The sequence below is a fragment of the Labeo rohita genome, chromosome 8, assembly GCF_022985175.1.
Source record: "Labeo rohita strain BAU-BD-2019 chromosome 8, IGBB_LRoh.1.0, whole genome shotgun sequence".
Lineage (NCBI taxonomy): Eukaryota > Metazoa > Chordata > Actinopteri > Cypriniformes > Cyprinidae > Labeo > Labeo rohita.
In genome coordinates this window covers 5,920,435-5,981,382 of record NC_066876.1, presented here as the reverse complement: position 1 = coordinate 5,981,382, position 60,948 = coordinate 5,920,435, and the positions used below count along the sequence as shown (strand labels likewise).

The 60,948-nt window shown below is 35.2% G+C and overlaps 2 protein-coding genes across 2 annotated transcripts; one reads left to right on the top strand and one right to left on the bottom strand.

Moving 5' to 3' along the window:
- The first annotated feature begins 9,821 nt into the window (after nucleotides 1-9,821).
- slc25a37 (solute carrier family 25 member 37) lies at nucleotides 9,822-35,944 on the top strand. Its single transcript, XM_051117396.1, has 4 exons — nucleotides 9,822-10,118; nucleotides 21,637-21,865; nucleotides 24,209-24,265; nucleotides 30,580-35,944. The coding sequence occupies exons 1-4, from the start codon at nucleotides 9,927-9,929 to the stop codon at nucleotides 31,125-31,127; spliced, it is 1,026 nt and encodes a 341-aa protein (XP_050973353.1). The 5' UTR covers nucleotides 9,822-9,926; the 3' UTR covers nucleotides 31,128-35,944.
- A 21,822-nt stretch (nucleotides 35,945-57,766) lies between these two features.
- On the bottom strand, nucleotides 57,767-58,780 carry nkx3-1 (NK3 homeobox 1). Its single transcript, XM_051117809.1, has 2 exons — nucleotides 58,586-58,780; nucleotides 57,767-58,306 (listed from the first exon to the last, which is right to left on the bottom strand). Exons 1-2 carry the CDS (start codon nucleotides 58,710-58,712, stop codon nucleotides 57,867-57,869), a joined length of 567 nt encoding a protein of 188 aa, XP_050973766.1. The 5' UTR covers nucleotides 58,713-58,780; the 3' UTR covers nucleotides 57,767-57,866.
- Nucleotides 58,781-60,948: the final 2,168 nt, after the last annotated feature.

Here is a 60,948-nt window from a genome sequence, read left to right as displayed (position 1 = left end):
TCTCAATGACTTGTTTTTCCTCAAACAAAACCTCTGATATGGGTTTGTTGTTCGTGTCTCTCTTTGGAGAGTCAGTCACTGCTGTATACTGTTGGTCTTTGTCAAGCACAGGTACCATATTCACACAAACCCTTAAACAAGTTTGCACGCAAAACATCAGTTCAATATTGCTGTTGTCAAAGATAAAGAAAAATTAAGAATTAACAAGTGTTTTGTGTTTTTTTTCTTCTTTTTTTTCCTCCTAAAGTAAAACTAATAGACATGTACTGAAGGTGAGACTCTTGACCAAGACAAGTGTTGAATTCTTCACGATCAAGAGGACTTTGTGTCAGTGGTTTATTTACGATGTCCTCTGGACGGAGAGGTTAAACCCTTCTCGTTTTCACGTCTCTCAGAGCTGTAAAGAGTGACTGACCCCTGTTTTCTCATTCTTGTGTTACAAAGCAAACCTGAGAGAATGTTAAATGACCAACCATGTGGTCTTCAGCTGTCCGAGGGAACTACACTTATGGAAACATTAGGTTTGTTACTTCCTGTAATTAAAAAAAAAAAAAAAAACACACTTGACACTAAGTCGGTGCAGATTATTGAATGAACTATTCCTCACAGCCGCATTTTCACTTGTGAAAAATCAAATATGGTGTTTACCAACACACTCTCATAGCAAACTGTAACTATTTTATGTTTTGGCAAATTGGTGGTGAATTCATGTCGATCTGCTTATGCATCACAGAGTGTTAGGGGTGAACATTGTAGATATTTTTTTCAAAATCGTACCCCTACTTTTACGTAGAACTTAAAAAGAAAATCCAAAAAAAATGTACTAAATGAAATAAAATAAGTTGAAGTACTAAAAAAAAAAAAAAACACGTCAGGTGGCTGTTTGCCTTCGCGTCATGCATTTAAAATTCTTTAATGCATTGCAAACCATTGATTATCCCTTACACACACACACACACACACACACACACATATATATATATATATATAAATATATGTTATTAAAAATATGACTACATACTACAATACATACTAAAACAAAATACTAAAAAAAAAACTGAATGACTAAAAAATAAATATATGTGCATTGCATGTCCCATATCAACCTTTTAAAGCCACGGTTTCTGACTTTACAGATAAATACAGTGAATTTATAGAAGTATGCAAGATATGTAAACTACCAGTCAAAAGATTTTTAATGTTTTCTTTTTTTTTTTACTCTTTTCTATTTGAATATATTTTAAAATCTAATTTCATTTTATTCCTGTGATTTCAAAGCTGAATTTTTAGCATCATTACTCCAGTTAATGATCCTTTACAAATCATTCTAATATTCTGATTTGCCGCTCAAAAACATTTATTATGTTGAAAACAGCTGAGTAAATTTTTTCAGGTTTCTTTGATAAACAGGAAGTTCAGAGGAACAGCATTTATCTGAAATAGAAATCTTTTGTAAGATTATAAATGCCTTTTTCATCACTTTTCGTCAATTTAAAGGGGCCATCGGATGCTAAGTTCACTTTTTCATGTTGTTTTAACATTAATGTGTGTTGGCAGTGTATGTACAAATCTACACTATAATGATAAAAATCCATGCAGTGGTTTTTAATTAATCTGTAAAAATAATATCCCCTTTTTCAAATCGAGCCATTCTCAGATGCCTGTCGTTGTGGCGTCACACCCACAGAGGCCGCTCCCACGATAGTTGATTGACATGAGCGTCTTACCTCAGATCAGCTGTAACAGTCCGACCTCCGTGTTTTGATACCGGAGCAGGGATGTAAGTTAGACAAGAGTGATTAAGGTGTTGTGCTGCTGGATGTAATAATGAACATAGTGGTCGTCATTTACTCCCGACATCTGAGCTGCTGAAGATGCAGTGGATTACATTTGTTTGTGAAGGGAATGCGCCTCCCCATCTACATATATCGATCTATGTTCGCACAAATCATTCGTGATCCAGCTTCACTTACAGCAGAAGTGAGTACAAGGTTTTTTTGAATCTTAGCGATGCCTTTCCTAATAATGTGCTAGTTAGCAAGTTTAGCAGCTAAACGCAGCTAAATGTGGCTAAAGTAAACAGGCTCGTCACTCCACAGAGAGAAGAGAGGGGCGGGACGAGCAGAGCTCATTTGCATTTAAAGCAGTCTCAACCAGAATGGGATGATTTTTGCAGAGCTGATTTTGACAAGGTAAAAAGGGTGTTGTTTTACACAACCATTGAGAATTTTTAACCAAAGTATATTATAGACTTTTCCTTAAGACCCTAAAGAATCATATCAACTTCAACAACTACTTTGACTGGTAGTGTATGTAAATGTAAAAGTTAATTAAAACTATCAGTGAATACTAAATACTATAGTATAATACAATACATAATACTGAACACATGTTATACAAATACTTGCATCAAAAAAGCAGCATTTACAGTATTTAAAACAGAATCTTTTGTAACATAAATGTTGAATGAATGAAAAGTATCATCAGGTCTCTGTATTTTACAAATGTATCCTTGCTCTCCAGCTATATTCTTTATAATGAAGTGCATAGTGAAGTGCTTTTATGGCCCGAGTCAATGGGAACGCGGGTGCCCTGCTGCGGTCCGACCCCGGCTCCCATTTCATCCTGGGAAGAGGACACTCCTGGTGAAAGAAACAAAACACAAAAGATCTGTGCAGCGTTTTCATGATAACATTGTTCTTTATAAACACATTCATTCTGAGAATGAATGGACTGACATGCATTAAAACATGCAGTAAATATTTCTTTTAAATAATGAATGCTAAAGCCCAGCTGTATTTAGCTACTTTCAAATCATGTGGCATGATCAACAATTAAATAGCTATGATAAATATTTAGTTGTAGTATTGTTCAGGAATCTTTATAATGTGTTACACAACCCATTTGTGTGTAATCCATTTGTCTGGCCTGTGTGTGACTGAAGGTCCCGAATTGGCCTGAGGTGACAGGATTAGTTGTCAAGCAAGTCGTTTATCTAAACGGTCTAAAAGTGTAAATTTGGCAGACGGAGACACACACTGTCAGCCGCATGAATCAGCAGCGCTTTGAGAAACACAATGCGCTCAGTGTTGAGCTTCAGTAAAACATGGCTGCCTCTGTTACTGCTGCTGCCTAGTCATTTTATTATGAAAACAAAGCACTGGTCTGACACATACCACTCTAATGTTAGCTAATGTTAATGTTAGCTAATGTTTTCATAATGTGTTTTCAAAAATCTGTTGACCGTAATATGCTAGGTGTTGTGTTTTATGTACTGTTTACACTATCATTCAAAAGTCTGTGGTCAGTACGTTGTTGTTGTTGTTGTTTTTTAAAGAAATTAGTACTTTTAATCAATAAAAAATAGTGCTGAGCAATGATTAATCATGATTAATTACATACAGAATAAAAGTTTTTGTGTACATATGTATGTGTACTGTGTATATTTATTATTTATATATAAATACACACACATGCATGTGTATATTTAAGAAAACATAATGTTTATATATTAAATATATTTATATATAATGTAAATTATATGAATATAAATATATTCATGTAAATATTTTTTTTTTTAAATATATGCTGTATGTGTGTGTGTATTTATATACACATAATTAAATATACACAGTACACACACATATTATGTACAAAAAAACCCCTTTTATTTTGCATGTGATTATTTGCGATTAATCGTTGCCCAGCAATAGTAAAAATTAACAAAAAGTAATAGTACAGATTTTACATTGATGCAAAAAATAAAAATACTATTTCAAATAAAAGCTGTTCTGTTAAACTTTCTATTATCAAATAATCTTAAAAAAATATCGCAGAAAAAACAGCTGAAAATTAAACTTTTTTTTTTTTAAATCACATGCAGGAATAAATTACAATAATACTTCACTATTATACTGTTTTACTGTATTTAGGGGAAAAATAAAATTTTAAATTTAATTTAAAAAATTTAAAAATCTCACCAACCCCAAACCTGTCACTTGTGTATTGTATGTATTATTAGATTATATTTTAAAACACATATCAGACCTGAACTGAACTGAAATGTACTGGAATATCAGAAATGTGCAGTTTAGTAACTTTTTTCCATCTAGGAAAAAATCCCCAAAAGTTGATCTTTAAAAATCTAAGATATTTTAAGATATGTAGTTTCCAGTTAGTAATACTCAAACCACGATGATCAAGTGCTGCCCATGACATAACAATCAGAAGATTCTTGAAAATATAATTATTTTAAGGTGATTTGTGTTATTATAAGCTCTAAGTCGTGTTGTGGGGTTTAGTTTTTAAGAGCTAAACAATGAAAAGTTTTAAAGTGGATGTTTGAATAACAATAGCTAACTTACATCATTAGTTAACTTGCATAAGTTGATTAACAGGGTGTTTCTTCAAGCTGGAACAACTTTAGCCTTGTGGATTAAATATAAAGTCTCCTAAAACTCTTAGGCTGATGATACACGGGGCAACTTCTTGAGCAATGTTCCAGTCAATGGGCGAGGTGAGACACAGGCCCATGACAGTGCCCAAGCAACGTTGCTCAAAAAAAAAGTTGACCTGCACTCTTAAAAATGCTGGATATATATTACACAACACATGCTGGGTTAAATGTTTTTACCAAAAATGCTGGGTTTTTTATTTAAGTCAACTGTTTAAAATGATTATATTGCTGGCCTAAAATCGACTGGAAACACACACAGAATTACTAGAGGCAACAACAATAATCAAAAGATGAACATTTATTATTAAGCAAGAACACATGGACAAAATACAAGACAAATTGAAATTGGGTGAATTCAGCATAGTTTACAATATTACATACATTTAAACTTGCTTAACAAACATTTTAGACATAAAAAATGTAACATTTAAAAGTAGCGTTTTAATTTTGGTGTATTCAACCGTTCTCTGTAATTGCTTTTTACTGAAATAGCGCTAATTGTCGTGCCGGTGTGTCGCCGAAATCTGAGCCGGTGAAGGGCTGCTGTTCGCCGGGTTAACTGCGAACTTCAGACCGCGGCCTCGCGTTTCACTTGTATGTCGTAACTGACTCCAAAACCTGGCCATAAACAACATTACTATTGGAGAACATATTTTAACATCAAATTAAATTAAACTCAGGACTAAAACGAATAAAATCAATTTATTTTATGCAAGGCAACCTTGCGAAGTGACCGCAGCTGACTGACATCTCGTCCTTATGTTGCGTTACGTAAAATAATGCAATTTACAGACGTTCTAAACAAAATAAAATGTATGCAAACCTTTATTTCGCTGAAGAAGTGCAGAGACAGGCTTAACCCAGCGGTTGGGTAGAAAAAAATAACCCAGACTTAAAAAATGACAAATGACCCAGCAACTTAGTTACAGAAAACCTAGCACCCCATCATCCCGAAAACATTTTCAACAAGCTGAACCCAGCATTTGGGTAGAGTGTGTGTGAGTATAATCAGCCTAACTTAATTTGTCCATTAACAATGTCCAACAGAATTCAGTCAATTTTGTTTTCTGAGAGTCCTGAACATTTTTACCACAGTGTTATTTTCACTACATCTCAAGGTATGTTTAATGTACACCGAACAAAATTATAAACGCAACACTTTTGTTTTTGGCCCTATTTTTTCATGAGCTTAACTCAAAGATCTAAGTCTTTTTCTATGTACACAAAAGGCCTATTTCTCTCAAATATTGTTCACAAATCTGTCTAAATCTGTGTTAGTGAGCACTTTGAAGTGCCAGACACCATCGAATGTGAGCATTTGCCCACTTAAGTCCATTACAACGACGAACTGCAGTCAGGTCGAGACCCCGATGAGGACGACGAGCATGCAGATGAGCTTCCCTGAGATGGTTTCTGACAGTTGGTGCAGAAATTCTTTGGTTATGCAAACCGAGTGTTGCAGCAGCTGTCCGGGTGGCTGGTCTCAGACGATCTTAGAGGTGAAGATGCTGGTGTGGTTACACATGGTCTGCGGTTGTGAGGCCGGTTGGATGTACTGCCAAATTCTCTGAAACGCCTTTGGAGACGGCGTATGGTAGAGAAATGAACATTCATTTCATGGGCAACAGCTCTGGTGGACATTCCTGCAGTCAGCATGCCAACTGCACGCTCCCTCAAAACTTGCGACATCTGTGGCATTGTGCTGTGTGATAAAACTGCACATTTTAGAGTGGCCTTTTATTGTGGCCAGCCTAAGGCACACCTGTGCAATAATCATGCTGTCTAATTAGCATTTTGATATGCCACAGCTGTGAGGTGGATGGATTATCTCGGCAAAGGAGAAGTGCTCACTAACACAGATTTAGACAGATTTGTGAACAATATTTGAGAGAAATAGGCCTTTTGTGTACATAGAAAAAGTCTTAGATCTTTGAGTTCAGCTCATGAAAAATGGGGGCAAAAACAAAAGTATTGCGTTTATAATTTTGGTCAGTGTAGAAACCACTGTGGTGGATGACATGTGTTTTATTTATTAAAAAAAAAACATTTAAATTGAAGGAATGATACAAAAAAATGTCCACTCACACAGAATTGCTCCTTACCATAATTGGTAAAAGGTTACTATGGACTGTGGGATTTAGTAGTCTTTCTCTCTCCGTCTTTCTCTCTCGCACCATCAACATCTTAAGAAAACACTTGGAATGAGATTCACCAAGAATAACTTCTCTTAAAGGGATAGTTCCACCAAAAATGAAAATTCTGTCATTAATTACTCACCCTGTCATTCCAAACCCATAAGACCTTTGTTCTTCTTCGGAACACAAATTAAGATATTTATGATGAAATCTGAGAGCTTTCTGACCCTGTATAGACAGCAACGCAACTGACACGTTCGAGGTCCAGAAAAGTATTAAGGACATTGTTAAAGCAGTCCATGTGACATCAGTAGACACAGTTAATAATGTCATTATTGCCAATGTGTAAAAACAAATATTTAAATACAAAATCTATATAAATGCTATAAAATCACTTGCCACTTTATTTAAACACAACAGACAACAGAAGAATTATGAAAATACATATAAAGACGTATTTAAGTTGGTCAAAAAACACTCAAGTTTAGCTAATTGCATTTAATATATATTTAAACTATAATATGTTATCATTTAATCGCACATTAAATTGTAGATTTGTAATGAGTGGTAGAGTTGTAAAATTAATCCTAAATCATCTATACTCAGGAGCGAAACATTTCTTCAGCTATACCAGGAATTTCCAGCCAAACCAACAGTCAGGATCAAAAATGATTTCTCCTCCAACTGATCTTTGCACTTGGTAATCTGTTAAGCATTTAGTAAGGATGACACTTAAGAAGCAGTTGTGACTAAAGAGAGTGTATCTGAAACTAAAGTTATTATCGTAATCATGTGAATCCATCTCAGTGCAGGCGTTTCTGGTGCCGCCCTCTCGTTCCTCATTATAGAGATGTTTTACAAAGCCATTAAGCTTGGCACCAAAATACATGTTAGCGCCCAAATACTATAAGTGAAATTTCATAATTCTTGGTGGATACAAGATACAAGGGATGCTACAGAGCCCTTATGATCAATTAATCAATGAGTATTCAAAAACAGAAGTGTTGAAGAAACCATATTCATCCAAACATATACAACTTACACATGAGTTTGTTCTGTGTTGGGGAGAGTCTGTGAAACTGGTTTGATACGCTGTGCTTCAGGGTTCAAATGCCCTGCTTGTTTGGTTCATGTTTCTCTCTCAGGCAATGGCTGAATCATATGATCTGCTCACATGAGCTGTGATAGGAGAGAATAAAACTCATGGCATGGTATAAAGTATGTAGCTATAACCGCTCAAAAGTCATAAGTTATTTAACAAATATTGTGAAGTTGTTATAATTTGATACATCACTTTTGATACATCACTTGGGTAAAAAATCATTTGGCCCTGCTACCAATCATTCTGCCTTCTTTTATAAAATGTGCACTTCTGTACTGGAAATATTAAATATATATATATATATATATATATATAGTTTTTTTTATTTTCATTAACTGTACTTACATATAAAAGGTCACTTAAAGAGAGTTCACTTTCATGACTTTTAAAAAGTGTTGTAAATCTTGCTTTAAAGAGGTACGTTTATTTTGATGTGTTGACTAAAGCACTTGTAATGTATGCAACTATATTAATTCAACAGAATTACAAAAATTACATATAAAAATTACTTTTAAGTTCAATTGCATTTAATTTTTTTTTTATTTAAAATAATACATACAATAATACATTTTTATTAAATTGTAAATAACATGCAATTAAGTGTCTGGAAACATTCATATTGCACTTAAATGTATTCTATTAAAGTATGTCACTTCCATAATAAGTACTCTTTTTAAAAGTATGCTAAAGCGTAGTTCTTTCTTTCATTCATTAACTCATTCTCAATGTAAAAGCACAAATGGGACTGCCATTTTGATATGTTTTGCGTGCATTAAAAAGGTGGAGTTAGGAGGACATCTGGTCAAAACTAGACTCTCTGTATCATATGCAGTCACAATGTGAGCAGATGTTGTATGATAAAGTGAACACTGTTGAACTTAAGATCAATTCTGAGAAAAGACACACCTAAACTATCACACTCTCACAGATGGATCTGACCTAATCGACAGATGGCATGTGTGGAATAACAATCACATTATCTGCAATGAACATTAACCATTTGCAGAATAATTGTAGACATAATTATTACAACTTTTCGGTTCAACTTTGTTTAGAAAAGAAAAGAATCAAACTGAGTTCGATTCGCTAGAGAACCGTTCTATTGAATCGGTTCTTTCTAATGATTCGCTTCATGGTGTTTCTAATCTAAACCATTTGTAACGTTTATTTATTTATTTATTTTTTAAACTCAGACTATAAAGTGAGTAATATGTTGGAACCGTAGCCCTGTTCTGTCATGTGACAAAACATTTGACAGAATATTCTTTAAACATGCCTTATAAACACCCTGGAACAAACGAACATTAAAATGTAACACATACTTACAAACTAACATTTATTCGAAAAAACAGGAGTAGTATTAAAGTAGATGAATATATAACTAACGTTTGTTTCACAACAAACGCTACGGGTACTTCTTGAACACTTTTGACTCAAATGAATCAATGAATCATTTTAAACAAGCCGTTCGAACAAACCGAACCGCTAAAGTGAATCGTACCTGCCAAAAAGTACAATTCGGGGCGGGATTTTTATTATATTCAGTATTAAGAAACTGAGTAGAACATGTGACCCTGGACCACAAAACCAGTCTTAAGTAGCACGTGTATATTTATAGCAATAGCTAAAAATACATTGTATGGGTCAAAATGTTAGATTTTTCTTTTATGCCAAAAATCAATAGGATATTAAGTAAAGATCATGTTCCATGAAGATATTTTATATGTGATATAAAATGGATATTTGATATCTAAGAACTTAATTTGACAACTTTAAAGGCGATTTTCTCAATATTTCGATTTTTGCACCCTCACATTTTCAAATAATTGTATCATATTTGTCATACCCTTAGCTTATTTAATCAAAAAAATTACCCTTATGACTGGTTTTGTGGTCCAGGGTCACATATAATTAAAACTCCTAATCTATACAGAATTAAAAACAGTAGTTCAGTAATAAAAAATAGTTAAAAAAAGTATCGTCCTAAAAAACTGGACAGGATTTCCCAGATCAATGTACTTTTCAATGGTCACGTTAGTTTTTAGCCCCACCTTCGCTTCATACTTTACAGTTCTCATCGCCTGGCGCGGGACCGCTGCGTCACGGTGACGTCGCGGCGTCGCTGAGATGACGCTGTCAGTACTGGTGGTAGTAATGTGTGCGCTCGTGTTGCAGTTTCAGATCTCCGCGTATCACCCGTGCGCTTAAACCTTTCCAGCGCCGTCCTTCACGTATGGAGTTGCGCACCGAGGCGGTCCTGGCGAGTCTGGAGATGTCGGAGGTGAAAAGCGACGGCGGATCGTCGGAGGGCGACGAGGATTACGAGAGTTTGCCCGCTCATGCGTCCCTTTGCACGCACATGACAGCGGGCGCCGTGGCTGGAGTGCTGGAGCACACAGTCATGTACCCCGTGGATTCAGTCAAGGTAACCCAACGCAGACAACAGGACACAAAAACACTCAGCAGTGTGTCAAATGTGCCGTTAGCAGTCCTGGACAGCTTATGCAACGTAGCCGTCAAGCTAACTTTTAAAACAAAGTTAGGCTAGATCAGCATGGCAAATGACTGGATGACTCACAGCTTCTTAAACTGGTCAGAAACGACAATTACGTTAAACTAGCAACAGTCAACCATGTTTTGTTGCTGTTTAGGCGCGCTGTGCTGTTTACAAATTTAAAATAGTGCACTTCCTTTCCAGACAACATGCTTCAGTTCGTCTGACTCCTGTCGAGCCGTCACTGACAGCTGCCCACAGCACCTTCACTGCTAAACAAGCTCTCCTAAACTCGTATTTGTCTCTAAACTCAGTCATTTCACGTTTTTTAGGTTCTTAACATATTCAGGTTATAGTGAATAAAATACTATGTACTTACAGTGGAGTAAAGCTTGCTACCATAGTATTTAACACTGCAAGTATTTAAGAAGTCAATGACAATCTCATACCTTAAAAAAAAAAAACCCAACACATTCTCAGTCATTAATTCATGCGTAGGTTATCTTAGTTTTGCATTTGTCAACCAAGTTAGACCTCTTTTGTAAAAAGGAAGTGCTTGATTGTATTGAATGCACACTTGTGGCGTAAACTTAAGTGCAATTAAAGTGAGCCTCATTTATGACTATGTTTCCTAACACACGCAAGTGTACTTTCAAAAATTGCACTTTGTGATAATCTCAAATGAAGTTTTTCCTTAAAGTACATTTTAAATAATGTTTTAATCATCTTTTGTCGTGCTTGAAAGAACTACACCTATTTTGATGTGTTGACAAACTCACTAACGTATAGTATATTTAAAAGTTTATTTTCAATGTACTAAATTGAAAATTTATCTTTACAGAAGTGCAATTAGAAATATTTCTAGATACAAGACATACGAGTTTAAATAGAAATGACATTGAAGTGTATTTTAGTTTACCAGAATAAAAATACTTTGTACTTATAGTGCAGTAGTTTGCTACAGTAGTGTTTAACACTCATTATAATTAATACAAGTCAATAACAAACTCGTACTGTAAATACAAAACATTCTCAGTCGTTAATTCATGCATATGTCATCTTATGTTGTACGTTTGTCAACCAAGTTAGAAACCTTACTTGTGAAAAGGAAGTGCTTTATTGTACTGAATGTGCACTTGTGTTGTAAACTTAAAAACCTAAGTGTGTGAGACACATTTATGACTGTTTCCTAACACACTTAAGTGTACAAAAAGTGCACTTTTGTAATAATCTCAAATTACGTTTTACCTGAAAGTACATCTTAAATCATGTTTTTAATCTTTTGTCATGCTTTGAAGAACTACACTTATTTTGATGTTGACTAACATACTAAAGTCCATGAAAAGTACATTTTCAATGTGCTAAACTTCATCTTTACAAATATGCAATTACAAATATTTTTGAATACATTTAAGTTTCAATAAAAAAGACAAAGTGTATTTTAGTTTACCAGTATAGAGATACTATGTACTTGTAGTGCAGTAGTTTGCTACAGTAGTGTTTAACACTCATTATCATTGCTACAAGTCAATGACAAACTCTTACTGTAAATACAAAACATTCTCAACCATTAATTCATGCGTAGCTTATCTTAGTTGTGCATTTGTCAACCAAGATAGAGACCTCTTTTGTAAAAAGGAAGTTCTTGTATTGAATGCACACTTGTGGTGTAAACGTAAGTACACTTAAATAAAACTTAAGTGCACTTAAAGTGAGACACATTTCTGACTGTTTCCTAACATACTTAAGTGTACAAAAAGTGCACGTATATAGTTTTTCATTAAAGTAAATTTTAAATCATGTTTTTTAAAATCTTTTTTATGCTTTAAGGAAGTTACACTTATTTTGATGTGTTGACTAATATACTAAAGTACATTTAAAGTTAATTTTCAATGTACTAAGCTGCAACTTCATCTTTACACATGTATAATGTATAATGTACAAATATTTCTAAATATAATGCATTTCAGTTTCAATAGAAATGACGTTAAAGTGTATTTTAGTTTACCTTAAATGCTTGTCAGTTCATTCAGTTACACCATTTTTAACCATATTTCAAAGACAATAGAATTTAATATAAATGTAAAGTATGATAAATTGTAATTAAATTGTAAATTACAATTAATTGGTAGCAAACATTACATTGGAAGAAATAAAAAATGCAACCTTTTTATCATAATTCAGACTTTTTTCTGTCTTATGTTTATGTCTTACAAATAAAACTTCACAGTTTTTAGCAATTCAGAGACAAAATTGTGACAAATAAATAAAAAAAATGGGGGTTGTAAACTTTTTTTTGTTTTTTTCAATATTCTGTGGCGCAAATTGGCTTTCATACATGACATTCGGTTCACACTTTCTCTTAAAGTGTATTATCCCCATAGCAAGTACTCTTTTTAAAAGTATACTTAAGTGTACTTCCTTTTCACAAAGGCTTTTGGTAGAGCTTTGTTTTAAGGTGTCCTTATTTCACATTACATGTACTTACTATTATAATAACAATTAGTTATGACTAATTACATGCAAGTAACCCTAAACCAAACCCTAATGTTATTTAGTACTTAAATGTGTAATTACACTGTGACAAGGACACCTTAAAAAAAGTGTTTTTTATAGTCTTTTTGAAGTATAGATACTACAAGGGCAGTCTACCCTTGAGCAATCTTTTAGTGGGTTGAGGTCATAATGGTGGTAGTTTATGGCTTTTCTCTGGGGTGTGAACTTATGACTTTGTAGTTAGCAGGCTAGATCTTTGACCACTAAGCCACAGTGTCCTCGAATTGAGGAAACGGATGACTTAACTCAGCATGACGTTGTCTTGGTCAGATTCATTATTTCATAGGTTTTTATTGAGGAACGAAAGGTAATCTCTGTTTCTCCCCATTGTATATATTTTATCCGGGGTGAAAGTGTCATCTCATGATGTTGAGTGGAAATGCCAGGGTGTTTTTGTGTGCGGGCATAGCGCTAATCTTTGGGCTAGCCTCGGTCCGGCTTTAAAACAACAGTTCATTCAAACATAAGCCTGCCAGCTACTAGTTCGCTGAACACAACAGTCCTTTGCATCCAGTTCCTTATTGTAGGAATTCTAGCTCTGTCTTTTCACAAATCAGCACTCGGTGGGACAAAAGTGTCCTAACTTTGTCTTTTTGGGAGCTTGTGAGTGAAAGTGATCTGTCACCGTGCCAGATTGCGCTCTGCATCTATTCTGTGGGACTTGCATAGGCTATTGTCATTGTTTCCTTAGTGGCTGCCAGATTTCATTCGTTTGCTGGTCGCCATAGTGCTACGCGTCGGAGAGCCGCGTACTACGTGTCTAGAGAGCACATAGCCACAGAGACGTGTCTCATGCCTAACCAACCAGAGGCGGCTGGACTTTACCTGGAAGGAACTGGGGCTGTAATTGGTTTGTGTGTGTGTGTGTGTGTTAGCGATGGCAGACACAAAGAATGAAACTTGGTCAGAGATCACAGAGGGATTCAGCGGTAATAGGACAAAGGGTGAATCTTTCTCACAATGATGCAAGTCATGATTTGTCATTATGTCATGGTATGCAGACATATTTTCTGAACTTGTAGTTTGAGGTTATAGACGACTTGAAATCAAAATGGACCCACTTAACGGCAATAATTGCTTTTGTTGTCATTGCAAAACAAACAAACAAAAAAAAGCCAATAACACCTCTTTTCCTTTTATGTAACCAAAGCCACATGGGCAGAAATATGAACTACTTTAAATAAATAAATAATAAGTAAATAAAAATATGAAATATATTAATATAATAATAATATATTATTTAATAATAATAATAATAAATAAATAAATAAATTAATGCAATCTATATATAAAACATTAAAATATTTATTTAAATAAATGTAACAAACATATATATTAACTGGTTATTTTATTGGTTTTTGTATATATAAAATATTCTATATATAAAAAATAATTTCTAAAAATTCATCTCTTCACTTTATTTTTGATGTTCATAATTGGCTAAGGATGTAAAATTTCATGTGGTGCCGCTCCCCCAAAAATGTAAATGGTATAAATTAATTAATACATTCATGATTTGTTAAAAAAAAAGTAAAATAAAATAAAATAAATTTGCTTTCATATTTAGTAAAATAAAATTAAAATACAATTTTATAATATTAATATAATAATATTAAATTATTTGTTAATGATAATATTAAATATTTAATAAATAAATAAAATAATAAAATAAATTCATGAAAAAAAAAAAACTAAAACTAAAATAAACTAAAATAAATTTGCATTCATATTTGATACAGTAACATTAAAATAAAATCGAAAAAGTTTGCTTTTAGAACTTTTTAGAATATAGACTTTTTTTATTTTATTTTATTTTATTTATTTTATTTTTAATTATTTAAAAATGTAACTTTTACTTTAAGCTTTTAAACTTTTCTGGAGCAAAAATACAAGTAGTACTTTTATAAGAACCTTATAAGAATTGGCACACATTTTTAAAATCTTTCCTTCCTTTTGAAAGGTTCTTTCTGTTCTTTATTGTGGACACCGTAATGTGTCACTCACCCCAATGCTGTCATAAAGTATTTTTTAAACCAATGAAATCCCGCTGTATATCAAGTACAATTTACAACACATAAGTTAAATGTGTTGCAAAGGACATTAAACTGATGTTGAAATAATAAAAGTCAATTATATTATTCTTCTAACACTCTAGCAGAAGATAAGGTGTCAGACTTGCAGTGATTCAGTAGATGGGTTGGTAAATCATTTGTCAAACATCCAGGAACAGATTCATTTTAAATAGTTCCTCTAAGCTTTTTTCTGGTAAAAAAGTGTCTTCAGGAACAAAGGGAACTAAAATTGGTTGGTGATGTTGATTAGTGGCTGCTTAAATTTCACTGGCCATTTTAAAGTAGACGTGTGCTTTAAACATTGTCATTGTATTGTAGTTGTGAATTAAAGGTTCTGTTGAAACATCAACCCAAACATGATGTTGCAAGTCAGTTACTGGAGCACATGTGTTTGCAGTAATGAAACTGGAATTTCCAGTGTGTGAGAAATTGTGGGGACTTGCCAGCTGTACGGGCTTCGTCACTTCCTTGAAGCACCTCTCAGGAGCGTTCCAGGACACTTGGCATGCTATTCCATATATGACCTTTACTCACACGCACACTCCCTGTCTCTATCTACGATCATTCGTGCTCACAGACAATGAGAAAGTCGCACATGGTGATGCTTTTTCACAGTTTAACACAACCCGGCTTTCCATTCATTCATAATCAAATATATCACATTCCACTTTTCAGGATTCATTCAATATCAAGTTACTCCAAACTTTTGTTTCCCACTGAATATTTGGTTTCACTCAAAGATGTCACATTATAGAAGATAAATGCATTGTGAATGCCATCTAATATGGTCTACAGCACCAACTTAAATGTGTTGGTAGTCTAAAAGGGATCTTTAACAAATCACGTGGTTCTCTATGTGGCAGTGTTTGGTAACATTGTGATGCATGTACAGTAAGAGGTGTGATTCAGAGTTGCAGCAATAGCAGAATAACCAGAATCATGAAACAGGATGAATGACAGTGTTTTTTCTTTTCATCCTCTGAGCCAATATAAACACATTACAACAATGCAAATGAGTTGTTTCTTTTCCCATCTAACACGCGCGTCATGCTCTTTGTTTACTGTTCATAAAGTGAAGGCTGAAATGATTAATGTTTACATTGGGGTATGTCATTGGTTCCAGACAGAGTTCTATAGATCTTAAAGGTGACCTATTATGCCCCTTTTTACAAGGTGTAAAATAAGACTCCCAGAGTGTGTGTTAAGTTTTAGCTCAAAATACAGACAGATCATTTTTATAGCTTGTTAAAATTGCAATTTTCAGGGTATGAGCCAAAATGCGTAGTTTTTGTGTTTCAAATGAGCTGGTGCTCCCGGCCCCATTTTCAGGGCGTAGCTTCGGGAGCTGGCAAAAACAAAACGAGACAATCTCACGCACTGAAAATGTCAGAAACTCTGAGTTGTGGTGTCAGGGCTCAATGCTTAGGATTTTTTCTACTGTGGTTCAAATTTTTACTTGCCCGGTCAAAATTTTCACTGGCTCTGCCACAGAAAAATAAAATAGTTGCTGTTTTCATTTTACAAATGGGAGGGATTTGTCCCTATGATGATGTCAGCGTAGAGAGAAATCTGGAATGGTGTGTTCAGAGAGACTGTTCATGATTTATTGGGATTTTAAAAATGGGAGAATTTTGGGTAGGTGGATTTTTACCATTATAGGCTGGTTGTTTTTACACACTGCAGCCCCACAACTGTGTTCAAACACCTTATAAAATTGTTTTTTGCATAATGGGTCCCCTTTATCATTAATGAAATTATTGTGAATGTAGTGCTTTAGTTAGAGGGGTCATCGGATGCCCATTTTCCACAAGTTGATATGATTCTTAGGGTCTTAATGAAACGTCCATAATATACTTTGGTTAAAATTTTACCTTGACAAAATCAGCTCTGCAAAAATCATCTCATTCTGGTTGAGGCTCCTTTAAATGTTAATGAGCTCTGCTCGGCCCGCCCCTCTCTCTTCTCTCTGTGGAGTGACGAGCCTGTTTACTTTAGCCACGTTTAGCCGCTAAACTTGCTATCTAGCACATTATTAGGAAAGGCGATCGCAAAGATTCATAAAAAACCCCTTATACTCACTTCTGCTGTAAGTGAAGCTGGATCATGAATGATTCGCGTGAACATAGACGGATATATATGTAGATCGGGAGGCGCATTCCCTTCACAAACAAACTTAATCTACAGCATCTTCAGCAGCTCAGATGTCGGGAGTAAATGATAACCACTATGTTCATTATTACATCCAGCAACACCTCAATCGCTCAATTCTTGTCTAACTTACATCCCTGCTCCGGCATCAAAACATGGAGGTTAGACGGTTACAACTGATCTGAGGTAAAACGCTCATGTCAATCAACTATCGTAGGAGCGGCCTCTGTTGGTGTGACGCCACAAAGACAGGCATCTGAGAACGGATCGATTTGAAACAGGGGATACTGTTTTTACAGATAATTAAAAACCACTGCATGGATTTTTATCATTATAGTGTAGATGTGTACATACACTGCCAACACACATTAATGTTCAAACAGCATGTAAAAGTGAAACATTTAGCATCCGATGACCCCTTTAATACAATTACTGGTGATATTACTATTTGATCCCAAATTTAATCCCACATTGAACGTAATTTAGTACATAACTTAGACTGTAAAGCTCTTGATTTTACTTTGTACTTGCCCTTTTGAAAATGTTTGTAGTTCTTGCATATTTATCTATAGTCTAACTGGTATGCCAGTCACCTTACTCAAATAACAAAACTAAAAGTTACGGAAGCAAACAGTTAATAAAAAAACATGATTAAAACATCATTAGAATTCCTTGCTGACTTGTTTTAATGGCAGGTGAAAGTTTACAGCTGGTTTAAATGTTGTGCCTGATGGCGGTAACTACAGGGTCTTACTAGTAATCTGTGCCGAACGGACGGGCTGGTGTGTGTCACTCCTCATGGCTGATGGGTGGGCCAGGGCAGAGGTCGTAATCTCACACATCCAGAAGGGTGTGAATGTGCAAGAGTGTCTCTTATATTAGGGATGGGACATAATGAAGTTGATTAACAAGCCGTTATTTTCACGCACACACACACACAAATGTACAACACATACTCACATCTCTGTAGCATAGCTGTCACCTCTGTTACGACGGCTGCTTGATAGTAACCAGTTGAGTTCATTATGTGCTTATATAATGTTACAGTTGCAGTGATCCAAACTGAGATTATGACAAGGCCAGTTTTTCCACCTTGCTACTAAACTGAACGGCCTAACTTACCATGGCTCTTTGATCAACTGATTTTCTGCGTATTTGTGATAGTTTTGTTTCTCATATCAGTCTGTATGTATTTCTTGTTCATGTGTAATAATAAATGGGGAAAAGGTATGTAAGTCGTTATTGCAAGAGAGTAAGGCGATATAATTTCCTTGATAAAACGAGGAACAGTTCGATATAATTTTTATGTGCCAAAAGCAGAATGAAACAGCGTGACTCATTTGAATCGCACCACACGGACCGTTTATCCGCTTGGACCGAAGTTCAAACTGCCGTGCTGCGCGAGCGCACTAGGGAAGATGCATTTACTCCGTCATGTGAGCATTAAACAGTGCTGTGAGATCCAGTGTGAAACACTTGAAATCAGCGATGAGTCATTTGTGTTCAAACTAGTTTAAAGCTGTGTGCAACGAGATGGTCAGAAGGCTTTTCAGTCTACACATCGACATCATGTACTGTAGTAACACTTACTGCACCATGGTATTGTGGCAGCAATGTGGGATATTCACACTGAATTTTATTACAGGAGTAATGGTATATAATTATAGTATGTATGTATCTGTGATTAACCTATGTGTGCATTTTATACTGAATGTTTTTAGACTACCGTTTTTCATACAAATAGGCTACCTATCCATCTTATTTTTCCCATAAGAATGAGTGCAGCCATTTGTACAATTTTTTGTGTCTGGTTTCTGGTCTCATCCACTTCCAGCTATTTTTAGCTGATATTGCAAACTGGTGTGTCTTACCATTTTATTTTAATGTATAATCTTAATTATGAATACACTGGTTTGTAGTGCAAACTGTTTTACCGTTTATTGCACTTCAATATTCTCCTCGTTATGTCTTTATGGCGGATTATGAACTGGACGTCTAACACATTACCAGAAAACAGCTTACTTCTGCACTGAAAAATAAGGTGAATAAACCATGTAGTGATATTTTTACCATGGTATTGAGGTACCATTATGTGTGGTTTTAACTGTGTTTATCATGATTTAAAATGTATGCTTGCTACTATGGGAGACCAATGCTTAGTTAAAAAAAAAATAATAAAAAAACTGGGTTGGAATTTAACCATACAAAACTGAGGTTGCTACAATTTTTACAGATGCTACTGATTGATAATAAACAAAAAATTCACCTCTGCATCCTCGAGCTACTATCAAATGTGCATTTCTAAGAGACAAAAATTTATATTATTATTATTATTATTGTTATATTATTATCATTATCATTATCTTTATTAGACAACCCAAACCTGTTTCTTGATTTGAAGCAATATATCATGCAGAACACGCAGAAATTAATTTTTCTATTTAGATATTTATTTTGTTACGAAAAATTAATGGTCTGGTTTCTACAACTTCTACAACTTTCACTTTGGAGCAAAAATTTGACTTTAAACTTGAAAGAAGCAAAGATTTGACATTTATCGTGATAATTATCGATATCGACTGATATGAAAATTTTTTTGAATTGCAAAAATAATCTGAAAGTCTGTTTTTGTTTCATTTTTTAATTTTGTGAACACAAAAAGTGTCCACACAAAAAACTTTGTGTTTTGTGTTCTTGCATGTTTGTTTTGTGGGCATAAAAAGTGTGTTTAACTCCTAAGAAGTGTCTCATGTCTCCTTTTTTTTTAATGAAGTTTGTTTTGTCTCAGGGGAAGTGTGTAACCCATTCAGGTTTGGAGTTTCAAACATGTTCATAGGCATTACATGTCTTATTTGACTGTATTTGAGGAAACTATGTCGGCTTAGTGTTTTTTGTGGCATATTTAACTGCTCTTCTGCTTTTCGTTTGCAAAAGCGTACTATTCCTAAAATAGTTGCAAACGTGTGCAAAACCATTTCTATAATTATTGTTCTAGTGAAGTATGGGATTTCTTGTACAGAACAGTTTGAAATGGAGAGTTAAATCCTCTTAAAACAACTCTATCCACCCAGATAAATGCTTTCAGGAAGATCTCTTGTTATTCCAGCTAACTGTTGCTGTTTGATGACAGGGGTTTTATGATGATAGTTTTGGGCAAATTCAAACATATCTTAGTGTTTGTCTAGTTAAAGAAGGGCTGATTAAACTCTTGTGATCATCTGTGATTAGTATCTTGTTCAGAGTAAGCTGTAACTGATCACACCAGTGTGTCTTGAGTTTAGGTTTAAGTGGTAGAATTAGAAGGATAATGGGAAAAAGAAAGGAAGAGAAAAAAAGTGTTTTGGTTTGGTCTACAAGTTTAAACATGTTACATGGACTATGTAGACGTACTTTAGTGATACTTCAATATATTGTATGGGCCATTCTATAATTGTGGGTACATCTCATGTCTGTGAAGTATATTTTCATCAATATAAATCCCCGAAGCTTAATTTTCTAATACACAATTATATTTTTCCCAATCACACTACTATATGTTGAAAAAAGCTGTATCTTTTGTTCACAAATGATGTTCATATCACATACAACCCTGGTATTCAGCATCCGAATTTGTAAAGTTGCTCATTCTACTCTGCATTTAAGCATGAAAATGACCTCAAATATAAATTAATTTCATAGTTTTGCCCTCAGTTTAGGTTATCAAGACATTTGGGTGTGCGCTTCTAAAACAATAAGTGTTTATTGTGATATAACTTTTTTTTTTTTATTTGTCCGAAAATCCATCGTCAACTAAGTTACCCACTAGAAAACCCCCCTCAAAAATTCCTACAGATCACCTTTATTTATACAGCACTTTATACAATATAGATTGTTTCAAAACAGCTATGTAAGGTCATGTTTGGGTTTTTGGGAAACATGAAAACTTTTTTCTTCACATTGTCAAATTCTAAATGTACTCTTAATTATAGAATGACCTGTATGAGTTTTTTCAGTGAGTCATTTGAAGTTGTTCCCAAACGTTCTGAATCACCATCAGCCAGTTAGTCTGAATTGAAATGCTTTCTGAAACATTTAATAATTATTCATATGTGGTCAGAAAGTCTGGGAAGCCTGCATAGAAGTATACTCCCTCCAGAAGTATTGGCGGCAAAAAACTGGGTGGTCATTTTACACTTTGTTGCCTAGACGTCTCTTCATGTTTGAGTGGGCGGTTTTTGGCCAGAATAAGCTTCAGTTTGTGGATCAGGCTTTATTCTGATAGTCTGGCTGCTGTGCCCTTCAGTCTGTTATGATGATTCTTGCCAAATCATTCACATTAAACAAAGCGTGTTTTTATAGCTGAGCTGAAACATTGGGTAAGCAGAAAGATTGACTGCTTCTATCTCTGTCTACATATTGATGGTATTTCCTTCCCTTTTTTGTTAACATTTTAACTATCCTTTTTGTTTCAATCAGAAAATATAAATTTTTAGGGTAAATTAAATATATATTTAGTAATTTAATAAAACACTATTTCATCAGAGGTGAAACTGGCTTGTCCCACACAATGTCAGAACACAAGAAACAAGAACTGATCTTTAAGATTTGGTCTAGTTTCTAAGCTATGTTTGTAAATATATAATTTTTCTGTAAATTTGGTTTTGCATATCAAGTCTTGCTCTTTTTGTCCACAGACACGTATGCAGAGTTTACAGCCGGACCCAAAGGCTCAGTACCGCAGTGTGTACGGTGCACTGAAGAGGATTGTGCGGACGGAAGGCCTCCTTCGGCCCTTGAGGGGCCTCAATATCACTGTGCTGGGGGCCGGTCCTGCACACGCACTCTATTTCGCCTGCTACGAGCGGATCAAGCGCAGCCTCAGTGACGTCATACAGAACGGAGGCAACAGTCACATTGCTAACGGTAGGAAAATTGTTCTGTGAGGTCTTAAAGAAATAGTTCATCCAAAAATTAGGGCCCTATGAAATCCATTTTATTTTTTTCCACATTCCATTTTTTCCGTTTAAATTGTTCTCAACTCCTTTTTAATGGTAAATTCAATTTTGTTAATCAAAGAGCATGTCCAATTAATTAAAATCATGAAATACATACAATTTCACATCAATTTAATAAAGGTTTAACAAAAATGAAATGTTTTATTTTTTCTCACCATATGCTTTATTGTTATCAAATTCTGTTTTAGCATGTCTAATTATTTCAATGCATACTTAATTTATTCAAATTTATTCTTAAAATAGCCTTATGAAAAGTTTTTTTTTACCCTCAAATTCTGTGTTGTGTATTTAAAATGTTCTGGTTATCAAATGAAGGCAAAAAACATTAATTTAATTTGTTTTTTAATTATTGAAAATTAAGCAGACTTTTTTTTTTGGCAAACAAAAGGGAATGGATAAAACATGGAAGAAATGTTGTGTGATTATACCTTAAAAAATAATGTTTGTTTCATTTTAGTAGTAGTAGTAGTAGTAATATATTTCTGGCACAGTGTCTTCAAGTTAAACCGGACTTTTATTTTGACGGGTTGCCATGTCTACCTTTACATTTCTGTGTGTATATGATATTATGCTAGTTAACCGTCAGATGCTGAAATCACTGCGAGTGTCACACGCGCTTCAGTGTGTGCAGTAAACCGAATCGCTCGTCTGCTCCATTCATTAAAACAGGGACACGCAGAGCATGCAGGATTCACATTTAAATGATATTTTTGCTGCGTAATATTTACAGATACTAGTCTGTATTACAGTTTGATTTAAATGTAATGACCTACTTTTGATTAATTCATTCAAACTTTGACAAATTTTGTGACATTCCGCTTTATTCAGTAAATTCCGTTTTTATGACTGGATTCCATGATTCCGTCCACGTTTTCCGCATCGCGGAAATCATAGGGCCCTAAAAAATTAACATTTCTATTAATTAACTGACACTCAGGCCATCCAAGATAGGTGACTTTTTCTTGAGTAGAACAGTAAAGAACTTTTTCAGCTGAAACTGTGGTCCTTGGTGATTCATAAAATACAAAAGGCAATAGCTATAGTCACTTGAAAGTCCAAAAATCACAAAATTACTACCCGTGGCTCTTGATGATATATTGAGGTCTTGTGAAGTGAAACGATCAGTCTGTGCAAGAAACTGAATATTATTTACAACATTATTATCGGTGATCCAGAGACTCAGTCACCAGTTTATGTAATCATTTAATGCAACCATGTTAACACATATTATTAAAGCACCCAATAATGATGGGTTTGAAAACACAGATACATGCCTAAAGCAAATAAAGTAAATAAACGAGTCTGAGTGATCTCACCTTTGTGCATAAACAATGAGAAACCATAAAAACATTAATTTCGCCTCTTCATTCAAGTGTTTGGTTCACGTATGTGCATATCAGTGACTCATCAGTCCTCTGTCTGAGTCGAACTGTTTCCTTAGTTCAGTGACTATTGGAGGAACTGGAGCACTGAATGAGTTGGTAAAAACCAGCATAATTGGATCATATACACAGGTATTTTGACTCATTTGAAGTCAGAGTGATTGTCAGGCATCTAAAAGTGAGTTTTGATTGAGTAAACTGTAGATATGGGCTTTTCGTGCAATGTTTCAGACAGTTCAGTCCGATTTAGTGAACCGGTTCAAATAGTCCACTTAAAAGAACTGGTTCAAAAGAGAGGACTGGACATCAGTCCGGGCCATTCACCTGAGGCTGTGGATTACAGTTAATAATGCTGCAGTTAATGTTCAGTTTCTTGCTTTCTTCACTTTGTAAGACCTCAATCAGGCACCACAGCTATTAATTTTGTGTTTTTTAAAACTCCAAGTGAGCAGGCATTGACTTGCATTTTATGAATTAGCAAGGGCCACGGTTTCAACTAAAAATCTTCTGTACTGTTCACCTGAAGTAAAAAGTCACCTACATCTTGAATGGCCTCAGAGTGAGTGAATTAACAGCAATTTTTAATTTGTGGGTCAACTACTTCTTTAATGAATGTCCCTTGTTAGATTTCAGAACTCTGAGCCCGAGAGCAAAAAGATCAATGGTTTATAATTTGTGAGGGTGAGGGTTGTTGCGTGTCCATTTTTCCATCATTTTGAGGAAAAGGAATGGAAAGTAGAGCTCCCCTTTGTCTGTTGTATAGGACATTGTAAATATCATATGAGTATATGGGTTTCTGTTCTGTTTTTTTCACTTGTTGTGACTTGATATGGTGATGTACATAATTTTTCTTCTCTTTTTCACTTCAGGTGTGGCAGGAAGTGTTGCCACTGTCCTCCACGATGCCATCATGAACCCAGCAGAAGGTATATTACTACTTCTGTCAATACCAGTCAATAATGAATCTTATATTTTTATATATACTTATATGGAAGTCCACTTCCATAACAACAATTTACAAATGATGTACTCACCCTATTGTCATCCAAGATGTTCATGTCTTTCTTTCAGTAAAGAAATAATGTTTTTTGAGGAAAACATTTCAGGATTTTTCTCCATATAATGGACTGATATGGTGCCCCGATTTTGAACTTCCAAAATGCAGTTTAAATGCGGCTTCAAACGATCCCAAATGTGGTTGTAAACGATCCCAGTCGAGAACGAAGGGTCTTTTCATAAGGGTTATTTTCAATAAAAAAATACTTTTTACATACTTTTTAATCTCAAACGCTCGTCTTGTCTTGCTCTGCCTGAACTCTGTGTATTCTGCCTCAAGATAGTTGGGGTATGTCGAAAAACTCCCCTCAACTTCAAAAATAATTTCAAAATCATCCTACATCGCTGCAGAAGTACCGACCCAGTGTTTGCAAAGTGAACATGCAAAGAAAATCGAACACCCTTAACAAAAAAGGTAAAACAGTGAAGGAGAACATGAGATGGGAGTTTTTCGACATACCATATATATATGTGTATATATATGTGTACATATATGTACACATATATATACACATATATATATATATGCATGTGTGTGTATATTTTTTTTTGTTTTTAATGAAAATAACCGATTGTTTCTCATTAATAAGACCCTTCTTCTTTCTCAGCTGGGATCATTTCCAACTGGGATCATTTGAAGCCGCATTTAGACTACATTTTGGAAGTTCAAAATTGGGGCACCATAGCAATCCATTATATGGAGAAAAATGCAGAAATATTTTCCTCAAAAAACATTTTTTTTACGACTGAAGAAAGAAAAACATGAACATCTGTAAATTTTTGTTCTGGAAGTGGACTCCTTTAATACTAGTATATAATCCTGTTATATTATAAGTAAACTGTGGAGTGGTTTGTTTTTGGGTCATTCAAGATAACTGTTGCAGACTATGCCCAAGTAATTCCACGTGTCAATATCAATATTAATTTTAGATTTTATCCATGATTTACAATCTATTTGTGAGACGATTTAGTTTATTTACATTAATTGTTTGTTTTTATTTTTTACTTAAATAGTTTTTTATTAATTCACAAACCTCTTGTAGTTCTCTCATTAACCCCTCAAATTATTTATTATAATAAAAATTAGTATGGTATAATATGAAAATAGTAATACAGTTAATATTAATTTTAATTAGCATGGAAAAACTTAACTAATTGTAGTAAAATGGCGATTTATCAACGTAAATTTCATACAGTTTTGCTAAAATGGCTGTGTGGTTTTTGTAAAGACATTAATTTAACAGAAATGTGCTACTTTTGTACTTTAATGGCTGATATCAGTATAATACTAGCAGATATAATGCAATCATTATTGCTGAATTAAAATAAATATTATTTTAACTGATGCAGATGTGTACTCTAAATTTCACTAAATATTTGAAAACACAAAATATGATTTGACAAGGCTGTCAGTAGAGGCCACTTTTGTTAACCAGCCAATCAGATGCTGATATTGGCTAATGCATAAAATATTACAATATAGTGCTGCAGTCATGGCATATTTTTGTAGGCAAGTCAAGTAGTTAGCATCACCCAGCTTCCCTCAACAAAAATCCAATAGGAATGTTCCAGTGATTCTTGGATTATTGCAAGAAAATAAGCTCTGTGACCAACAAAAGTTCTCACATGACTTTCACATGTTTTGTTCATGATAATCTTCACAAATGAACACAGCTTTTATGAATTCTGAAGCCTAAATACAATAGCCAGAAGTAAAAAGCTAAGCATATGGTCTAAATGAACTACACCACAGTCACATGACTTTATCCTCACCATCATTAAACTTCCAACATCTCTTTCAGTCTTTATTTCTATAGCGTTTTCACTGCAAGTTTGAGTCCCCAACAACCTCTGTAGTCCCATTTAGCCACTGGTTTTACTAATGTACTTTATGTCGTAGAATAAAACTTGATAATATCTTGAGCTTGTGTTAAACAGACCTTATTTAAAACAAGATTTCACATTTTGTCATTTGTTAAGAAATTCTAATAATAAATACCTTTTCGTGGCTTATTAATGTAGGGGTGGGCATATACCAGTAGACACCATTAACCGGTAGAAATTTGTCAGCTGGTAGAGATATTGCACTATTGTCTCTATCGCAGTTACACGTTCATGTGACATTGCTGTGCTACGTGGTCACGAAAACTCGTTTGCCTGCATTTATAAGCACTGCAGTTTAGGGCTGTTCACTAACTTAAAATACATATATAATAGCAATGAGGCAATAATAGTTAAGTTTAAATTAATGGGTTACTCCACCTCAAAAGAAAAACAATTGTCATTAATCACTTACCCCCATGTCGTTCCAAACCAGTAAATGCTTCGTTCCTCTTCGGAACACAAATTAAGATATTTTAGATAAAAACCGGAACCTTGTAACTATCCCATTGACTACCAAGTAAACACCACTGTCAAGGCCAAGAATGGGTGATTAATGACAGGATTTTCATTTTGGGGTGGAGTAATCCTTTAAAGGAGATGTCCACTTCCAAAAAAAAGATTCACATATAATGTACTCATCCCCTTGTCATCCAAAATGTTCATGTCTTTCTTTCTTCAGTCGTAAAGAAATTGTTTTTTGAGGAAAACATTTCAGGATTTTTCTCTATAAAATGGACTGATATGGTGCCCCGATTTTGAGCTTCCAAAATGCAGTTTAAATGCAACAGTTGTAAATGATCCCAGCCAAGAAAGAAGGGTCTTATCTAGCGTAACGTTCAGTTATTTTTCTAAAAATAATACAATTTATATACTTTTTAATGCCAAATGCTTGTCTTGTCTTGCTCTGCCTGAACTGTTTTTGTTCCGGTTCATGACAGTTAAGGTATGTTGGAAAACTCTCATCTCATGTTCTCCCTCAACTTCAGAATCGTCCTATATTACTGTTTTACCTTTTATGTTAAGGGTGTTTGATCTTCTTTGCATGTTTACTTTGCAAAGACTGGGTCGGTACTTCTGCAGCGATGTAGGATGATTTTGAAATGATTTTTGAAGTTGAGGGAGAAAATACGATTGGAGTTTTTCAACATACCCTAACTGTCTTGAGTCAGAACACACAGAGTTCAGGGAGGGAAAGGCAAGACGAGCACTTGAGATTAAAAAGTATTTAAATTGTATTTTTTAATGAAAATAACTTTTCGTTTCGCTAGATAAGACCCTTCTTCCTCGGCTGGACTCGTTTACAACTGCATTTGGGATTGTTTGAAGCCGCATTTAAACTGTCTTTTGGAAGTTCAAAATCGGGGCACCATATCAGTCCATTATATGGAGAAAAATGCAGAAATGTTTTCCTCAAAAAATTTATTTACGACTGAAGACAGAAAGACATAAACATCTTGGATGACAAGGGAGTACATTATATGTGAATCTTTGTTTTGGAAGTGGACTTCTCCTTTAAGTTTCAAAAGCAAGTAATCATATGGTTTTATTGAACAAAACTGAAAATACATTGTTTTATAAACACTGGAGCTAATGTGCATTAAGCAATATAACAAATGCCTGCAAAGGGTGCCAACGGCCTGACAATTGTTTTTACACTTCACTGCGCAATCCACTTTTAAATGTCCACTTGTAATATTGGGCCATTTCTTTATTATAGAAATGCTACAGCCACTGTCATTTCTTGAATATGTGGACATTAAAACATGTAAACTCAGAGTGAGGGTTTAAACTTTTATTTTGAAATTGTGAACCGTTAGCATATTGAAAAAGATAATGATGTATTCTCCTGTATTTGCGTAGGTTTATAAACGATTTACCTTACAAATCTGAAGAAATAGCACACGTTGCGTTCCCAGATGAACGCTATGATAAACCCAAACTCACAACAGTATGCAGAGATGGAGTTTGAGATGCTCCACACTAGGGATGCGCGGTATAGCGGTACGAAAAAAATACCGGTATATATTTTATTTCAAACAGTTTGTTACTATAATTTTGATTTTTTTATATATATATATATATATATATATATATATATATATATATATATATATATATATATATATATTTTTTTTTTTTTTTTTTTTTTTTTTTTTTACGCTGCTGTTTCGAAGTTCACCTGTAGTGCTTCCCAAATTGCTACAAAACAGGTAAAGGTGACAACAGAATAATGCGATGCATCATCAAACAGATGAAACTCCATCAACGTGCAGGAGGCAACACATCAAAACTTGCCAAGCATTTGTCACTTGCTCATCCTGATCTTTAACGTGAATTTTGAGATCGACAGATGAGTGCATCATTCGTCATTCATAAATTCAGTTTTAACTAACTTTTATTCACAACTGATCAACACCCATACCTAAGATGTGATGCAGAGTAAACAGGAAAGCTCAAATGTGCGTGACAAGCAAGAACCAGTTTAGCTTTCGTCACATAATATTTGGACTTGCATTTTAAACAATCAAATATTAATTGAAATTGAATGAAGCAAGAGTTTTGCTATATTAATTTTGGTATCAATAATATGAAGGGAATGAAGCAGCCAAGAGAGAGAGAGTTTTATATTTAATGCTTTTTCTTTAGCTATTTGAGTCTGAAATCTGAAGAAAATCAGAGAGAGATAATAATGTGATTTTGAATACTTTATTTGAATAGCACTTAACAGTAAAGCAAACTTTGTTAAAATTCATTAGATAAGCTGACCTAACAGTATTACAACACTTATTAATCTAGGTCAATAATTGGTTATTAACGATAAATAAACTAATACATGTTTAGTATGTTAACATTACTTACTAAATTGTTTTTAATTCACTTATCTTTTGAGGCTGGTTATTTGTTATCTGTGGTATCGATTTAGTATTGATACCGAGGCATCACTTTCTGGTATCGTACTCATAAAATTATGGTATCGAGCCATCCCTACTCCACACATGTAAATGATATCAGTTTGTGTAGCAGCATTTACTGTGAACAGAGCTGCTCTGAGATGCACATACATAACCTACATGCATATGAATAAAGCACATATATTAAACCTGCATCGCATATACTTGTATTTATGATTTGAAGCATATTTGTCATAACTGACACAAATAACCGTGTTTTTTACCCATTCGGTCAAATATTAGGATTCACAGAGCAATAATACTTTTAACTTGTCTATAACTTGGCAAATGACCATTGAATAAGCGGGATAATCAACGCTTGCTGTGCATTGAAGGATTTTAAATGCACTTTGCATTGGGCGTTCTTAGCCTCCACGTCGTACGTTTAAAATCCTTTAATGCACGGCGAACCGTTGATTATCCCTTATTTAATTAAATTGTAGCTTTTGTGAATTCCTAATAAAGCATTATGCTTTATTGTGATTTTTAAATGGGTTTAATACGTGGAATGCACCACTATTTTGCTGATTACTCAACACGGACAAAATGCAATCTGGGATTTTTTTAAAAAATCAAATACTCAGCAGCCCTAGATGTTACAGATCGCTGGAGAGCCTCAGTTCAAGCAGCATGTGAACAGATCATATCATCTTTACTAGTTATAGCACAAAATAAACATGAATGAACATTAGAAGGTATTTTTTTCAAAAGACAACAATATACACCAATTTTTCAAATTCATGTTCACTGATGTTAATCTGCCCTCCCGTCTTGTTTATTTGTCAGACGAAAGGGCAGATTCAGCATTCTGATTGGTCAAATCACCTGTCAATCACACTCCCACTGAAGTGTGATTTAAAAAAAAAATAAAAAAAAAATTGACACATAACACATGCAACAATTTGCATTCATCAGAGTTTGAAAAGTACAATGAATGTTATGTTTATACCAAAGTCCCTTTAAGGCAAGTCATTTCACTTGGCAGCCATCTGTGAAACACCTCTCTTGGGCAGGCAAGTGCAGCTCAACAAACTGCCTCATAAATATCGTTCCTTACGCTCCAATAGTGTTAAAAAAAGCTTATTTTTCAGGCGAGATCAGCCAGTTCACATGCGCAGTACTGAGCAGAACACTGACTGTTCCTATAGCAACCGAGACTTCTAACGGCGCTGTAGTGACACGCTGACTTTACTAATCATCGATTGGCTCTTTCATTAAGAAGGCGGGGCTTCGTGGCCATAATGAGCGTTGCATCTTTCCCCATTCAAAACTATACGAGTGACAAGTCTTGGGTATTCTATAGTCTTTCATACACAGTTTGACATGAAGTCTTTTTCACTTTCTCTCAGTGGTGAAGCAGAGGATGCAGATGTATAACTCTCCATACCGCAGCCTGTATGACTGCGTCCTGACGGTCAGTCGCAAGGAAGGATTGGCCGCCTTCTACCGCAGCTACAGCACTCAACTGACCATGAACATCCCCTTCCAGGCCGTCCACTTCATCACTTACGAATTCATGCAGGAGCATTTTAACCCTCAGCGCCAATACCGGCCTGAGACGCACATCCTGTCCGGAGCGGCGGCCGGAGCCGTGTCCGCTGCCGTAACCACTCCGCTAGACGTGTGCAAGACGCTACTAAACACGCAGGAGAACGTGGCGCTCAGCTCCGCGCATGTTAGCGGACATCTCTCCGGCATGGTCAACGCGCTCAGGACAGTTTACCGGCTGGGTGGCGTGCCGGCGTTCTTTAAAGGTGTCAGAGCGCGCGTGATTTATCAGATGCCGTCTACGGCCATCGCCTGGTCCGTGTACGAGTTCTTCAAATACTTTCTGACCCAACAGGAAACGCACATCCAGGAACTAGGGAGGGACGCTCACAAGGCCAGCAATACATGAAGCCCGTTAGCACTGAATCCGTTCAACCCATCCAAAGAGTGAGCGTGAAGATCAACAGATCATTTCTTATGCAGTAGACACTCCAGCAGCTTCTGTGTTTGTTGCTAACGTTTTAATTTATTGGAAAAGTTTGATGTTGTTACAAGAATGTATGGACGCTGCACACTACAGAAAGTTTTTTGTAAACATGATGGAAACAGACAGGTAAAGATGTGTAGATGTTTTGTTTGTGTTCTCACTTGCATAACATATTTATGATTGAGCATGATGGTGTGCATCATATTTATATATGCGTACACAATGTCTGCTTAATGACAAAAACCCGTGAGGTAGATTAGGTAGAACATTTTTATGTTATTTTATTTGCTCTTCTGAGCTTTTTAATATTTTAGGGGTTCAGACGAGTTTGCTTTTATTACCTTATTTTTTATTTTATTATTACGATGTTTTTTTTTTTTTTAATAATTTAAAACATTCCTGAATTCTGTTGCACAATAATCAGACCAATTTTTATTATTATTGCTGTTATTTTATTATTTTTATTATTGCCTTGTCATCTATGAAAGCTGCCTGAGCTTCAAACTCTTCAAATTTTTTTTAAAAAACTTTTGTTTTTTTTTGTTTTGTTTTTTTTTCTTTTTTTTATCTTAGTCAGGGAAGATGTCGTATTTAATGAAAATAAAATAAAAGTGTGGCTGTGTGGAATGGAAGTACATTAGGTTGTAGGTCACATCTAATATTAACAGCCCACGTTTTCAGGTTTTGGCCTCTGGAATTTGTACAACAAACACAGCTTCATTTTTATTCATGTTCAATTAAATTTCATAAACTCAAGACATAAATTCAAGACTAGATTACTTGCGCCACGAAAACTCTTGTTTATTCAAATGTTTTACACTTTACATTCTTTAGATGGACTAATCTACTATTGAACTTTGATTTCCAAACATTGATACTAATTTAATCAAACTGCCTGATTTCATCACACTAAAGCACTTATGATTTCTAAATTCATAGTGGATTCCTCTGCTAATGTACTCTGAATTATTTTCACGTTAGCAGTGCAAGTTGAAAGCTAAAATGAATGATTTTTTTTTTTGTCTACATAATTGTCGACGATGATATATATATAACCAGTCAAGCCTCAGTGATATAATTGAGACGTGATCTATGCAGTGGGTTTGCAGCAAGATTTTCTGCTTTTTTAAAACCCTGAGAACTGAGATCGTGAAATCCCAAACCCAGAATGAAATCTTCATGAAGTAGATAGGAGCTTTCATAGCTGTGACAATCTATTTCAGTCTGGGCTGTTTGTGAATATGCAGCTGACTCATCCTTTGTGTTCTGCCTCTCTGTGAATCTCTAGATTCAGTCGCCCGTTCAGAATAAGGCTTGCATTGTTTTCTAGAAATAGACCTTTAGTCAGAGTGGATAGCATATTTAATTTAAGAAAGAAAACATCAAAATCTAGAAAAGATGGCTTTTCTGTGTTTTGTTGTCCAAATGATTGACAAACATATGCAGGTTTGACTATTTGGGGCTTTTCCATGAAATTAAAGCAGAATTTCTGTAAATTGAAGCTTTGTTTAAAGTGACAGTTAACTGAAAAATTTAAATTAAGTCATTTACTCACTTTAATGTGGTTCCAAACCCATAATAACATCATATATTTTTGTTCATTCATTGAAAGTTGACAACCAAGAAGTTCAAGCTTCAAATAAAGTTTATCATAAAACTAGTTTATATCTATCCAAGTCTTCTCAAGAGACACCATATGATAAACAGATTTAATTTAGTCTTGTATTTACATGTAAATATTGATCAGTGAACTTACATAAAGTGCATCATATGGTAAACAAACTTGCTTGGCATGCAAAAAAACAATAAGATTTGTTTTTGTGTCAACCAATTTGAATAACGAGAGAATATTAAAAATATCGTTAGTCTCTTATGGGTTTGGGTGAGTAAATGATCAACAATTTTTGGGTTGACATTCAGTCTAGAGCTGCACGATTACTTGTTAAAAGATTGCCATTTTGATTCAAACACCTACTTGATCTTATTTCTAAATGACAGCGAATCGCCTGTGTCTGTTAAACCTTTAATAAAGTCATACCAGCACATTTAAATCTGTGTTCGCGCTGCCGCTGACACAGAAGAAGCTGCACAGGCAGTCCACCATTTATAGTTTCCAACCATTTATAGTTTGGAGATAAACACTGATGTCTATGGTAATGATTAAAATGGAGCAAATCATCTTTTGTAAGTAATTTTCGGTTCAAATTGGCGTTTCAAATAAAATGAATGTTGATTACATTGTTTCGCCACTAGGTGGTATGGTAGCCCTTTTCCGCCACTGAATAAAAAACGTAAAAAAAAGATTATTGCGACTTTTTATCTCACAAGTCTGACTTTTTTCTCAGAATTGTGTGACAAACTCTCAATTATGACTTTTCCCCTTAGAATTGCAGACTTTTCCCTTGATTTTTTTTTTTTTTCAGAATTGCGTGGTATAAACTCGCAATTGCACGTTATACAGTCACAACTGCGAGATTTAAACTCACAGTTCAGACTTTTTTCTCAGAATTGCGTCATATTAACTTGCAATTGCTACCTGTACAGTCATAAGTGGGAGATATAAACTAAAAATTCTGACTTTTTTCTCAGAATTGCGTGATATAAACTCAGTTGCAAGAAATAAAGTCAGAATTCTGCAAATGGGACTTTATATCTCGCAATTCAGACTTTTTTTTCAGAATTGTAAGAAGCTCCCAGTTGCGAGTAATAAAGTCCAATTTTGAGAGGAAAAAGTTATGTTCTCAGAATTGTGATTATATCTAAATTCTGATTTACTAACTCGCAGTTGCATGTTTTAACGTTAGAATTTCGAGATATAAACTTAAAATTCTGTTAAAAAAAAAAAAAAAAAGTCGCAATTACTTTTTTTTCATTTTTATTCAGTGGCGGAAACGGGCTTCCATAAGGTTGCAGCAAGTGGCTGTTAAAGATGTGTTTGTCATTGCATCATTCATTCAAGAGATTCGTTCAAAAACATTGATTCTTTCAGTAATGAAACAAGTGATGTACATATGAGTGATTCATTAAGTCATTTATTCAAACTTTTTTTTTTAAATAATTAATTCTAATTAATTAATTCTAAGTAATTAGTACATTATTTTCCTTGGTTTAGAATTGTGGGAGAATCGTGATCTCTATTTGAAAAAAAAAAATAAAATAAAATAATGATTCTCAGTTTATCCAGAATCGTGCAGCTCTAATTATATATTATACTCCACAGTAACAATATTTGCAAGGGTTTATGTTAACTATTCTCTCCTCAGATTTCTTGTATGAGGCCCAATATGTCAGTTTTATACAAACGCAAAATGTGTTTTCATTCCCATCAAATGACATATAGCACATGCTCTTAAGTTCTGTGATGAATTTGCACTGGAATCACGCACAGTAATCATGAGAGTAGAGGAATGGATTTGTAAATAGTGTATAGTATTCATAAGAGTTGTTCGTTTTGACAACTGTGATTTAAATTCTATTTTATCAGACTTTTAGTTCTTGACTGAGATGATACGCATGTATCTTATGCAGGACGTCCTGTTAGAGGACCAACAGATGAAACGCACACCAGAAGCATCCTGCAGCATTAGATATCACAGCGCCAGTGTTTTAGTGTTTTATTTGCCTCTTTGAGCATTCATTATCCGCTTGCCAGTGTTCATACCGCATCTTTGCAGTCTATGCAGAGGACGGGACGGGACAGGACAGGACGGTGTGTGAGAGGGGTTCTAGTTTTACTGAGCTGACCGGTTTGTGCCTTTCCTGTGTCCTCTCTCACTTCCTGCTCCCTTGGACTTTTGTCCTCGGCCTTCTGTTTAGGGTTAGATGCTCCTAATGCCGTTCCAATGAGATTTTTGTTTGTTTGCCTTCTGATTAAATGCTTATTGGTTTAGTACTTGATTCGCTCTGTGTTTCCAGACCACTGTTTTTCAACTAGCATCTAGGAACCAAAGAAATGGACTTATTCACTCACTACCTTTACAGTATAGCTTTATATATCACTAATTTACACATGCCTTTTAATTTGACCTTTCAAATGGATTTGTATAGACATTTATAGCGACGTTTTAGTTTTTTTTTTCTCTTTTTTAGGATGCATAGTTAGGTCATTACAATTGAGATGATGGATGTGGTGATATTTATCATGAGGGGCCGTACTAAGCAAGTTTTTATTTTATTGGATTGACCAAGGACAAATTTCCGTTCCGGCTCAGTGTTGTACGGTGGAAACCCTATGGGTTTGCTTCCTTTGGGTCCAGCATTTTTAAATGCTTGCTATCTGTAATTGCTCTGCAAAACTAGCTGTTTTACAATACACATTGTATGTGAATCCATTTTAAATTGTATTTCGGTTTTCTCCTTTTAAAGTTTTTGCATTTGAGTCCAGTATTAACAACATTCCGTTCGTGGTGTGTGATCATCACTACGCACCATGCTTTGAGAAAACATAAAACTGATTTATCATTGTCTTATGCTGATATTTGCCACATTGCAGTGAAGAAGTGCTGCACTGTTACTCCTCTAAATATGCATCATGAACCAGTTCATGTTTTGGCCGCTCTGTGCGCACATTGTAGAAGTGGGAATATTTTAATAAAAACAATAGTGCCATCTAGTGTACGCAGGTTTAATTTTGTTTTTTACAGCAATGAACATGTAAAATGTAGACTCTAAAATTGATTGGTGAAAATGCTGCTACAGTTTGAAACACTGGAGCTGAAATAAAATGCGCAATGATCAAATGATGTGTCTTAGTCGGTTGTGAATGTTTGTCTTGAATGCATATTCAGCTGAATTGATTGTGAGGCTCATTTTATGGCCTGTTCATAAATAATTCCATTCAGAAATAAAGTATAATTCATTTTCTTGCTGAAAAAAAAAAAAAAAAATCACAATAGAAACCATATGGTTTCCATTACAAATATTACAAACCATCAACTTTCACCATTAAAACCACTAAAAATTCCTGTAGTGTGTTTTGGGACATATCCCATTAGGATTTAGTGGCTTTAACAAGTGATTAGAGACCAACAGGCACCACTACAATTTTCACATTGCAGGTGAATAGTTAACTAATAATTATTACCTTACTTATCCAGTTGATTGATTAGAATGATAATTGCAAACATTTTTTGTATTGCAGGTTTTCTAAAATGTTACGTTTAAATATGCAAATGATGCATTATTTAATGAAATATGCGCTAATTTGAATACATTTCTAGTACAAACATCTAAACACTGGATGAAGTCAGTTTTGAAATTCTTGTTTATTTTTATTTATTTATTTATTTTTTGACATATTAGACTCAAATGCTTTTACGGAGGGAATTTTAAAACAGACAGAAAATAATATATTAACAATTTGAGGGGAATAAAATGTATATTATAAAGCAAATTATATATAAACAAATCCCTCTGTAAAAACCTTCAGGATGTAGACAGGAATAAAAATGTAAAGTTAGTTGTGTGTATGTGCTACTGAAGTGGAGATTTATGGCTTAGTGTAGGAGAAAACATTATGAATCAAAATTTATCAAACAAAATGGCAAAGTATTGTAAATAATTTTTTAATAACTTGTAAAATAAGTGTCAGAATTCTTCTGAGAAGACAGTAAAAACAGTTAAATACTTATTTCATTATATAGTTGACTCTTACGTGAATGTTTATCAGTAGTCTTGTTTTTAGTTGAAGGACAGAACTCCAATATTTCCTGTAAGAGCCGTGCGGCCATTTGTAAATTTATGATTCTGACTTCCGGTCTCATCCACGTCCAGCTATTTTTAGCTGTAGCCACAAAACAGCTTTTTGCTGCTTGATATTGCAATTGCAAACTGCTGTGTCTTACCATATTGTTTTAATGTATTATCTTAACTATGAACACATGTGGATAGATACTGACGTAAAGTCATAGGTCACTTAGGGCTGTTCAATTCCGAAAATTTTGGAATCAAGTCCGATACCGATTCCTGGTTCTGGAATTGATGGGATTCGATTCCAAAAATCAATTCCTCACTGTTGTCAATTCTTGTTTGATTGGAGGAACCTAATTTGGAAGATTGGAGGAACCTAATTTCACCATCCCTGGTGAAAAAAACAGCATATGCTGGTAGGTATGTTTTGATGCTGGTTTAAGCTAGTCCTCTGCTGGTTTATGCTGGTCCTTGACCAGCAACATGACCAGCAAAAACCAGCAAAGAACCAGCTTAAACCAGCATCAAAACCTACCTAACCATAATATGAAGCTTTTTTTTTTTTTTTTTTTTTTTTTTTAAATTATACATTTCTGCATTTAAATTATTTTTTGTATCTGCATTGCCCATGTTATAAGTTATAGCCCCTAGCTCAGCAGTGGACATGCTTTTATTGCATGAATAAAACAAGATAGTTCAGCTGAATGATGTTTACTTCAACCGTGTGCGTTGCACAAAATGAACAAACTATACACTGAAGCAAAATAACCAGAAGATTAACAACAACACTGATATAAGTTGATATAAGAACTATTTGTGAACTGTTTTGAACTGTGGTGCAGCGCTCATGTGGACAACATAAGCCAGTTCAACCGTAAAATAACTTCTGAATCATTTTTGAACTGGTTCATTAAAACGATCTATCAATTAGATTTTTAATTGATAGATCGATTTTCGATTCCCAACGCCTCGGAATCGACGAATCGATTCTTTTTGGAATCGATTCCCAGCCCTAATGTCACTATTAAACGATCCCTGCGTCCCATGTGCATACTGTCCACCCCATCTGCCATTTACTAGTATCACATACAATTTAGTGTGGATAGTATGCACTTTGTGATGCAGGCAATGTTTTTAACTGAGGCGTCCATTGAGGGCACCTGTGTTGTCAGAAGAGGGCGCTGTTGTACAGACTATATATAATCTATAACATTTTAAGATCGAAACAGGATTTCTCAAACACTAAATACAATCAAACAAAGTTTGCCTTCTGTCTAGTGCACTATTAAAACCTCAGTCATTTCAACATGTCATACTTTATGTAATCTGTGCCTAAAGTTAATTATTCTTCATACAGTACTCCATCAAGTCATTCTAAAGCATTACGTTTCCATCAACTTATTTATTAAATGTTTTTATGGCATCTAGCTGAAATTAAACACAGGGATTGGGTCTGAAAAGTCCATTTTGGGGTCTGAAAATCATCAAACCTTCTTTTTATTATAACTTTTGAACCCTTCTTGTCTCGTTTGTTTGTGTCATTTATTTTTTTTTTTTTATAGTTTTAATTGTTTTATTATTATTATTATTTTAAATGTCTATATTGTTTTTATTAATTTTTAGTTTTAGTTTATTCAGTTTTTATTTTAGCCCTTTTAGGGTAAACAAAAATTGGATTTTTTTGGGGGGGGGCTAGAAATTTTGTATATATATTCCAAATAAAAAGAAAATATGACTTTGTATCTCCCAAATATGACTTTATTTCTCATTGTTTGACTTTATATCTTTATATCTCATACTTTTTAAACAGGCTTCCATTAAGGACACTTATAAAGTCAGGAAATAATAAAATTAGATAAATATACTTTTAACCTTAGTGTGGCATAACGCCGTGTGTCCCGGCATAAGAAAAAAAATCGTTTTGCGAAGGCATTGGCCACTTGATACATTGTCATTTGTTATTAGTCACCTGATAAAATCCTGAGAGGTCATGAAGGACTCCGTTTGGCTGCCTCTCTCCAGCAGCAGGAAAAACAACGTCCTCTGTTCTCCAATTGTGACACAACATGTCTGAGGACACGTACACACTCCCCACACACCGCTCGGGCCTTGTTTGGCAGTTTTTGTTTGCTCTTGTCTGAGATGGGTGTTTATCTGGGAGGTATAAAAAGATAGTCCTCCATCATCCTGTGCTGAAATGTCCTCATAACCATCCCAATCGCTTCATCTGCGCAGGCTTATCCTGCATCACAGATAAAGCAGGTCAAGGGTCCAGGTCTTAAGTGTATATTCATTCCCTCATAGAGACGCATATTATTCTCCAGCCATCAAAAATCATGACTCATCTGTACATCCTTTTTTTAGGTTTAGTCTTATGTGGAGCCACATTACAAAACATTCTATCTTAAGTCTAGAGTTAAGATCTGACTCTACCACGATACTCATTATGGTAACAGCTGAGATAGCTGACGGTTGGGATGTTTCTGTAACCAAGCCTGTGGTTTCTGTGTTCTGTGGCGGACCAACTTTGCAAATCATGTGGATGTGCTGTTGAGCATTGTCTTATCAGTTTGGGCAAATTCGTCACGGCATATTGCGTCGCTGACAATGACTGTCTTTGTGGACGAGGTAAACGTGCCCATCACTGCAGCGGAGGAGATTCGCTTTGTTTTGCCAAGCCTCAATGGAGGTCATAATGGTCTTACGACCACACCGTGCGCTCAATCTTAAGAGCCAATCAGATCACCGTTCAGATAGAGTTTAGGGTTCCCACAGACAAAATTGACTTCAGTCATGTTAAATCCATTATAAAACAGAGCTTTAGGCAAATATACACTGCAAAAACAGTGATGTTCTTCCTCAGTATTTTGTCGTGTTTCCAGATACATATCTAAACATTCATAAATCAAGAAAAAACGCAAAATGACTTAAGATGTTAAGTCTGGTCTTTTTTTTTTTTTTAAATAAAGTTTCTTTTTCTTACCCTACTGACAGATAATCACAGTACTAATTGTAATATCACATTAATATTGAATATATATATATACACATAGTCATGGCCAAAAATACTGACACCCTTGCAATTCTGTCAGAAAATTGTTCCAATAGCAAATGTTTTGTTATTCCTGTGCTTATTGTTTTTGTTTGCACTGCAACAACACAAAAAAACACAGAGAAGAAAGGTCAAACGTGATTAAAATTTCACACAGAACTCAAAAATGAACTGGACAAAATGATTGGCACCTTGTATAAATTGTAAGAAATAATTTCTTTTCAAGCATGTGATGCTAATGTCATTTGTATTTAGACACACCTGTGACAAGTAACAGGTGTGGGCAATATAGTAATTACACTTGCAACCAGTTAAAATGGAGAAAAGTTGACTCAACCTTTGTGTTGTGTGTCACACTGAGCATGGAGAAAAGAAAGAAGTGTAAAGAGTTGTCTGTGAATTTGAGAGAAAAAATTGTGGAAAAACATGGACAATCTCAAGGCTACAAGTCCATCCCCAGAGATCTTAATGTTCCTGTGTCCACTGTCCCAATATCATCAAGAGGTTTACAGCCCATGGCACTGTAGCTAACCTCCCTAGACATGGACAGAAGAGCAAAATTAATGAAAAATTACAACAAAGGATTGTTCGAATGGTGGATAAAGAATCCAGATTAACTTCCAAACAAATTCAAGCTGATCTGCAGACACGGGGTACAACAGTGTCAGCTCACACTATCTGTCAAAAATGAACACTATGGTACGAGACCCAGGAGGACACCACTGCTGACACCAAGGCATAAAAAAGCAAGACAGGAGTTTGCCAAAACGTATGGGACAAAACCACAATCCCTCTGGGAGAAGATACTGTGGACACATGAGACAATAGTAGAGCTTTTTGGTAGAGGACATTATGGCACTGTTTAGAGAAAAAGAAATGAGGCCTTCAAAGAAAAGAACACAGTCCCTACAGTCAAACATGGTGGAGATTCAAAGATGTTTTGGGGTTGCTTTGCTGCTTCTGGCACTGGATGCCTTGACTGTGTGAACGGTATTATGAAGTCTGAACAGTATCATGAAATCTACCAAAGAATTTTGGGGCCCAACGTAGTGGCCAGTGTCAGAAAGCTGCGTCTTCACCAGAGGTTATGGGTTTTCCAGCAGGACAATGACCTGAAACACACTTCAAAAGCACTCAGAAACGGTTACAAATAAAGTGCTGTAGAGTTCTGAAATGGCCAGCAATGAGTCCAGATCTGAATCCCATAGAACACCTGTGGAGAGATCTCAAAGCAGCAGTTGGGAGAAGGCATCCTTCAGTAGAGCGCTGTAAGAAACTCATTCATGGTTACAGGAAGCAATTTATTTCAATTATTTTTTCCAAAGGGGGTGCTACCAAATATTAAGATATATATATATATATATATATATGTATATATATATATATATATATATATATATATAATTTTTTTTTATATATATATTATTATATTATTTTAATATTAATATAATTTTTCTTACCCCATTGACATTTTTTAAGCATATACTGACTTTATAGCTTGAGATATTGTCCTTCTTAAGTAAATTTATCTCGATTTTAGAATGTTTATCTATATTATATATATCTATTCTATATCACACTAATATTGAATATAAGAATAATATTTTGTGTGTGTGTATAGAGAGAGAGAGAGAGAATTATTTAATTTTTTTTAATGTATTTTTATATTATTTTATTACTACTTAATATTATTTTTCCTACCGCATTAACATTTTTAAAAGCATATACCGATATTGTCCTTCTTAAGTAAATGTATCGAAATTTAAGAATGTTTATCATATTATCATATCATATTATTATTAAATATATGAATAACATATTGCATATATATATATATATATATATATATATATATATATATATATATATATATATATTGTACATTTTCTAAAAGTAATTTTTTATATTATATTATATTATATTATATTATATTATATTATATTTTTATAAAATGTGCCAGATGTTTCAGGGTAAGTTGTGCTTTCATAGAGATTTGACTTGAAATGCAGGTAATAATATTACAATGTTAAAAACACATTTAATACGTTCATAGTTTTGATATATTCAAAAATTCTTAAACCTTTTCACAGCTGGTTTATGGGTATGAAAAACAAACAAACAGGAATAAAATGGGATTGTGCATGAATAAACATGTTTCCCCCCACTCGTTTATGTTCATGTTTTTATTTAAAATCATTAAATCGTTTACATATTTACCAACAATTTGAACCGTGTACCTTGACATCTGTGGCCAGTTGTTACAGATGCTTTTTTTTTATTTTAATTTTCAAAAGCAAGCATCTTTATATAATTATAAGTATTAAATTGAGCTCTTTTCTCCTTGCCTAGAAAAAGCTTTAAGTAAAAAGTGGCTATTTTATACAATTCAGACTGTATTGCAGTCTCATAATGCTTCTGACTTGCATCCACTTCTGAATATCATCTAATAAATCACTGATCTGACTCTGTATTTTGAAGATCCTGTTTGAAGACGTGTTTGAGGACGACGCTCCTTTAGTCAGTTTACAAGACAATGAATGTTGTCATGTGACTTGGGCTTCTCTGTTATTATTCTTTCTGTCTGTTTGTGTGTGTGTATGTTTGTTGGTTGGTTGGGCAAGATCAGTGTCTAAGTGTGCTCACCAATAAAGCATTTTGGCTTACGTACATCTATATACAGAGAAAAGGGTGGAGTGAAAGACATTCAGGGAGTAGTTTGAGTGCTCATTAGTTTCAAAAGCACATATCCCACTTTGAACAACAGGTGTGAGAAGAGTAATGACAGCTTGTCTAATCTGATGACATCAATCTCCACATGCAAAATACACTTTAGCAATACAAAATAGTTTTTGTGGTGTTTGGTAACAACTGGCAGGTCAACTTCTGAATGCCGCCATGCCTTGATTTGCTTTATATATATATATATATATATATATATATGTATATTGTGGAATGCCATTCAGGAAGTAATTATATTTATAATATGAAGTTTGAGTGTATGGAATGAAAGGTTGAATATATGGAATGAAACTCTGATTATATGGAATGAAAGGCTGAATATATGAAATGACAGTCTGAATATATATATATATATATATATAGCGCATATCGCATTTGAAGGGAAAGTACTTGATGAACAAATACTATGTGTAGAGAGCCTTCACTTAGTATCATTATCTCATTTTTTGCATTGGAACTGTTCAAATATTTTAGATGCCCATTATACTGGTTATACACTGTCCACAATGCATGTCAACAAAATATTGTTTGTTAATATTTACATTATTAAAAATAACTGTGGTAATTGCTCCAGATCATAATAACTTATTAAATCCACATTGTTAGTTATGTTTACTTACTATTGGCAATGTAATGTAGAAATACCAATTAGTATGAAATGATTGTAATGTTTTTGGATACTTTGCTGGATGTTATGTACAATTAAATGAAAATAAATTAAATATTAGTTGAATTAAAAGTGTTTGAACATATAAAAATACTTCTGTTGTCTTGGAAATATGGTTGAAGTGTACTACTAAATGTACCGACAAGCATTTTTTAAAACTAAAATATACTTTAAAGTTATTTTGTTTGTATGTTGTGCATTTAAATATATTTATAATTACATGTTTGTCATGAAGCTGCCATTTAGTACATTTAAAATACGCAGTTGAGGCCAAACGTTTCTGCAAAATCTGCAAAATGTTAATTATTGTACCAAAATACAATGACTATGATTTTGAGATGAACTGATTTTTAATCTATAAATTCAAGGGAAATAAACTCTGGTTCTTTGCTTTGAATAATTTTTGTGCAACATAGTTGTGAAGCATTTAAACCAACTTTTTAATTAAAAACTGCAACTGTACAATGTGATTCATACAAAATGTAAGATTTTAAGAGAAAAAATAAACATGTAGGTTCAGTAGCCAGTGTCATTAAGGAAAATGGAAATAGAAACATCTGGTAATGTAGTTTTCTTAGCATAAAATGTAAAATTATTCAAAGAGGCCACTAGTGGGGTAAGATAATAATAATAATTGCAATCTCTCCTGGTGAGTGTCCGTATCGGTCATACGTCTGATTAATACCCGTGTCTGTTCCACACTGCTAAATGGTCTGTAACAGGGCTGTTGGTTAGAGGAATACGTGAATCAGTCATGATAAAGTCGACAGTCAGAGACCCACGTCTGTGTTCCCCCAGCTCTCTGACCCTGCCTAGGCATGATTGGTCACTCCTGATGGGGTCAAAGGTCAGGGCTGGTGTGATCCTGTGACTGCTCTTCCCTGAGAGGGTCAGTCGGGGCGCATACAATCACACACCAGCACATAGTCCCATACTCAGACATTTAAACATAAAGACACGGATTCATGTGTCTGCTATGTTTAACGTGGGCAGGCTGTAAACTACCTTTTATCAGTAATAAACGGCAGCGCAGCTGGAATTCTAGTCATTTGTTCTGTCTGAAGTTGAAGAATGATGCAAATGTGTGTTGCTCCTCATGCTTGGTTGTACTCTAATGCATTCGTTGTATACAAGCTCTCTTAGCGAACAAAGAGAGATAATTTTTTGTTTAACAGTAAAGCAGTCATAGCTTAGGGTTCATGAAGCATGTGTTACAAAGGGGAAGTCTTCTATGTAGACTGTGAAGGTCTCACCTGATAGCGTCTTTTTTTTAGATAAACATCATTTTGGCAGTCATCACCCCTTGTTCAGTGAAAATGATAAAAAAAAAAAAAAAAAAGCAACTGAAAATAGAGCATAATAGTTTTGGTAGTAGATAATGCAAGCAACACTAACACTATTGCTCAAACTATATCCACCTTATTTTTCAATGCGGAAGCAAGCCGTTGGGTGAGACTTCCGGTTCATTAGCCACTATAGGAAAATAAAGTGAAGAATAACAAAGTGCAGTAAACTGTAAAACTGTTTGCACTACAAACCAGTGTGCTCATAATTAAGAGAATGTGTTAAAATAATACAGTAAGACACACCTATTTGCAATATCAAGCAGCAAAACAGGTTGTGTTGTACAGTTAAAAATAGTTGGACGTGGATGAGACCGGAAGCCAGACCCATAAAATTTACAAATGGCTGTGCCCGCACTTACGGGAAAAACAAGGTGGATTGCACTTTGACCTAAATTGGCCTAAGCCTGAACTGGTTTGGTTGAGTGGTTTTAAAGGGGTCTTGGGCATTTTTCAACTGGCAGGGAGAACAGCTAATCACCCAGCTATATCAGCTCAAAACCTAGCAACCACCTATAGCACCCTATAAAGTGCCAGTAAGCAACCACCTGGACATCCTAGGAGCACCCTAGCAACCACCCAGAACTCCCCAAAATATCCCCAGCAACTACACAGAACACCATACAAACTCCCATACCAACCAAAACACCCTAGAGGTTGCCAGTAAAAGTTAATCCAGAATACCATAGAAACACCCTAGCAGCCAACTAGAACACCATAAACCCCCCCAGTAACCATTCAGAACACAACAGAAATACCCTAGCAACCACTCAGAACACCATATAAACCCACTAGAAAATAATGGTAACACCCTAGAGGTTGCCAGTAAGCATCCACCCAGAACACCATAGAAACCCCTAAGCAACCACAGAGAACACCCTTGTAGGAGTTAGTAAGAAACCACCCCAGACACCTTAGGAACCCTCTAGCAACCACACAGAACACCATAGAAACAACCCAGCAACCACCCAAAACACCTTAGAAACCTCCTAGCATCCACATATAACCATCCCAGAAGGTGTTAGAAAGCATCCACCTAGCAACAATCCAGAACCCCTTTAGAACCCCCCTGGAAACCACCTATAACACTGTAGCAGGTTAAAGTAGGAAACCACCCTGACACCATAAGAACCGTCTAGCAACCATCCAGAACACCATATATACCTTTAGAAATCAACCATAACACCCTAGAAGGTGCCAGATAGCTTCCACTTAGCAACCACCCAGAAACACCCTAGAAGATGCCAGTAAGCATCCTTTCAGAACACTATAGAAACCCACTAGCAACCTCATAGAACACCACAGAAACACCTTAGCAACCACTATGAACTCCCTAGCAACCACCTATAACACCTTAGTATTAGTAAAACACCCTACTGCCAGTAGAAAACCACTCTGGACACCCTAGGAACCCCATAGCAAAAATCCAGAAACACCATAGCAAGCTTCTAGAACACCACAGAAACCCTACTAGCAACCTCTTAGAAACCAGCCTGGACACCCTAGGAACCTCCTAGCAAAACCTAGAACACCATAGAAACGCCCCAGCAACCACACAAAACACCATATAAACCCTTCATAAACCCACCATAACACCCTAGAAGGTGCCAGAAAGCATCCACATAGTAACAAGTCGGAACACCATATAAATCCCCTAGCAAACTCCTACAACACCACAGAAACACAATAGCAACTTCTTAGAACACACTAGTAGGTGCCATTTGGAAACCACCCTGGACACACTAAGAACCAACTGGCAAACACCCAGAACACAATAGAAACACCTTAGCAACCTCCTAGAATACCACAGACACACCCTAGCAACCTCTCTGAACACCCTAGTAGGTGCCAGTTGGAAACCGCCTTTGACATCCTAAGAACCCCCTGGCAACCACCAGAACACCATAGAAACACCCTAGCAACCACCCAGAACACCCTAAAAGATGCCAGTGAACATCCACCCAGAACACCATATAAACCCTCTAGCAACCTCTTAGAACACCCTAGTAAGTGCCAGTTGAAAACCGCCCTGGACATTCTGAGAACCCCCTGGCAACCACCCAGAACCCCCTAGCAACCATCAAGAACACCCTAAAATATGGCAGTGAACATCCACCCAGAACACCATATAAATCCTCCAGCAACCTCCCGTAACACCTAGCAACCTCCAAGAACCGCCTAGCAACCACCTGTAACAACCTAGTGGATGGCAGTTGGAAACTGCCATAGACAGTCTGAGAACCCCCTGCCAACCACCCAGAATGCCCTAAAAACTCCCTAGTGACCACCTAAAACACCATATAACTCCTTTAGAAACCAACCATAACACCATAGAAGGTGCCAGAAACCATCCACCTAGCAACCACCCAGAACACCACAGAAATCCCCTAGCAACCTCTTAGAAGACCCTAGTAGGTGCCAGTTGGAAACTGCCCTGGACACTCTAAGAACCCCCTGGCAACCACCTTGAACACCCTAGAAACTCCCTAGAAACTCCCTAGAAACTCCCTAGTGACCAGCCAAAACACCATATAACTATATGACAAGAAACCAACCATAATACACTAGAAGACACAAGTAAGCATCCACCAAACAACCACAGAAAGCCCTAGCAACCACACAGAACACCCCAGAAGGTCCCAGAAAGCATCCACCAAGCAACTACCTAAAACACCCTAAGAACTCCTTAGAAACCACCTGGAATACCCTTGGAAACCCCCTAGCAACCACCCATTAGCCACTCCAGAAACCCTTAGTATTCTGATGTTGAGTTTTACAAAGGCATATTCATGTAGCAGAGATGACCAGATCTGCTTCAAGCAATCTTGACTTTCCAACACTTGAAAGAGCATCAGATTTTCTCTGTCAGAGCAGGTGATAATGGACATGTTTGCAATGTTGACGATCAAGTCAGGTGTGGTTCCCTGGAATGATATCTAATAATCATCATTGGAAGGAATGACGCCTCACCCAATCACTGAATAGAGCTTCATTAGAGGTGAGGATGCCCTGCTGCTCACAGATCTGGTGCAGTGTTTTCACAGAGGGTGTGTGTGTGCTCCAAGTATAACAACAATGAGGCTCATCAAATTGTGGTGCTCATGTGACGTGTTTCTTCAGTGTCTTTGGAGGTGTGAGTGAAGAGTAGGACATAAACAATAGGGTGTTGAGTATCCAAAATCAGACGAGAAATTTCCATCAATAATACAAATAACCATGAATCTAAGAAAAGTTCCTTTTTCAAAGAAAATCGCTATGGTTTGTTCACTGAATGCTGGTCTGACATCCTCTCTAAAACCAGTATTTACCATCCTCTCCTCCCAGAAGCAGACCCAGCACCTTATGCTGCTGACCCTTATCAGTTTGTTTACAGGTTTCTGTCTTCATCTTTCAGACTCAACATGCCGGCTCTGTCACAAAACACACAAAAGCCAATAAATCATTTCCACAGAGGAAGCTGGTCGTGCCTTTTTAGCTGACCAGTGATTAAAGTGTTACGTATACTAGGTGCTTCACCAAAAAGTTTTAAGACGCTTTATAAAAGCTTTAGACTGTCAGTATAATTTTATATGAACAAGCAGAAATAAAAGAAAGCATGACCCATTATCAAGCCAGTCTGGGATTATATGAAGACAGATTACTACACATTAGATTTTAATAATTATAATTCATATGTAATTCATTCATATTTTTAATGAATATGTGTATAAACTTTATTCGGCATTACGTTAAAAAAAAGTGACAATAAAGACACTTGTAATATTCCTAAAAAATATATTTACATTTTTTTTTTAACTTCTGATTAACCAAATAATTTAAAAAAATGAATAAATAAATAATTAATAACAGTTTTCAACAGTTTTGATTATAATAGGAAAATAATATTGACAAAGCATGTGTAATGCCTCCATCGCGATATGATTGGATATGACTTGTTATGATCGGCTGTGATTGGTTCATGCAAAATCATTCAGAAATCCCGCCCTTTCTGTCCGTGATCCACGTTCGTGAATCAGTCTGAATGAACAGTATATTGCCCTTAAAGGAGAAGTCCACTTCCAGTACAACAATTAACAAATAATTTACTCACCCCCTTGTCATCCAAGATGTTCATGTCTTTCTTTCTTCAGTCGTAAAGAAATTATGTTTTCTGAGGGAAACATTTCAGCATTTTTCTTCATATAATGGACTTCCATGGTGCCCCGAGTTTGAACTTCCAAAATGCAGTTTAAATACGGCTTCAGATGATCCCAAATGTGGTTGTATCCCAGCTGAGGAAGAAGGGTCGTATCTAGCGAAACGATCGGTTATTTTCATTTTAAAAAACACAATTTATATACTTTTTAATGCCAAACGCTCGTCTTGTCTTACTCCGCTTAGACTGTTTTTGTTCCCGTTCATGACAGTTAGTGTATGTCGAAAAACTCACATCTCATGTTCTCCCTCAACTTCGAAATCACCCTATATTGCTGTTTTACCTTTTTTGTTAAGGGTGTTTGATCTTCTTTGCATGTTCACATTGCAAAGACTGGGTCGGGACTTTATTTTTATACGACTGAAGAAAGAAAGACATGAACATCTTGGATGACAAGGGGGTGACTACATTATATGAGAATCTTTGTTTTGGAAGACTTCTCCTTTAATGGGAAGACTAATTTAAAAAAAAAAAAGTAAGTAACAACTCACACACTTAGATATAACCACTTCGTTACATCAAAATAAGACTTAAAATGGCATGATAATATGATCTGTGAGAGTTTTTAACTAAGTAATAAGTAAATAATAAGCTTGGTGAAAGCAAATCTCTGTATCTGTGACCAATATTTACAGAGCTTTGATGATTGATGATCCAAAAAATTAAAAAAAGGTTAAAAGTTAACTATTAAAAAGAATAGCTGAAAATAGGTTCCCAAATAAAATATATTGTTTATTAATCCTAATGTTAATTTCAACATTACTAATGCATTAACAGTAAAAAGTGCATTATTTAAGGTATCTGTGCCAATGTGAACTAACAATGAACAGTTGTTTTTGTATTAACTAACCTTAGCAAAGCTTAATAAGTACTGTAACAAATGTAATGCTCACTGTTACTTAAATATAAGTAATGCATTAACTAATGTTAAGAAATGGTTGTAGTAAAGTAATGGTATTGTAAAGTGTTACAATTGTTTTTTTAAATGTTATTTTTTATCATTTAAAAAAATAATATAATATAATATAATATAATATAATATAATATAATATAATATAATAGTTTGTAAAACTTTTATTTATTTAGGCTATTTGTTTTTTGAACTTGACCATTCTCATTTCCAGGGACATCAGTGCTTTCCGAAGCTAGCATTGCTACAAGATCTGCCATTTTGCCAGAGATTTTTATCTTTGTCTCTAATTGTATTGCAAATAGACATTACTCAGGGCTTGAACCCGCAGATGTTACGGATGTGAATAACGGAAACAACAACATGTCTTAATCCACACTCAGAGCAGGACACACTCCCTCCAAAAGCGCTGTCACTCTGCTGATAATGGCTGCGTGTAAACCTGCGCTAGACAGAGAGGGAGGTGAAGCTTCTTTATCAGGGGTTCCAACACTTCTAATCCTTTAATGATGGAGCCAAAGTGGCTGAGACACTGGATCAGTGGGACCCAAAGGTTATAATCCTGTTTACCCCTAAACGTAGACTACGGCATCTTCCTCCCAAAGGCCGTCACTTAGAGAACCACCATGCTGAGGAAAGACAGAGATCAGGGGAAATGATCTGAAATGTTGTTGTCGAGTGGGTAATGGTTTGGATGAATAAATGTGAAATGCGAGATGGCTTAGGCAGTGTTTTGGAACTCAGTCAACTAGTTGTAAAACTGTCAAGAGTCTGATGCAACCACCTGTCTCTAATTAATTTCAGTTTAATGCTATGTGTAAACAGTGCAATGACACCTGTACTCACCTACCCTATAATGATAAAAATGGCATCACACCGACAGAGGCCGCTCCCACCATAGTTAATTGACATGAGCGTCTTACCTCAGATCAGCTGTAACAATCCGACCTCCATTGTTTCGATGCCGGAGCAGGGATGTAAGTTAAACAAGAATATCTCTGATTGAGCGATTGAGGTGTTGTCTTGCTGTATGTAATAATGAACATAGTGGTCGTCATTTACTCCCGACATCTGAGCCGCTGAAGATGCAGTGGATTACGTTTGTTTGTGAGGGGACTGCGCCTTGTGATCTAACGTTACATATATACTTCTATGATATACTTTTATACTTCTATCAAGAATCATTCATGATCCAGCTTCACTTACAGCAGAAGTGAGTATAAGAGGTTTTTTTATGATTCTTTGTGATCGCCTTTCCTAATAATGTGTTAGTTAGGAAGTTTAGCAGCTAAACGCGGCTAATGTGGCTACAGTAAACAGGCTCGTCACTCCACAGAGAGAAGAGAGGGGCGGGGCGTGCAGAGCTCATTTGCATTTAAAGGAACAACCCCTTAGAATGGGATAATTTTTGCAGAGATCATTTTGACAAGGTAAAAAGGGTGTTGTTCTACACTACCACTGAGAATTTTTAACCAAAGTATATTATAGAGTTTTCATTAAGACCCTAAAGAATCATATCAACTTGTGGAAAATGGGCATCCGATGACCCCTTTAAAGAATGTTTGGATAAATAGTGTATTTGAATGAATGTATCTAATGAATCACTGTGTCAGGCCTTTACATAAAAAATAAAATTGAAATAAGTGCTGTTCTTTTGACTTTCTATTTATCAAAGGATGCTGAAAAAATATTTCAACAAAAACATGAAGCAGCACAACTGTTTTCAACAAAAATAATAATCATAAATGTTTCTTGAGCAGCAAATCAGCATATTAGAATGATTTAGAGGTATCATGTGACACTGAAGACTGAAAATTCAGCTTTGTATCACTGGAATGAATTACATTTTAACATACACTACCGTTCAAAAGTTTGGGGTTGTAATAGTCTTTAAAGAAGTCTCTTATGCTCATCAAGGCTGCATTTATTTGATTAAAAATATAGAAAAAAAAAACAGTAATATTGCAAAATGTTTTTACAATATAAAATATTTTTATTTAATATTATATATATATTATATATATATATTTAATATAATATTTTTTATTTTAACATACTTTAAAATAGAATTTATTCCTGTGATGAAAAGCTGAATTTTTATCAGCTTTTACTCCAGTCTTAAGTGTCACATGATCCTTCAGAAATCATTCTAATATGCGGATTTATTATTAGAATGATCAATGTTGGATAATATCAACAGTTGTGCTGCCAAATATTTTTTGGAACCTGTGATTTTTTTTTTTTTTTTTTTTTCAGGATTCTTTCATGAATAACAAGTTTAAAAAGTACAGTGTTTATTCAAAATATAAATATTTTATAACAATGTAAATTATTTATTATTAACTTTTAATAAACTTTTAATTATTAACTTAATACATCCTTGGTGAATAAAAGTATTAATTTCTTAAAAAAAAAAAAAAAAAAAAAAAAAGAAACAATACAAATGTACTGACCCCAAACTTTTGAACGGTAGTGTACATTGCAATAGAAAACTGTTATTTTACATTGCAGTAATATTCATATTATTACAGTTTTTGCTGTTTTTTAACAAATAAATTCAGCTTGGGTAAGCATTATTTTGAAAACATAACAGTACTAAATTCACCACTCCATAAGTAAAAAACTTATAGAGTGGTTATCTCATACTCAAGGTTGTTTAACCTTTGTCTTCAATGCCCAATATGGTCCTGTAGTTTCATCTAACAGTTAACTCCACCCGTACTTGCGTGAGAGTGCAGTTTAGTTTGATTGGCAGGTGTTAGATGAGGTGGCTGAGTCATGATCAAGAGCTTTGTTCGTTCTCTGTCACACCTGGGGGTCAGCAGCTCCACCCACTTTGACCTCAACCTGCAGAGATTCAGAAACTTAATGGAGCCGACAATTCAGATTCGCCCCAGACCACCAGCAAGGGGATTATTACTAGAGTAAGTATTTTGCAGACCAAAGACTTCAAATAAATGTTTCCAATTTCCTAGTAATACCTAGTAATACCGGTCATCATAATGCAGAAGTTGAAAAGCCATAAATTATGTACTGTAGACAAGTGCTTTGGCAATTACTGGGTAAGAACATTTTACATAATGCATTCTGACAAGTAGACAAAATGAATAATTTAGGTGTGGTTTGACAGCAGGTACATCTGAGAAAAACAGCTATCCTTGACATGAGTGACGCAGGCCTGTACAGGTAGCTATACTGTGGTTCTGGATAATGTTCAAAAATTACAATTCTGTCATTATTTACACTATTTACACTTTGGCGTGCAGTGGTGTTCTGAAATAAGGAGACAAAATCCTCACTTTTTTTCTTTTTAATGTAAATGAAATGTAAATTCATGTCCCAGTCACATTTTCTTGGTTAAATAAACATTTCTTACACTATCTGAATGAAAATCTTTATTTTTACGTTTATAATGTAATAGACTATTATATTTATTAAAACCAAATATAATTCTCATCAGTTTAGTGTTTTCAAACATTTTACATGTATTCCAAAATAATGACTCAAGGCAGTAACTTGAGTATTTTTTTTTTTTTTTTGAACAAGTCTATATTTTATTTATGAACTATGTTCAGCTGTTTTTTTTTTTTTTTCATAATAAAAGTATTTTTGGATCATCAGTCATCAGAGCTCAGTAAACACTGCTTACAGGCGGAGATGTACCTTTAATTTTAAACAAGCTGATTGCTCACTAAAAAAACAACAGATCATGTTTTCAGGCCATTTTAAGTCATGTTTTGTTTCAACACAGTGCTTATATCAAAGTGTGTGAGCTGTTTACTTACTTTTTAAATTAGTCTTCCCATTAACGCCATTCCATTGTTCATTCAGACTCATTCGCTAAGAATTTATAACTCATTCAATTCATCATAACCAGTCATATCCGGTCATATCATGATGGATCAGTGTTGCCAAGTCTGCAGTTTTCCCGCAGAATTGGGCAACTTTAACACTGTTGCCGCAGGCTGTTTTACATGTCCTGATTGAAGCAACCCCAAAAATGTGATATTTATTCCCTGAAATGCGAATTTTAACAGGGAACCCCCTTCGAAACACGACTGGGCCAGTTTTGAGTAGCATTTGGGCAGGTTTTGTTGTGAAAACCTGGCAACCCTGTGATGGAGGCATTGCCTCCTCTAACATGACTTCCCCTATTCATTCTCAATTACCCCCCACCAAATTCACAGCATGCTTTGGGTGGTCTGTTAAAACATAATGGGCTCAGGGGCGGCGAGAGAGATGCATACTCCCACTGTAATTTAACCTGCTGCTGTCTCTGTTGAGTGATTTATACTCTTTTTATGTCATATTTTGTCATCTTTCCTCTGTTTTATTTTTGTACCATCCATTTTTTTGAGGAGACACTGCCTCTCTTGCCTCTTCAGCCCCCAAAAGCCCCAATACATACGATTTTTAATCCTGAAACTTATGGGATTATTTTTGTGCCAATAAGAATGAACGTAACTTTGTAAAACTGAACGTAACTTTCCAAGAAATGATCAAAAATATGCCACTGCAAAAGAAGAAAAACACAATGAAAATGAAAAAATGAACTCAGTCGCACGAATTTAACATGCTCTTCAAATATGCTTCATTCTTTGTTAATGATTTTCAAAGAATCGTTTTCGCGAATCATGGATTCTAAATGCGTTGCCACAGCTTTCGCTTACGCTTCGCAAATTTTCGTTTGCTGTTTTGGCACAAACCTCTCGTGGGGGCGGGCTTAACAGCGATCTACTCTGATTGGCTAATGAGCTTTTGATGGACAGTTGCTCTCTGACCTGGAATCACAGACGGTGACGTCAGTGGCGCGCATATTGCGGTGTGCAATAGGTCGTGCTTTGTTTATATTAAGTATTAATGTTATTAGTATTTCACCTACGGTCGTCTCTTAGTTTCTAAAGATGAGCTCCCAGGAGAGACACGGAGCGGCATCATCTTCCACCTCAGCTTGTCCCTCAGGGCAGCTTGAAGTAAGTTCGTGTTGCTAAAGTAACGTTAATCAATAACATCGATAAAAGTTTTATTCATGTACAGTGTGCAACAGTTCTGATAGTTTCTATTAACAAAGCACGACGTATTGCACACCGCAACAACTTTCCAATATGCGCGCCACTGACGTCACCGTCCGTGCTTCCAGGTCAGAGAACAAGTGTCCATCAAAAGCTCATTAGCCAATCAGAGTAGATCGCTGTTAAGCCCGCCCCCACGAGAGGTTTGTGCCAAAACAGCAAACGAAAATTGGTGAAGCGTAAGCGAAAGCTGTGGCAACGCATTCAGAATCCATGATTCGCGAAAACGATTCTTTGAAAATCATTAACAAAGAATGAAGCATATTTGAAGAGCATGTTAATTTCGTGCGACTGAGTTCATTTTTTCATTTTCATTGTGTTTTTCTTCTTTTGCAGTGGCATATTTTTGATCGTTTCTTGGAAAGTTACGTTCAGTTTTATAAAGTTACGTTCATTCTTATTGGCACAAAAATAATCCCATAGAAACTAACCAATGGCTATATGACTCCAGAAGACAAACAAATGAATCATATGAACAAAATGTGATGCTGCTTAATTTATTATTTACTTTTGTTAATTGATTCTTGAAAAGAAAGTCAGAAGCAGTGGAATGTCCTTATAAGGAAAGCAGAGGCAGGAAGACTCCTTTTGTATTCCACAGAAGAAAGATCATTCATTCAGGTTTGTAACAACGTGAGGATAACTTAAAATTGACTGTAAATTAATTTTTGAGTGAACTATCCCTTTAGCTGTCAATCAAATTGTTTGATTTGAACACTAAAAAACGTTTGCTTTGTTGACAGTAGTAACCACAGCGCACATTTCATTCTCTCTGTCAAACGACTAACATTTTTAACATATTTAAAGAGAATGGCATTGAAGCCAATCCCATATATGTTTTCACATGCCATCACAACGAATTCCCATGTGTTTACGCGTACAATATCAGAGGTAGACATTGATAGGTAAAATTGATGGGTATATTTTTAAACATAAGGGTGTAACATAGAACATATTTTGGTAAAATAAGAATATCGATACGAACAGACAGAAACGGATAGACGCAGAAAATTCCAGAGTTTCTCTGGAGCCGGGCCAAGTGGGTGGCATTAGGCGAACTCGCGCTCTGTACGGAGAGGAACCCCTGTATCACGGGCCGCTGTTATCGCTCAAACCAAAACAATGTCACCACACAGATTACTATTATTAAGTGGCATGACATTGTTGTGGAGATAGAAATATGCGGGTGGATATGCCCTGCTTGGGTGGATCTGCAAGCTTCAACTGAAAGAAAGGGTTTGATGTCAAAGTCAGCCTTCACCAGACAGGTTTGAGTTTTAGATAATAGCTGAAACTCCTTTGAATCGTTTGAACTGGAAAGTGGAGAATTTTTGTAATCTGACTGACGATTGAAATAAATCATTTTCACCAGAACAAATGAGAGCGGTTGCTTAATATAAACACTCAGTGGAAAGTTATGCGATAGGGCAAGTAGATAAGAGCATGGATATTATTATACTAAATTATATTATATGCTCAAAAATATCAGTTAAATAGCCATACGACTGTGCAAGTATTGTAGAACAGAATAGAATATTTTTATACAAAAATAAATCTAATTGTATTTTGTGTAAGTTTGTGTTTACGTTTCCACTCAAATGGTATCTTATTAAAAACTTTAATTAACTTTAACGTAAGAAATGTGTAAGAAATGTTTAACTAACTTGCCACTACGAACTATGAACTCTAATTTGCTGCTTTGCTGTAAAGTTTAGGATTAAGGGATCTGAAATATGGTCATGCAGAATAAGGTATTGCTAATAAACAGCCAATAATATTAGTAATACTTCCTACTGCTATTCTTGTAATCCATATACTTACTGAGACATTTCTTTGCAGAAATAGCTAAAGAGGTCTGGTTATGCCTGAGAACATTTTAAAGACAGGTGATTGATGACCTACATGGCAGTTGCTTCCTGAAGAAAGTATTGCAAACATATTATTCACAGAAGATTGAGAATTCTGTGTGTAAACCATAAAATGGCTCAGATATTATTTCTATCACATTTATCAGTTTAGCATTCAGTTTAAGCGATCATGTCTTCATGACTCACTGATTAGACCATGCCTTACAGGGTAAATCATGTCATCTTTCCTGGAGAAGTCTACCTGTATCCCTCAGACAACAGACCACCTCCGGTTCAGGCGGTTTAAATTATCGCTCCGCTGAAGTCAACTTAAGTTGAATGGAAGAACGATAGGGGCGCTTGAGATCGCTATCTCTTGTAGCAATGTTAAACTTCTATGTTGAGCGCACCCGCATGTTTTACAAAAGAATCCTTCTCTTGATTTATCAGCTGGCATGGCTTGTGACAGGCTGGCAAGTGTTCAGACTGAAGAATGATTGCACTTCTTGTTAAACAATGGAGAGCTTAATTTAGGAATTAGTTCTTAGATGTGCTGTGATTTTGAAAGAATAATGATGTATGTGTGAAAACTTTTACTGAAGACCAACGGGAGACTAAATTCAGAGCCACAGTATGACACTTCAGAGAGCACAAAATGTTAAATTAAGTTTTGGCGAATCAATGGCTAAAATAGATGCCAATAAATATAGCTGCGCTATTTGTCTCGATTTCACTTAGACCCATATTCTTTAAGTTCCCCAGTCGTTTTAAAGTAGAACAAAAGGTCAGGCACATAGAAGTATGCTAGGTCTGTTTAACAAGATAAGGCAAAAATGCATTTCACAAGTCTGCGTTAACATAAGTGAGATGCATGCAAGATAAAAGTAAAGATATTTGACAAGAGCAAGCCCATACGTCCTTGTTCATTTTAAATGTATGAATTAAATAAGATCAAGATGAAGTGGGGCAGAATACCAGAATACTCTGAGCCTACAGCTCATGCAACACACATATGTATCTTTGAAAAAAATATTTTATTACACAGAACACAAAGCTGTACAATACTTAAAAAAATCACCATAATTATAAACAATATTATTCACAATAATCTGAGAAAATTCCCAAAGTCCAAGCCAATGTCCCTTTCATCACAGTGCTGGTCTCCATACACTCAGTCCGTGTAAATCATACACGTAAGGCCGGTATGGATAGGATTTATAGACTGTCGCTAAAAGTGAAGCTCTGAAAAAGTCCTCTTCTGTAGCAGCCATAGTTGTGGCGTCTGTTTTTTGAAAGTAGTCCTTGCCGTGCTCTGTCGTTAGCTGCCTCCGTTTGGTTTTATATCTCCTGTTCTGGAACCAGATTTTGACCTGGGTCTCGGTGAGGTGGAGCGCGCTCGCCAGGTGCGCACGCTCGGGTGCGCTCAGGTACCGCTGACGGCTGAACTTCTTCTCGAGCTCCAACACCTGCAGGTGCGTGAAGGCGGCGCGGGAGCGCTTCTTTTTCCCGCTGCCCCCGCCGCCCGTCATCTCAGCGGACGACACTGATTTATCCTCAGGGCTCCGACAAACAGAGATATACTCTGAATCTGTAAAGGTAAGTACACGATTAATTTAAGATTTTAAACTCACTTTTCACACAGGAACATTTCCTGTGTTCTCAGAACATTTCTAAACCTGACAGATCTGTGCGATCTCGCGTCTCGCAAACATACAATGTTACGTCTACTTTTAGCTAGCTGTTTTCCACTTTGCATAAACTACCTGCATACCTACCCAGCTATCTATCTGCCTACTTGGAAAACTTATAAAACTTCTAAAGTAACTAACTTAGAAATGTACACAGAAACTTCTTCAAAGTGTAATACCTGTTCGTCCGTCTGTGCTGTCGGCTCTTTCGCTTTCAGATGTGTAGGAGTCATCTTTTTTATCCTGTTTTAAGGATAAAATGTCTTCGATGAAAAACGACGTTAGCTGCTTGTTTGAAGCCGCCATTTACGTGGCTAAATTCCTGTTAAAGGTAAGAATAAAGCGTCTTCTTTCTCCGGGTGAGTTATTGGCACTTTCACTCTCCAGCTCAGCTGCTTGACTTTAAATAGCGCTGAGTGTTGTTGTCTCTTTGACTATTGGAGGAGCGTCCTGTGCTACGTCATCGGTGCAGACTCGTTGATGGCTAAAACAGACACGTCTCCATGAACCATCATTCTGTCAAACACCAGACACGACTGCTGGTTGTCCTTAAGTCTTAATAAATTTACACTGTGGCATAGGCATTTTATTTATATGTAGTTTAGCTGTCCTCCCCACTCATCCAGATATACATATATACAATAAAAGAAAGTATAATACATATACAATAAAAAAAAACAACAAAAAAAAAAACAAAAAAAAAAAAAAAAACAATAATAAATACACAATATCATTTTTTTTATTTGTAGTTTAATATTGTCTGAAATAGTGTGTAATCTATCTATCTATCTATCTATCTATCTATCTATCTATCTATCTATCTATCTATCTATCTATCTATCTGTGGACTAGTATTTATTGTATTTGTCTCTGCCGTGATTGTAACTTTCTTGGTATAGCTAGGTCATTAATTTTTGAATGGAGAATTTATTTGAAAATGAACAAATCGTCTGGTTATTTGCCTTTATGAAGTTGCAAACAGAGAAATACTAAAACATGTAAATGCACATTCTCAGTTTTTTCAGTGAATCTTGAAAAACAGGTCTTATCCTAAAAATTATTTTGTTTTGTTTCAAGAAAAACCTTTTTTTTTCTTTTAAGAACCTTTATATATGCATATATAGTATAACTGAGACACTATTGTAGTTTTTGTTAATATTTTGAATATTCATATATATTCACATTTTTTTAAGATTTCATGCAAACATTTTAAAAATTTTTATTTAGTTAAAGATTTTAGTAAAATTTAATTAGCTTTGTTTTTAAAGTAACGTTTAGTTCTGTTCTTTTTAGTGGTTTGGTACATCAAGTAAAACGTAAAACTAAATGAAAATAACAAATAATCTCTCTCTCTATATATATAAACTAAAATTAGTCTATAATATACTACTAAACATTAACGTAAAAAATAAAAAAGTTTCCATGTTATTATATATATATATATATATATATATATATACAGTACTGTGCAGAAGTCTTAGGCCACTAGTATTTTCATCAGCTAAAAAATGGTTTAAAGTCAGTTAAAGTCAGTCTTTTGCTGTAGTGTGTCAGTAGGAAATATCAGTTTACATTTCTAAACATTCATTTTGCCATTAATTGTAGTAATCCAGTGAGATTTTTGTATGGAGCACAGGCTGTTGTCAGACTCCTTGTGCAAACAGAGATGTGATCTCTCCATCATTCAGTCCAGTCTGTCTTAAGAAACAGAAAAAACGGAGACAGACTAAATCCAGAAGAACTGTGGCAACATCTCCAAGATGCTTTAAGAGACCTACACCTACAAAGCTACAGTACTGTTAAAATTTTTAGACAGGCACATAAAATGAGGATGCTGTCAAAAACAATGTCATAAAGATTTTCTTTATCAATGAACTTCAATTAACTAAAATAAATCAGCATTTGATGCGACCATCCTTTGCATTTACAGTAGCTTTTGCCCTATGTGCACTTGTGCAGAGTTTTTCAGGTAGCTTTGCAGGTAGGTTACTTGAAACATCTTAGAGATGTTGCCACTGTTCTTCTGGATTTAGTCTGGTACCTACCTAATGTCATGTCATTCCAGAGACAGACTGGATGATGGTGAGATCAGATCTTAGTGTGGGGCACTGGCTGTTGTCAGACTCCTTGTGCAAACAAAAATCTCACTTGATTATTACAATTAATGGCAAACAGAATGTTTGGAAATGTTAACCGATATTTTTTACTGACACAGCAAAGGATAGAAATAACTTACTTTAAACCATTTTTTAGCTTGTTAAAATACTAGTGGCCTAAAACTTTTGCACAGTACTGTATATATATATATAAAGTAAAATGAAAAACTAAATGAAAATAACAAATGAATATTCTATCTATCTATCTATCTATCTATCTATCTAAACTGAAAATTTACTGTAAAAAAAGTTTCCATATTATTTTTATTTGCATTTTGCATATCATAAAGATACACACTTTAATTTCCCCCTCAAGCTAAGAATATATGCCTGTTTAAAACATCCCTGTTGAAAGAGATACAACAAATACATGTGCATCAGTTTAC

What these genes read in the sequence shown, in the direction of transcription:
- slc25a37 (XM_051117396.1), top strand. Translation starts at nt 9,927, where the DNA reads ATGGAGTTGCGCACCGAGGCGGTCCTGGCGAGTCTGGAGATGTCGGAG. An exon ending in ACCCCGTGGATTCAGTCAAG is followed by an intron (nt 10,119 to 21,636) that starts GTAACCCAACGC and finishes TTTTGTCCACAG; the next exon opens with ACACGTATGCAGAGTTTACA. An exon ending in CAACAGTCACATTGCTAACG is followed by an intron (nt 21,866 to 24,208) that starts GTAGGAAAATTG and finishes TTTTCACTTCAG; the next exon opens with GTGTGGCAGGAAGTGTTGCC.
- nkx3-1 (XM_051117809.1), bottom strand. Translation starts at nt 58,712, where the DNA reads ATGGCGGCTTCAAACAAGCAGCTAACGTCGTTTTTCATCGAAGACATT. An exon ending in CAGCACAGACGGACGAACAG is followed by an intron (nt 58,307 to 58,585) that starts GTATTACACTTT and finishes TTACCTTTACAG; the next exon opens with ATTCAGAGTATATCTCTGTT.